Source organism: Elaeis guineensis, chromosome 2 (genome assembly GCF_000442705.2).
Source record: "Elaeis guineensis isolate ETL-2024a chromosome 2, EG11, whole genome shotgun sequence".
Lineage (NCBI taxonomy): Eukaryota > Viridiplantae > Streptophyta > Magnoliopsida > Arecales > Arecaceae > Elaeis > Elaeis guineensis.
Genome location: NC_025994.2, coordinates 83,117,526 through 83,189,614, shown reverse-complemented (window position 1 = coordinate 83,189,614; position 72,089 = coordinate 83,117,526). Strand labels below are relative to the sequence as shown.

General features: G+C 35.3%; 1 protein-coding gene across 1 annotated transcript; it reads right to left on the bottom strand.

The window, feature by feature from the left end:
• Positions 1-34,263: 34,263 nt before the first annotated feature.
• LOC109506007 (uncharacterized) lies at positions 34,264-54,756 on the bottom strand. The gene is made up of 3 exons (XM_029260598.2): positions 54,140-54,756; positions 50,773-50,922; positions 34,264-34,435 (listed from the first exon to the last, which is right to left on the bottom strand). Exons 1-3 carry the CDS (start codon positions 54,711-54,713, stop codon positions 34,335-34,337), a joined length of 825 nt encoding a protein of 274 aa, XP_029116431.2. The 5' UTR covers positions 54,714-54,756; the 3' UTR covers positions 34,264-34,334.
• Between the last annotated feature and the right edge of the window lie 17,333 nt (positions 54,757-72,089).

The following is a 72,089-nucleotide window of genomic DNA, read 5'->3' as shown; positions in this document are numbered from 1 at the left end:
AGATTGAATGTGAGCCTGGGATAAAACAATCATCTGTAAGGTTTTAGTAGGTGAGCTAGAAAAACTCAATTAAGTTAGATTATAAGCCTGTGAAAATAATTGGATTGTAATCTTGAAGGATTATAGTTAGAATTCCCAGGTGGATTGACCTGAGGAGTGGATATAGATGCTGAGTTGAGTACTGAATCACCATAATCTTATGTATTTGTGATTGTATTGCTATGATTATCTTTTATTTTCTATTGCTTATTTATTTTCTATTAAGCACCCCACAAATACTCCAAAATCAATTTTAGGCACAAGTTTCTACATTTAATTTTTTAATAAACCTAATTCACTCCTCCTCTTAGGTTGCCTCTTTTGGGAAACAAGTGGTTTCAGAATAGGTACTTGGCCCAATTGATATAATTATCAAGAGTTAAAGATCAATGAAAAAATCCTAATTGGTACATCATTGGTTGAGAGCCAATCAATCAATAGACCTCTACTCTTTAATGGCATAAATTACATGTATTGGAAAGCATGAATGAAAACTTTATTTAAGCACAAGACTATGATATGTGGAATGTCACAATGACTAGTCCATACACACCCACAGTTATATTTGATGGTATGCCTTTCTCTCAAACCTGAAAAGGATTGAGATGATTTAGATAAAAGATTAATTAGCTCTATTAAATACCAAAGCTATGAATATTTTATATTATGCTTTATATGTAAATGAGTTTAATAGAATATCTATATACATGTCTACTAAAGAAATATGGGATAGCTTAGAAGTTAGCTATGAGGATACAAATCAAGTAAAAGAATCAAAGATAAACATGCTTATTCATAAATATAAATTGTTTAAAATGAAATCTAGTGAAAGTATCACTAATGTATTCACTAGATTCATAGATATTATAAATGATTTGAAAAATCTTGGCAAATTCTATACTAATAGTGAACTTGTTCAAAAGATTTTTAGGTTATTGCTAAAGAATTGAAAGGTCAATATGACTGTAATCAAAGGAGCGAAAGATCTGAACAAGTTAGCTTTAGAAGAGCTTGTTGGCTCACTCATAACCCATAAGTTGAGCATGAACCATAATATTGAGGAAGAATTGAAGAAGAGAAAGATATTGTTCTAAAATCTCTAGCAATTGAAGATATAGAAAGTGACTCTTCCGAGGAATCTAAAAGTGATGATGAAATGGCCATGATCATAAGAGATTTAGAAGATTCATGAGGAAGAAGAGGTTTGACCCCAAGAAGAAAGGTTACACTGGAGGGAAAGGAAACCAAGAAAAAAGAAAAAAAAAAAGAAAAAGAGCCACCGACAATATCCTATGAATGTAAAAGATCTGGATACTTTAGAGCTATCTACCCCTAACTCAAAAAGAGCTCAATGAAATTTAGAATAAAGGCCATGATGGCCACATGGAGTAATGATGAGCACTTAAGCACCGAGGAAGAAGAAAAAATAAAAGAAGAGAAAGCTATTTTTTGCTTTATGGCAAATAAGGATGAGGTAAATGAAAATAAAATATATGATTTTACTTTTGAAGAATTGGATGATGTATTTTATGAATTTCTTAATGATTTCAAAAAGCTATCTCATAAATATAAAGAACTTAAATGGTTAAATCAGTCTTTAATTGAAGAAAATAAAAACTTTCAAAAAGAGAATTATGACCTTTTGAATAAGCAAAATGATTTACTTGAAAAGAAAGAATCTCTTAAAAAGGAAGTTAAAAAATAAAGCCTACTATTGATATATTTACTCTTAGCTCACAAAATCTTCAAATACTTCTAAAAAAATAAAAAATAGTTTTTGACAAAGCTGGTTTCGCATTCAATATATCAACTAAACAAAAATTTTTAAAAAATATTTTTGTAACACTTCTTTTGAAAAGTATACAATGACATGTTTCAAATGTAATAAAATAGGACATAAAATGATTGACTGCGACATGTATAAGTTTAGAAATTATTAAAGTAAAACAAATATAGGTTTCAAAAGAAACCATCCAAACTAATTTCAAAGGACTCAAGCTAGCTTGAATACCTAAAAAAATTTGATGATCATTTTATAGGTGTGCTTGGCATCTTTTGTGTTGCTGTAAGGCTACGAAGGGGTGCTGATGTGGCTGGAGCTGGATGCTGGTCGAAATTTGCGATGTCGGAGGATACCTACAAAGAAAGTCCAATGAGATTATTTCGATGGGAGATGCTCTAATGCTTAAGTTAGTCAGAGCTTTAGGAATAGAGGAGAGAAAAGATCGTAACAACGGAGTGAGACCTCCTGAGTGTTTGGGTGTTCATACTTCGCTTACTTAAGGGTCCCCTTCATACCTCTTTTATTTGGAGATTGGGTCTATAGGCCATTAGCCAAAATCTATATTCGTTAGGTCTAGCTCTGCAAGCTATTAGGCCACGTTCTAGCTTTCATCATGGAAGGAAGCTCTCCCACTTTCCCATATCAAGGTTATTAGTAGTGAATGTCAGGCGCAGGCTCCACCCACATAGTTCTCCAATTTGGTGGTCCCTGAGTTCATAGCTGGTGTGAGCTCACCACATCACCTTGGGTGCACCTTAATAGAGGATTGGTTCTAATTGGTAGGTTTCTCCCACAACATATGCCCCCCACTCTTGAGTTTGAAGTAGTCTTTGGGCTTCGAGCGAAAGGAGTAACAACCCTAGTAGTTGAACTGATGACCCGATTCCTTTTTGGATGCATCTGCATTACTACTTTCAAGAAGAATATTCGGGGATTAATGATGCATCTTTTTGTGACTCATACCATCTTTATTAGGGAGGGAGTTCGAGGAGTCACAGAACAGTGCTCTCAAGAGAAAAAATTTGAAGACTACCCTTGGATGCACCAAGGACCTGCCATGTGGCAAGTCATGGTAAGTTTTGAAGTATGCTTCGTGAATTGTCCCATATAATTCAATCGACTATGGGTGTGGCGAAGAGCCACACGATTTGCTGCATCAGGGCTAGCCAAGTGGCAAGGTTTGATGATTCGATGACCGCATCTACACCATCAGTGGCCTGTATAAATGGTCCATTCATTCGGTGTGATTTTCTACCATCCAACTACTAGATGCTCTCTTGTTGCTATGGTCGTTAGAGAAAGGTTCTCTTTTTTTTGTCTGGTAGTCATGAAGCCATTGCCGTCATCCATTAAGTTGGTTGTGAAGAAGAAAGCAAGCTCCTCATGTGGGGAGTCCTCATCCAAGAGGGCGAGGAGCACCTAACCAAAATATTTCATCCCTAATTTTGTGGCAATCCTCGATGGAGACTGGGTCGATCATGGCTATGAGACTGCACATTACTGCATTAGAGTTGTATCAAGCTTCTTTTTCATTGGGCTAGGCCCTACACCTGTCTAGAGAGTCAGCATGGCTCAAGGCAGATGCTCCCCTACCCAAGGGCAGTGAGGTCCCGTTGAAGCTATAATGGAGATTCCCGTCGAGGTTAGGTACAGGTGCATTGAGATGTACAATACCTTAATGGATTTTAAGGATGAGCTTATCAAGGCATCTTTGGCTGGGTTCATCTAAGACTTTGAGGATTACAAGGCACACATGAAGAAAATGGGCCCGAAGTTGGATCTGAGGCACCACTGCCCTGACAATAGTGATGAGGAGGTTGGAGTGTTTTCTTCAGATGAAGACTAGACTAGGTCTTCATCTTTTTGTATTCGCTTTTGGTGTATTCATCTTGGTAAAATTCTATAATAATATTTTTAATTAATTAAATATATATTTCATTATGCTTACCTCTCATTTGAAGCTTTTGCTTCTTTATGATGTTGGTATGATCGGCTTTTTGTCTCGATCAAGGGCTCGAATGGCCTAGATGGGTCAGTAGAATTAGTACCATGCTCGAGCTGAAATCTTCTTTGATATTGTCCAAAGCTTTTGCTTCATCTATATGTGATGAATGGACTTTTGAAAGTTATGAGTTTACACGTGTGTCAAGTGCTAAATGCTGTTTGGCACTGCATCATTTTTGTGAATTAGAGAAGATGATTTGCCCTGTTATCATGCAGTAGAAAGCCATATAGTCCAGAGACCTTGTGGGGCTCGCATTTAATACTAATATCTGCTTTTTAGAAGGTGTAGCTTTCAAGGCCTTTATGGTGGCAACGTTTGTCGCACAACTAATGGAATGTTTGAATTCGCCTGGGCCTATCCCTTATATAAGTAGGAGCTCTGCTTCCTGGCCGAGGCTGGTATTGCCTTAGTTATTATTGAGAAAAATATCTTGAATTTGATCCACAGCAGTGAAAATCTAGATGTGGAGAAGCCTAGCTCAAAGAGCATATCGCGAGGAGCCTGGAGATGCGAAATAGTGGGGTCTGCAGCGCACTGACCAGCGAGGCCCATAGCATGCGGGCCTGAAGGCAGGTCAAGGGGCCTACAGTGCACGGCCCAGGCCTAACACAGGTGCAATCCAACGTAGGTGTGATCCAGTGCGTGGACGCACGTTGGCTGGCCGCAGGCACATGGTTTGATGTGAGCAGTAAGCAGACCAGCCAAGAGTGTCCCCGAACAGCTGTGTGAGTGGCCATGAGGTATGATGTAGCAGCTTAGGTCACAGAAAGCATCTAGGAATGTCAAGAATCTTAACACTGGCAAGCCTGTGAGAGGATCTCCTTAGAAAATTTTGTGAGAGCTTTTGTGAGGGTGAGTGCTTCTTGTTGAGAGAGATTTGTGTATGAGAGTTGAGAGTGGGTGTTCTTCTCTTGTACTTATATTTTCTTTCATAGTGAAGCTTGCATACCCTATGGAGGTGAGCCTTTGGTTGATCCATTTATTTAATTATGTTCTCATTTTATTTCTTCTTTTTTTCTATTGCAACGAGCAGTATCGGATCTTATCCAGCAAGTGGTATCGAAGCCAAGTTGTACCAGAGTCCAGATTACGATGGTGGTGATCAAGATTGAAGATGGAGAAGACAGGTGCAATCAAGATGGAGATCAATCGTAAAGGATTGATCGATGCTCTCTTGTGTAAGGAGGAGCTGTTTATGATGGCAGATCCCAGTAGGAGCCCAGTGCAAGATGGAGCTCTAGGTGGAGATGGATCAGACATGAGATGGAAGCTCGGGAGGATGATATGTGATGTCGTCGGAGAGTACTTCGAGCAGATTTCAGGTCAGAGTATATGATAAAGATGAGATCGAGCAGTCTAGCTCAACTCCCATATTTGCCCAAATATGAGTAGCAGGCATATGCCCTAGGGCTTGGGGGCAAGAAGATCCATAAGCTCTCAAAATCAGATGGAGGCTGAATATCAAGTCGAGGTAGATATTGTTAAGAAAAATACTTTGAATTCAATCCATAGCAGTGAAAATCTAGATGCATAGAAGCCCAGCTCGAAGAGCACATCACGAAGAGTCTAAAGATGCAGAACAGTGGGGCCTGCAGCAAGTAGACCAGTGAGGCCCACAGCATGCAGGCCCGAAGGTAGGCCAGGGGGCTTGCAGTGCGCGGCCCAGGCCCAGCATGGGTGCGTGCGGGCATAGCCTAGCACGGGCACATGCAAGCCGGCTGCATGGGGTGCAACACCCATTTTCCCGCTGGTTTTGCATGGTCCATCATGGACTAATGCATTTCACCGCTCGTTTCTCACGGTCTACCATGGTACATGGAGATCCTGAGTGAGATCAGATGATTGATAACATGCAGAAGCTTGATCTTGCACGATCGTGTGGCTAGGGAAGCAAGCGGGCATGATCCAATGGACAGTAATGCTATTTGAGTCCTGTTGAAGCTATGATTTTGATCTGGATGTAGATTTGGGCCTATAAAGAGGCCTAATGGCTGTGGAGACATAAGAGCACATAGCAAAAGGTCTAAGGGAGATCGAGGGTGCATCTCGGGAGTAGCTTGGTGTGAGTAGCTATGGTGGGGCATCAATAGTGGCTGAGAAGTGGCTTGGCATGAGTAGCAGGTAGACCAGCCAAGAGTATCTCTGAACGATCATGTGAATGGTCGTGAGGCATGGTGTAGCAGCTTGAATCACAGAAAGCATCCAGAGACTTCGAGGATCCTAGTACTGTTAAGCATATGAGAGGGGCTCCTTGAAAAATTTTGTGAGAGCTTTTGTGAGGGTGAGTGCTTCTTGTTGAGAGAGATTTGTGCATGAGAGTTGAGAGTGGTTGTTCTTCTTTTGTACTTATTTTTTCTGTCATAATAAAGCTTGCATGCCCCATAGAGATGAGCCTTTGGCTGATCCTTATATTTGATTGTATTCTCATTTTATTTCTTTTTTCTTCCCGCTGTAATGAGTGGTATCGGATCCTATCCAATAGTTATCTTTCTTAATGTCATGGTGAAGCTACCTCACCGAATGTCAAAGGGTTGTTGGTGCTTTTGGGAGATATCCTCCTCCCTTTGATCAGTTGCTAGGTGCTTTGAGGGAGCACTTCAATGGGTATCCCACTTTGACATAGGAGGTATTGGAAAGCTCCATTGGTCTGGTTGAGGGATTATAGAGGCAGCCATTTGGGCTCTTATCACATTGTCCTCTATAGTTAAGTCTTGGACATTTCTAGAGGGCATGTTTCTTCTCTGACCTAGAGCGGCCTTCCGGCCTTCTCTAGAGATGCATCATGAAGGCGAGTGGGTTTCCGAAAGGGAAGCACCCATGCCATCATTAATGTGCTTTTGAGGAGGGCTAATGAGCGTCTTAAGATAGGGGTCCTACATTCTTCATCGGAGATTGCATCGACTTAAATCTTGGCTCATGCTTCGAGGGGTATCAGTCAGGCCTGAGCTTTGTTTTACTCTTCTTTTGTTGTAACGAGCTTTGTCGATGTAATGAGTTTCTCTAGAATGCACATGAACCTTCTGAATGAAGTATTTTTTTCACTAAGGCTCTTTTTGGTAAGTCATCTAGCACTTCTCCTTCTTTCTTTGGGATGAATCAACTCTTCTCTGGTAGTCATGATCAGCTTTTGCTAGTAGCATGAGATCTCTAGGGGATTAATCTCTGGTAGCTTCAATGGACCACATTGGATTTCACGAGGACTTGCCTCGGTTGGCTATAGTGGGTCTTGTAGCTACAGTGGGCCACATTGGATTTTTTGAGGACTTGTCTCGGTTGGCTATAGTGGGTCTTGTGGCTACAGTGGGGCACATTGAATTTTTCATGAACTTATCTCGATTGGCTATAGTGGGCCATATGGCTATAATGGGCCATATGTGGTTATAGGGGGTCATGTTGGATTTTTTAAGAACTTATCTCGATTGGCTACAGTGGATCATATGGCTATAGTGGGTCATGTTGATGACTATAATGAGCCGTGTAGCTATAGTGGGCCATCCATGATTATAGTGGACCATATTGATGGATATAGTGGGCTGTCTCGACTATAGTGGGTTATGTGACTACAAAGGGTGATCCATGATTATAGTGGACTATGTTGACGGTTATAGTAGGCCACCCATGGCTATAGTGGGCCACGTTAGATTTTTTGAGGACTTGCCTCGGTTGGCTATAGTGAGCCATATAGCTATAGTGGACTATGTTGGATTTTTTAAGGACTTATCTCAGTTAGTTATAGTGGGTTATGTGACTATAGTGGACCACTCATGGCTATAGTAGGGCACGTTGATGGCTGTAGTGGGCCATCTTGACTATAATGGGCCATCTCAGCTATAGTGGGTCATATGGCTAAAGGGGCCATCTGTGGCTATAGTGGATCATGTTGATAGTTATAGTGGGCTATCTTAGCTATAATGGCCCATGTGGCTACAGTGGGCCACATTGACAGCTACTATGGGCCGTCTCGACTATAATAAGCCGTGTGGCTACAGTAGGCCATGTTGATAGCTATAATAAGTCGTCTCGACTATAGTAGGCCATGTGGCTACAATGAACCATCCATGGCTACAACGGGCCACATTGGATTTTCTAGAGTAGGGCCTCCATATATAGGAAGCCTCGGGGAGCCTTTTGCTCTCTTCTCGATGCCGAGCCTTGGGAGGCTCGAGGCTTCATCTGCATGTTAAGACCAGCAGAGGATCCGATTATCCAATTGGGTTGTCATGCACTATATGAGCCTTCTGAGGCTGCTTTCGAGGATACCATCGCTGGGGCCGTGCATTGTTTGACATCGGCTCGACTATAGCCTCTCCTCTTTTTGGTCGGCTAGCAATTTTATCCTTCAGATAATATTATAAAATAGAGTGATAGATAGGTTTTCATTATAAGTGGAAATCATATTTACATCATGGCTGACTGTCATCGGTAGTGCAACAACAGTGACATTAACTTCCCTTAAAAATCAGAAAGTGGCCCCTAGGGCATCGTTCCCTTTCTCTCACCAATTTTATCTCCTACCCCCATGCCTCCAATTGGCATGGAGATGGCATTGATGACATCAGCCATTGGTAGGTTGTTGTTGTTCTCCTCATCGAGACTCGATTTTGCCTCTCCCACACATATTTGCCAAGATAGCCTCTGCGAATCAAGACCTCAATCTCATCCTTGAGCTGGTGGCACTTCTCGATGTCATGGGCATAATCATGATGGAAGTGATAATACCTCCTCCTGCTCCTATCTGAAGGAGATTTCATCAGCTTAGGTTATCACAGATACCCTTGGCCCTCGATCTTCATCAAAATCTGGGACCAGAAGGCAGACAGAGGAGTATAGCTATCAAATTATTAGGGAGGACACTTCAGATGATAGCTCTTTCATGGTCAGAAAGATTTCCTCTCACTCTAGGCCACTCTGGGATCTTCTCGATTCCTTTTCTTATCGAAGATCTTCTTTCCTTCCACTTACCTACGAAGTTCCAGAGCTTCCTCTGCCTGGGTATCCTTTCGAGCTCAAGTTAGTGGGTCAGTATAATCTCTCAAGAACTTCTTATCGAGGGAGAAGGCAACATGCTCATTCCATAAGCCTCGCTCGAGCACTGACATTGCCACTGACTGATCAAGGTCTCACACATCGAGTGTGGTAGTGTTAAATCATGTGACATAGTCATGCAGTAGCTCACCCTCTTTTTGTTGGAGAGAGAAGAGGTTGTCTGAGTTCCTCGATTGGGGTCAGCAACTGCTAAAATGAGTAATGAATAGCTTTCCAAGCTATTCAAGTGAATGAATGGATCCTGGTCGGAGTGCAGTGTACCATACCTGTATTGACTTTTTGAGGGTGGTCGAGAAGGCCAGACATAGGAGGGTGTCTGAAGAGTCTTAGAGCATCATGAGGGTTGTATAATCCTGCAAATAATCAAGAGGATCTATAGAGCCATCATACGGCTCCAACTGAGGTACTTTGAACCGACTCAAGATCGATTCCTCTAGGATGGCTTGGGTGACTGGCGATCGAGAGTCGAAGTCAAGGCCGTCGCTGCTTCGATGCAGCCCATCCTAGACTTCACCGAGATGATGCTCAATATCCTAGACTCTTTTCTTGAGCTCCTCCCACCAGAATCTTTCAGGCTTTGGGAAGTAGGCCAGGATCGAATCATCAATGGAGGAAGAGCTCTTCAGATGTGCCTCTTCTCTCAAGCTTCGATGGAAAGATGAATGAATTGGGATGGTAGTGGAGCGGCAGGAGTGCCATGGGAGGGTGGATCTCGGACTCTGGGAATGAGACTGTCGGTTGAGATGGGAGGGAATCGCTCAAGGGCTCAAGTCCACATACTGTTGCTGCTACTCCATCATTTATTAGAGTCACTGTATAGCACCGATCAATGTCTAGATCTGATGAGCCAAGGCTGAAATAACAGTGGATCTATTGTGGCTGAAGGTTGTACTATAATGGATCCATGAGCAGTGCCTCTTCGGCCATGACGGACAGATTATCGATGGAAGGTAGTAGAGTTTTGTACTCTCATCTATATCATATTTTTTTTCCTCTCAAAGAGATTGGTGAGCCCTTCCTCTAGCACCAATCTATTGCCACAAGGCTCTAGTGGGGTACTAGTATAGTTAAAGCTAGATGTTAGTCAAGATCTATAATGTCGAAGGATAACTACAAAGGAAATCCATACTTGCTAAGGATGTTCCGATGGGGGACCCTTTGATACTTAAGTTAGTCAGAGTTTTGGGAATAAAGGAGAGAAAAAATCACAAGAGTAGTGCGAGAGCTTCTGAGTGTTTGGGTGTCCTTACTTTGCTTACCTAAGGATCACCTTCGTATCCTTTTTATTTAGAGATTGGGTCCATAGGCTACTAGCCAGAATCTGTGTCTATTAAGCCTAGTTCTGCATGCTGTTAGGCCACATTCTAATCTTTATCATAGGAGGAATCTCTTCCAAGAGGTTGTTAGTTGTGGATGTCAGGCACAGACTCCACCCGCGTAGCTGGCTAATTTGGTGGTCTCTAGGTTCGTAGCTGGTGTGAGCTCACCACATCATCTTGGGCATGCCTCAATGGGAGATTAATTCTAATCAGTGGATTTCTTCCATAATATCTTGAGATAAATAAAAATAGTATTTAGATAGCAGATGCTCAAGATGCATAATGGAAGATAAATTTCAATTTATCTATCTTAAAGCTAAAGATAGAGAAGTTGTTATATTTGGAGACAATGATAAAAGATAAAATTATTGATCTCAATAATATAACAATCACTCCTACCATTTTTATTGAAAATACTTTGCTTGTTGATGGTTTGATGTATAATCTACTTAGTATAAGTCGATTAAGTGATAAAAATTTTGATGTTTCATTTAAATCATCACATTGCATTGTAACTAGTTTCACTGACAATTGTATCCAATTCATAGGAAAAAGATATAAAAATATTTACTTGGTGGATCTTAATGATCGCTATAAAGATAACATAGAATATCTAGTTGCAAATGAATACCAAAGTCAATGAAGCTAGTTAGATTTGGCATAGTACATTAGGACATGTAATCATGGATTCTATTACTAAGTTAATCAAAAATAATTTGGTTAGAGATTTACTAAAACTTGATTTTGAAAAGAATAAAGTTTGTAATGCATACCAATTAGATAAGCAAACTAAATTATCTTTTAAATCTAAAAATGTTGTTCAACTACTAAGCCATTAGAGCTTCTGCATATTAATTTATCTGGGCTAATCAAGACTAGCAGTTTTGATGGCAAATATTTTAGTTTTATTGTTATTAATGATTTTTTTTGATATACTTGGATTTTATTTCTTACACATAAAAATAAAGTTTTTGAAATATTTGCAAAACTATTTCAGAAAATCATCAGTAAAAAAGATTGTAATGTTTTGAAAAGTAGAAGAGACCATGGTACTAAATTTGAAAACTAATCTTTTGAAAAACTTTATTCTAAAAATAGAATTGATCATAATTTTTGAGCCCTTAGGACATCTCAATAAATTAGGATAGTAGAAAGAAAGAATAGGACTTTGCAAGAGATAGGACGGACTATGCTATATAAAAACAACCTACCAAAGTATTTTTAGCTGAAAGTACAAACACTGTATGCCATATGCTTAATCATGCATTGATTAGGCCTATTTTGAAGAAAAGTCTCCATGAGCTTTACAAAGGAAAGAAAATAAATATTTCTTATTTCAAAGTTTTTGATTGTCGATGTTTTATTTTGATAAATAACAAGGATAAAATTCATAAATTTGATGCTAAATCTAATAAAAACATTGTTCTTGGTTACTCATCATCTAGTAAAGTATATAAAGTATTTAATAGAAGAACATTAGTTGTGGAAGAACCAATTTATATTGTTTTTGATAGACTAACATATTTAATTCAAGAGAAGTAGAAGTAGATGATAATGCAGGTCTCTTGAAAAGGAGATGAAAGAAATACAATTAGAAAGACCCCCCTCAAAACCAAGAAGATAAGGAGCAAGAATAAGAATATGAGAATGAAGAAATACATGAGCTTTCATCATCCACTCAACAAGATACACATAATTTATCAAAGAAATGGAGGTATGCTCATGATCACCTTAGAAAACTCATTATAGGTGATCCATCTCAAGGTATTAGAACTAGAACATCAATAAGTAAAGTATTAAATCACTTTGCATTTGTTCCACATATTGAATCTAAAACTATTCTTAAAGTTGACAAGGATGTTAATTGGATTATGGCTATGCAAGAAGAACTAAATCAATTTAAAAGAAATAATATTTAAAATTTAGTTGAAAGATTTAAAAATTATCTTATTATTGGTATAAAATAGATTTTTCAAAATAAATTAGATGAGCAAGATAATATAATTAGAAATAAGGATAGATTAATTATACAAGATTATAATCAAGAGGAAGAAATTAATTTTGATAAAACTTTTGCACCAGTAGCTAGGCTTGAAGTTATTATATTGCTTTTGGCTTTTGTATATTTTATGAATTTTAAATTTTTTTAAATGGATGTAAAAAATATTTTCTTGAATGGATACATTACGAAAGAAGTTTATATAGAACAACCTCTAAATTTTGAAAATCATAAATTTTTAATCATATTTTTAAATTAAACAAAGCTTTATATAGTTTAAAATAAGCTCCAAGAGCATGGTAAGATAAATTGAGTAAATTTTTATTAGAAAATAATTAAAAAATATATATAAATACAACTCTTTTTATTAAAAAAACTAAATGATTTTTAATTATTCAAATATATATTGATGACATAATATTTGGAGCTACTAATGAGCTTTTATGTGAAGAATTTGCTATGCTAATATAGAAAGAGTTCGAGATAAGTATGATAGGAGAATTAATCTTTTTCCTCAGACTGCAATTCATGTAATCAAATGAGAGGATCTTCATAAATCAAAGCAAATATACAAACAAGATTCTAGAAAAATTTAGAATAGAGAATGTCAAAGGTATTGGTATCCCTATGAGCTCAAGTTGCAAGCTTGACCATATTTAAAAGACAAAACAATGGATCCAAAACATTGTAAAGATATGATTGGATCACTTCTTTATTTTACAGCAAGCAAATCTGGTATTATGTTTAGTGTTTATTATGTGCTTGCTATCAATCTAATCCCGAAGAATCACATCTAACTGCTATTCAAAGAATTTTCAAATATTTGATTGATACTCAAAATTTTAGTTTAAGATATTCAAAATAATTTTTTTTGGATTTATTTGATTACTGTAATGTCAATTTTGCTAGATGTAAATTGCATAGAAAAAGCACAACTGCTACTTGTTAATATTTCTAGGAGTTAATTTGATCTCATAGTTTAGCAAGAAATAAAATTTGGTGGCATTATCTAAGACAGAAGTCGAATACATTGCAGATAGAAGTTGTTGCACTCAACTTCTATGGATCAAACAATAACAAAAAGATTAAGGTGTTACTTATAGCAAAATATCTATTTGATGTAATAATACAAATGTCATTAATCTTACTAAAAATCTAATTCAACATCTAAGATCAAAGCATATAGAAATGAGGCATTATTTCATTAGAAACAATTGATCAATGCATTAATATAATATAAGCAGTCTTAGAACCTATGCTATTTAATCTCTATTATTTAGTGTTTGATGCTTCTTACTTTCTTTTTCAAAAATTATAATTATACACCAATTAGCAAAAGTCCTCAATATTTGCAATTACCAAGCCCTAGATCAAGCCCAAGTTAAAGCCCAAATTTTCAACCACAGAAATGAGCACACAGCTCAGAGGAAATAGCTGCTCGATCTACATGTAGCGCACAGGCACAAAACCTCATGCAGCCCATGCGTGCGGTCCACACACATAGAGATAACGTGCGGTCTTTGCACACGGGGTCATGGCTCACAAATGGGTGCAGGTGTCGACGGTCCTTGCACATGGGCATGGGCATGAGATGGGTGCGGGCGTGGTTTAAAGTGCCTGGGACATGATGAGAAGAGGCATAGAGTTTAAATAAAATAAAAGGAGGGAAATTTTATAGAGAAAAAATTTGTAGAGAAATTTTGTAGAGAAGTTAAGAGAGAGGGAGGCTACCAGATTTTAGAGTTTTGGGAGAGAGTTTTTAGCAGCATAAGGAGATTCTGCTGCTTCTTGTTCTTCAAGATCTTCTACAACAATCAAAAAAGATGGAGCTTTTGACAGCAAGCAAGATCCAACCTATGAGTAGCTAAACTTTTCGTTCTTAAGAGAGTAGATAAACTCCTTAAGATCAGATTTGTATTTAATTTCTTGGATCTTATTATGTATTTCTTTTCTTATGCAATCAACTACTTGAACATTGTAAGGCATCTTTCTTTTAAATCTTATTGAATATTTTACAAACATGAATAGTTTTTATGATTTTATTCATGTATTTAAGTACTAATATTTTTTATTTTATGATAATTATTCTCAAATAGTTTTTGACTATGTAGAGATGAGTTGTGATTTGAAAATACGATTAGTAAACTTTGTTAAGAACTAAACCATGATTTATCTTTTGATCATCACTAAGGCTTGTAATTTTTAGTGATCTTGATTGCTTTAATTAAATATAGATCTATGATTAAGGATGGATTCGAAAATCCTGAGGCACTTTTTTTTACTTAATTTTTTTAAAATTTTAATTCTATCAACTTATTTCTATTTGATCTTTCTTAAATCCTAAAAGTCTTATTTCTCTAATTTGAATACAACTCAGCCCATTGATCTCTGAGGATTTGGCACTTGATCTCATACTATTCTACATAATAGTTAAGTCAGATTAAATTTTTATCTTTAGTGCTTGCGACAATATCAAAATTTTGGTGCCATTATCGGAGATTATTGGTACAATTATTTCAACATAAAAAAAGATCTCATAATAATATAGTGACATTAGAAATAAAAAAAGAAAAAAATATATATTTTGCTTAGACATCTTGTTTGTTGCATTGTATTCTCATAACACTCTAGGGCACAAATCCTAACATAAAATAAGATAGAGATTTCATCACCCTTAGCCCACAAATAAGAGTCCTTCATATTGCATTTACTTAAATCTTAATAAAATCAATTAGACATCAACCCCTAAGAAATTCGAGCTCATTAGGATAAGAAAACCTAAAAGTTAGATCGAGTTTGAATTTAGCTGACCAATTGGTGCCTAAGGAAAGTGGTCCAAGAACTTAGTCCTGAAGAACGATAGTTATTTAATTAAGATCGTTGCGAGAGTACGGAGAGCCTCCCACCAATCTTATATTTATCTGGCCAATTTGGTTCGTTAACTTTAAACTTTGAGGGCTTAAAGGTAAACTTGAAACAGTTAAAAGCTGTCTAGATTTAGGTTAAACCTTAGCTAGAATTTATCTTTTGTATGAAATTATTTGCAATTAAAATCAAATCATAAAAAAAATAGGATTCTTTTGATCTAGAACTCTTAGTGGTATACTTGGCTGTCGATCTTTACAATTAGCACTTCAATCATTAGACCAAAAAATTGAAAAGACTCTCAAAACTATTCGATCTAAGAATATGGTTGAACACGATGAATCCAATCCTCCTCGATAATTAAAGGAGTATTTTACTCCATCCTCATACATATATTCTTCTTGTATTTTGGTGCTCCTATAGAGGCCTCCCAATATGATATTAAGTCCAGTGTCATTCAAATATTGCCTTCTTTCTATGGACTTAATAACGAGGATCCATACAAATATTTAGATCAATTTCTTGAGATATGCTCCATTATTAAAATCCAAAATTTTTTTGATGATACTCATAGGCTGAAATTATTTTTTTTTTGCTCAAAGATAAGGCCAAACATTGGCTAAATTCATTGGACTCAGTGACCATTTCAATCTGGGACCAACTCCTAAGAGAATTTCTCAAGAAATACTTTTCAATTGGAAAAATCAATCAAATAAAGAAAGCCATCACTAGTTTTTCCTAAATGGATGGAGAATTATTTCATAAAATATGAGAGAGACTTAAGGACCTCATTCGTAAATGCCTGCACCATGCAGTCCCTAAATGGTAATTAGTTTAGTGCTTCTATAATGGATTATCAGAGAAACACCAACAAATGATCCGACACCTCATGCAGAGGGACATTTATGCTAAAAAGTGAGGATGATGCATGGCAATTATTCAAAACCCTTAGTAAAAATTTTTTGCATCACATGTCTGTCTTTTGTAGAGATAAACCCATGTTGGCCCAAAAGAGAAGTGGAATCTTTGAAGTTAGAAATTTCATAGATATCCACAGTAAGGTAGATGATTTAATATCTCAAAAACTAGATCATTCACTGAATGTCGGATGCTCTTCTGCTCCATCCTTTCCTATCCAACATGTTTGTGCTTTATATTTGAGTCACACCCATTTTGTGAGTGAGTGCCCAGCCACATTCCAATTTTTTGAGTTTATACAAGAGCAAGTTCAATAAACCCAACCCCAAGCTACGTATAGATTAGAAAATAAGAGAAACCATCCAAACTTTTCATGGAAACTACAACTAGTGGTTAACCTAGCCATACAAAGACCAATTCACCCAGATGCAATCTATAGGCATACGCCCTACCCACAATTTCAAAATGTTCCTCAATCTGCTCCAATTCCCTATAATTCAGCTTTTGAAGAGAAGGTTTTACGAGCATTGAAGGGGCTAGAAAACAACACCTAGGTTCTTCACTCCCATAAATAATCCATAGCTAAGCTAGAGAGCCAAATCGGCCAGCTAACTACTACATTCAGTAGGAGAGAAGGAGAAAAGTTGCTGAGTCAACTTGAGAGTAACTCGAAGGGATAGTATATGGCCGAGAGTTCTAATACCCCTAAAACTTTTTTGAAATATGCCAAATCTGTTATGACTTTTAGGAATGGAAGGGTCATAGAGCAACCTAGCAAAACCAATGAGACTAAAAATAAAACTGTGACTAGACCAGAATTGCTCAAAGATAAGGAAGATCCGAAATTAAGGGATGAACCAACTCCATCAGCACTTCTTCATCCACCTAAGGCCCCATTTTCAAGTGCTCTAGAATCTCCTATTCCTTTTAATAAGAAGGGAGGAAAGATAGATAAAATGTTGAAATTGTTCAAATAAGTTCAGATTAATCTCCTCCTTTTGGATGCAATCAAATAGGTCCCAATTTATACCAAATTTTTGAAAAATTTATGTACACAAATATGCAAATCTTGATCACAAATCTCAAAAAAAGTTTATCTCATCGAACAAGCTAGCTTAGTTTTTCAGCACACTATCCCTCTTAAACTTAAGGACCCTATTATTTTCTATGTTACAGGGGACCTTCACATTGAAAAAGTACTTTTAGATTTGGGGGCAAGTGTCAATCTTCTTCCTAGCTTAGTGTACGAACTTTTTGGATCTAGCAAGTTGAAACCCACCTCTGTTACTTTGCAACTAGCTGACAGATCTATTAAGATACCACATGGGATGATTGAAGATGTTTAGTCAAGGTAGATGAATTTTACATTTCAGTTGATTTTCTTATCCTTGACATAGAACTTGGTAGCAATCCTAAAAAAATGTCCATCATTTTAGGCCGACTCTTCCTAGCTACAGCTAATGCATGTGTATCAATTATAGGACAAGAGTCATAGAGGTCTCTTTTGGGAATAAGAAGTTGAGATTAAATGTGTTCAATGCTTTCTAAGGACCGTAAACTAATGGTTGTTTTGAAGTGGATATACTTGAGGATATCATGGAGGATGCTACTCCCATAATTCTTTCTCAAGACCCCTTACACACTTGTCTAGCTCATTTCAGGGTGGATGACTTTGATGTAGATGGGTATGTCGATGAAATGAATGTCTATTAGATATGCCTTACTCCAAAACTACCCCATCATGGACTATAAAATATGAGCCATTGCCTGTTATAGCTAGCACTCTGATAGTTTCCTCATTAGAATCACCATCTACTCCAGAACTGAAGCCACTTCCTATCACACTCAAGTATGTATTCTTAAGACTCAATGACATCCTCCTAGTGATCATTGCATCAGATTTGATCCCTAATTAGGAAGCTCAACTTATAGGTATTCTAAAAGAACATAAAGAGTATTAGAGATGGCGAAAAGAGTATTAGCGATGGCAATTACTGTCTCTAATAATCATTAGTTACGGTACTATTAGCGATGGTATTTATCATTATAAAAAATAAAAAAAAATATTATTAAAATTATTAGCGACAACAGTAAGAGTATGCAAAATATAATTATTTTTTTTTCTAAATATGATATAATTTTAGAATTTAAAATCTATCTTCATCATTTATTATCTAAATAATTATTGTTAGAGTATCATCATAAAAAATCACCTTGATCCGATAGCCCTAGCTATGTCGATCAATAAAATTTGATTTCAACGGTTACGAACGATCGCACGATGATCTGATAGATAGAGACAATCGATGGATTCAAAAATTTATAATGATAATTTTGATGATATTTGTAGCATACTATCAAAATTTTACTTCAATCATATATCATTATCATTATCAATTTAGCATGAAATAATTTAGATCGTTAAATAAAAAATGAGTAATCAAAAGGTCAAACGTCATCCGATTATTAGATAATTTTTTAGATAAATGATCTTTGCTACTACTTTGATCATTTATATAATGGTGATCATAAAATTCAAAATGTCCGTATATGAATGATCTAAAACTATGTCTCTTGATATGCATTCTTAAAATTCTTAAGTAATTATACTTGTACTTTTGTAAGATCTGCTTAATATAGATGGTTCATATATATGCAGTTTAGATTTTACGATCATCACTGTATAAATGATTAAAATAGTAGCAAAGATCATTTATCTAAAAAATTATCTTAATGAGACGTCGTTTGACCTTTTGATCACTTATTTTTTATTTAATGATTGAAATCATCCTGTACTAAATTGATCATGATAATGATATTTGATTGAAGTAAAATTTTGATAATATGCTATAAATATCATCAAAATTATTGTTATAAATTTTTGGATCCATCAGTGATCTCTATCTATCAGATCATCATGCGATCATTTGAGACCATTGAAATCAAATTTTATTGATCGATATAGCTAGGACAGTTGGATCAAGGTAGTTTTTTATGATGATACTCTAATGATAATTATTTAGATAATGAATGATGAAGATGAATTTTAAATTTTAAAATTATACTACATTTGGATATTTGTGAAGATGTGGAGAGGTTATTAGCGACGGCAATATTATCGTCGCTAATACAGCTATTAGCGACCAACAACCTTTTTAGCAATGGTTGATCCCATCATTAATAAAAAGTATTATTAGCAATGACGTTAGCGACAGTATTAGCGATGACTAAGTTATTTATGATGGTACTAGTGATGGAAGTCATGCCGTCGCTAATAATTTTGAAAAAATTATTTTAAAAATCTGATAAAAGTATTAACAATGGATTTTTATTTTTAGCAATTGAAACTTCCATCGCTAATACCATCACCGATGGCATTAGCGATGATAATTTGCCATTGTTAATAATCTTTTATAAAATCAAAATATTTCTCCCTCTTTGCTCATTCTCTCCCATTGCTGCCCCCCAACCCCCCTCTTCGGCATCCTCACCCCGCTAACCCCCCTCTCCAACGTTCCAAGATTGTTGTGACCCCGCCGCATCGCCCCTGCCCCATCGCCCCAATGGCCTGCAGCCCCATCGCCCCCAGCCCATGGCCCCACCGCCCCACCCCTGCCCCACCGCCCCCCACGACCTGCGGCCCTACAGCCCCACTGCTCCTTGCGGCCCCGCCGCCCCACGGCCCGACTCCGTCGGCAACCGAGCCCTCACCCTGACCGTGGGGGTCAGCCCCCTGCCCTGACCCTGCCGCCCCCAACCCACGGCCCTCACGCCAGCCTCGCCAGCCCCAGCCCGTGGCCTTGAGCCAACTGCCTCGGCCTTGCCTCACTGACTCTGCCCCACGATCCATCCCCACATCAATGCTGTGAGTATTAGCGATGGCATTAGCGATGGCTAATATAGTCTACTGTTAGTGATGGCTAGAGTGATGGCACTAAAAGTTAATTAAATATTGATTTAATAAATTAGTTAGATAATTAATTAATTAATGAGATGTATGGGACTTGGGTCTGGGCATGCAGAGTGCTCGGATCGACGGAAGGTACCGAACAGCATTACAAACACGGGGTCTGGGTGTATCCTGCGTGTCTGAGCCTCGAATCATAGCTGACGTCCAAGGCATCTAGCCCTCACTTGTCCAGTGCACTCAGGTCGATGGAAGGTACCAGGCAGTATTAATTATATATTAATTTTAATAAAATTTCTATTACATGAAGTGATAGACCCGTCAGTTGATTGATGTACTTATTCTAATGTATCTATACATTTTTTTATTTTTGTACGGATGAAAGAATTATATACATTAGTTAATTGATTGTCCACTATAAATAGTTTGGGAAATACAAGTAATTCTATAAGTTATTACAATAATCAAATGGTATGCTGAGGGTTCGAAAAAAATTTTGGATAGTATTTTTCTTTTATTCTCCCTACATGGGAGAACTAAGAAGAAATATTGTCGAAATTTTTTTCGATCTCGTTGCGTATCGTTTGATTACTGTAATAGATCTATAGAATTAATGCATTTCTTGAATGGGATAGGACCTATCTTACCTATTAGTTGATGATAGGATGCATTTACTATGTAAGCTATTTTAAATGATAAAATAGTATTTAGCAATTACCTTGTATTTATGTATATGCAGAATTCTTAAATAGCAGAATTTTTATTTTTGAAAATACGACACTCTTACATCAAGGACGGACTCATTGCCCTTGTAATGGATGTGAAAATAGAGAAATATTTGATAGAGATACAATTACTATCTATTTGTATAAGAGTGGATTTATATCCAACTATAAGTGGTACCTACATGGAGAGATGTGGAAAAAAGTTGCAAGGGTTAGAACCGAGCAGAACATAGACACAGATAGAATGGTGGACATGATTATGGATGCGGTTGGTCCTAAATTTAACTGAGATGTGGAAGACGATCCAGAAGCTGGTAGCGGTGATTTCTACCGTATACCGAAATATGCTGATGAACCACTATAGTCGGGATGTGAAATACGTACTATACTATTAGCTGTGTCAGAGTTGTTAAATTTGAAGGTCGAGTTTAATATGATGGTCAATTATTATGACAGAATGGTAGCAATAATTAAAAAAATACTATCGAAGGATGAGGAGCATGTTGGGAGCTTCTATGCTTCGAAAAAAATGATGAAAGGGTTGGGCATGGGATATGAGAAGATAGATGCATGATGTAATGTTGCATACTTTTCTATAAGGAGAACCAACAAAAGAGCTCATGTGATGTATGCGGTGCAAATCGATTTAAGCCGAGACAAGAGGGTAGGAATTAGAAGAACATATTGTACAAGGTTCTTCGATACCTTTTCCTTACTCCTAGACTTTAGATGCTCTACTTGTCCAAGAGTACTGTCGGACTGATGAGATGGCACAAAGAAGGACTACGCAAGCATCTCGACATGATGTGTCATCCGTCAGACAACGAGGCTATACATTGAAAGTAATAGTGTCATTCTATTTAAGTGCTAATGGTTCGATATCGACAATGGTATGAAGGTTGATCTACGGTATGGGCTTATTGAAATCAAACATGGATCAAAATCTTATATCAACGAGCCATTTGTACTAGCTGCACAAGCTATTCAAGTGTATTATACTCTTTTTTCATCTAGAAAAAGAGGAAGAAAAAATTAATGGGCTGTATGCAAAATTAAGTCTCAACCCATTCATTATGCACTCGAAGAAGAAAAAGAGCCCCAATTACCAGAATGCTTTCAAGAGAATGAGATAGTAGGAGTTCATCAATCATTCGATAATGTGGAATTGGATGCTCCAGAAATTCTCCTACATAAAGATGGCCAACATGAAGAGATAGATCCAACTAAAATTATTTTAAAGGACAATCTTCCCTAAGAAGGAGAAGAAGAGGAAGAGGTGGAAGAAAAGGAAGAAGATGAGGAATCAAAAAAAGATTCTGAAGGATACCAAACATCTGAAGAGGCCAATAAGTAGTGCTAAGTATATAATTCTTGAATCATTTTAATTACTTGTCTTACATCATTTTAAATCTTGCATTGCCATCTATAATTGTATAATTAATTTGGTGAATCTATTTATTTTTATTTTCAGAGAGCATACATCATATCTTCTAGAGGTCGGAGCTGTGCCAGCCGAGGACAGAGCTCTCAAGGAGAGAGTGATCACGCGGCCAGCTCGCATGGTTCTGCACCTCTCTCACCGGACGGTAAGCTCTAACGCTTAATTTATATATTTTTGTTTATGTTATTTTATCATTTATTAACTAATATAACATTCTTTGTATTAGATATTTTGCGCTCAGGTTCGGAGGATAGGAGGTCACCAGTGACCCTACAGTCGCATGCAATAGCAATCGTCGGCTCTCAGACACAGCATCATGGTAGAGGACTTGTCCGGCTCGTGGCACTTTCGATTCGATCGGAGGATAGAGAGATCATTTATATCCAAAGCCGCTCGTATGTAATTTTAGAGTTAACATTTATTCTTCGAAATCAATTTTGCAGTACATTCAAAGAGCCTTCTACATCTCATGTCATTATCGGGATCATACGTTGATTGATGTCGGGATTGGTGAATAAGTTCTTGAGTTGGCCATTAAAAGCTTGTGGTGCAGCCTGGGAGATATTTTCGGTAAGTCAAAACTAGTTTAATTTTTAATTTTTGATACGTTGATATTTTAATTATATATTTATACACGCTTGCTTCTATTTTGCAGGAGTACTATCGGTTCTAGATTTTTCAAGATGAGGAGGCTGGCTGTCGGACCTTTAAGAAGGTGGCCATATGGAGGTTCCGAGATGGTCTCTACAGCCTCAGACAGTCCGCCATCTAGCACATCAATTCTCAATCACCATTGAATTGGAGATCCTTCATGGATCACTGGATGTGAGCTGACATATGGCAGGCCTTTTGTGACTAGTGGAGTAGCGAGGAATACTCCGATAAGTGGCAGAGGGCCCGACATAATTGGGCCATCCAGCAGGATCCGATCAGGCACACGGGCGGCTCGATCGATATACATATTGTGACCGACAGACTGGTAAGAAATCTATACCAAAATTCTTTACTAGAACTGTAAAAGCTCTTATATACATGCTTTAATTAATTTAATTTTATTATTTACTTATTATAGATATGGCAGCTAGGTTGTCCATCAGATCAGCTGTAGTTATGGGAGACCACACACCAGTCTAGAAGGATTGGTGGCTATTTAGATTCTACGTCACGATGGATCATGGTAAGAATTTTAAATCTTATTTGCTAATTAAGTTGTTACAAGATCTAATTTTTATATTAAAACTAATATATTTTTGATCTATGTAGATGCGTTACGTGGAGTACGTTGTTGAGAGGTACGACGATGACCTGTCTTCTCAGCCCCCCTTGACCTTGAGGGATGGCTTAGCACCACTGAGGGGGTGAGTAGGAGCTGAGTCATAGGATTCAGTCACAGCTTTGATCCTCCATCAGCTTGATATCCTTCGATGTTCTCACAGACCTCGACATCCCAGACCTGAAGTGATGCACACATGGAGGAGGTCGTGCAGAGGCTTTTGAGCCAGCGAGCTCAAAGCCTCCTGAATGCCATCCGCAATACAATCGTGGAGCTTCTTTGGGATCCATAATTGTGTGATTGGCTAGGCTTGTTGTCTCAGCCATCACATCAGATAATTATATTACTAAATCTTTTTACTTATTTTAAGTTTTCATATTTAGAAGCTTCATATATTTAGGTTTGATTTCAGAAAAGAGATCTAGAGGTTCAAAATTCAATCTAACTATCCAATCGATGGGCCAAAGGTGTCTATAGCTCCATATCATCTAATAGAATATGTAAGAATAATCTATTCGAGAATCGAAGGAGTGTATCGAAAGATATGCTTTCATATCAAAATTTACTAATATTATTTTATTTTTTTTAATGGGATGCTGGGACATCCAGCTGTCATCCACCAACTGCTGGAGAGGAGTGGGAGGAGGAGGTGGATGTCGATGAGGATCGGATCTATTTTTTTTTTGATGTATTATTTTTTTGATACTAATTGTAAAAAAATTATATAATTTATATTTTTAATATAATATAATTAATTTTTAATATTTACTATCATATTATCTTTGGATTTTAATTATAACAAGTATTAGAAATTATAATTCATTATGATTAATTAAAATAGATTTTAAAAAATATATTATTTATTTTTTTAAAAAAATAAAATTAATTATTAGCGATGGTATTAGCAACAAAAAATACCATCGCTAATACTTATTAGCGACGGTATTAACGATGACATCACCATCTCTAATATTTTATAAAAAAATTTATTTAATTTAAAAATTAAAAAAATTAGAGATGGCATTAGTAATGATACTTTTTATCACTAATAATTATTAGCGATGGCATTAGCCACAAAAATATTGTCGCTAATATTTTTCAATTTTTTTTAATAATTTAATTTAAAAATTAAAAAATAATTAGTGACAGAGTTATTGCATTGCTAACACCATCGCTAATAGTCATATTAGCAATGATGGTATTTATCATCGCTAATAAAGATATTTAGAGATAAAATTTTTACAGATTGACTATTAGATGGAATTAGCGACGGTGACATTATTAGCGACAGTAGATGAACTATTAGTGATGGCAAACAGCATCTGATATTATTGTTATAGAAATAACAGTGATGGATCGGTCCCACCCATGTAGTACCTAAGAAATCATGTATTATTGTTGTGAAAAATGAAGAAGGTGAACTGCTCCCTACTCGCATAGCATGTAGTTGGCGAATGTGCATAGATTATAGGAGACTTAATACTATTACTAGGAAAGGTCATTTTTCATTACCATTTATTGACCAAATCCTAGAACAGTTAGCAGGCCAAAGCTTCTTTTGCTTCTTGGATGGTTATTTAGGATATAACCAAGTATCTATATTCCCATGGCTTTTTCACCTACCCCCATGGCTCTTTTGCTTTTCGATGCATACCTTTTAGACTGTGTAATGCACCTGCTATATTTCAGCGATGCATAGTGTCTATTTTTTTTTATGGTAAATAGATTTTTGAAGGTTTTCATGGATAATTTTTTTGTATTTGGTACTTTTTTTAAGGACTATCTCCAAAACCTTTCCAAAGTCCGAGAACATTTTATGGAGACAAATTTAGTTTTGAGTTGGGAAAAAAGAGTCATTTTATGGTTTGAGAAGGAATTATGCTTTGATACATCGTATCTGAGAGGGGGATTGATGTAGATAAGGCCAAAGTCGAGATAATTTCAAAACTCCCACCAACCTCAGTTCGACAAACATAATCCTTTTTTGGTCATGCCGGATTCTATAGATGCTTTATCAAGGACTTCAGTAAAATTTCTAGACTCTTGTGCAACTTGCTTGCCAAGGATACTCTATTTATCTTTGATGATGATTGTCTCAAAGTCTTCCACAAAGTTTATGCTGCCCTAGCAACAGCATCGATTATTATACCTCTGGGCTGGTCCCTTCTTTCTGAAATCATGTGTGATGCATCTGATTTTGCAATAGGTATAGTCTTAGGACAAAGAAAAAATAAGAAATCGCACGTAATATATTATGATAGTAAAACTCTTTTTAATATCCAGATCAATTATACTACCACTGAAAAAGAGTTACTAGTAGTAGTATTCACCCTAGATAAATTCTGATCATATCTTTTAAGGTCCAAGGTTCTAGTATATTTTGATGATGCTGCTTTAAGGCATCTACTTTCCAAGAAAGATACGAAGGCTTGGTTAATTAGATGGATCCTTCTACTATAAGAATTTGATTTAAAAATTTGAGACAAGAAGGGTTTTGAAAATATGGTAGTAGACCATATCTCTAGAATCTTAGTTGAACACATGAAAGACACTGACATGATTAAGGAAGGATTTTCGGACGAATAACTCTTTGCATTCTCCTCCAATCATTCTTCTTGGTTTACTCATATTGTTAATTACTTGGTTATACAACAAATTCCTTCTTATTGGTCAAAACAAGAGAAGGATCGATTTGTTTTTTTCAAGTCAAGTACTATTTTTGAGAGGAATCCGAGTTATTTAAGTATTGTCCTAACCAGGTAATTCGATGGTGTATCCCTGAGAGTAAATTTTAGAGCATTCTCACTTTTTTCCACTCTCTTGCTTGTGAGGGATAATTTAATGGAAGAAAAACTATAGCAAAAGTATTACAGAGTGAGTTTTACTGGTCAATATTATTTAAAGATGTATATGATTTTTGTTGTAATTGTCTAAGGTGTCAACAAACAAAAAACATATCAAGGAAGGATATGATGCCACTTACCCCTATCCTAATTGTTAAGAGTTTTATGTTTGATGGATTGACTTCATGGGGCCCTTTCTAGCCTCATATGGGTTTGAGTACATTCTGATGGCTGTAGATTGTGTATCAAAATGGATGGAGGCTGTGGCCATAAGGACCAATGATCACAAGGTTATGATCGAATTCATTCAGAGTAATATTTTCAGTCATTTCGACTTCCCAAGGGTTATCATTGGCAATGGGGGTACTCACTTCATGAACCGATACTTTGAAGCATTAACGAGAAAATATTATATCATGTACAAAGCAGCTACTCCTTATCATCCCCAAACCAGTGGTCGGGTAAAAGTGTCCAATAGGAAAATTAAGAGTATTCTAGAGAAAATAGTTAGGCCTAATAAGAAAAATTGGTCCCTTTGATTAGATGATGCATTATGGGCTTGCCATATTGCATTCAAGACCCCTATTGGTATTTCTCCTTACCGATTAGTTTTTAGACAGATGTGTCATTTACCGGTTGAATTAGAATATTGCGTATTTTGGACTATAAGGACATTCAATTTTGACATACTTGAATGCGGATTCTAATAGGAGGCTTCAATTAAACGGATTAAAAGAGTTACGCAATGATGCTTATGAAAGTTCTTGTATTTACAAAGCTCGAACTAAGGCATTCTACGATAAGTATATTTCAAAAAAATCATTCAAGCCCAATCAAAAAATATAGCTCTTCAACTTGAAGTTATGTCTCTTTCTCGATAAACTTCACTCCCATTGGGATGGACTATTTATTGTCACTCAGGTATTTCCTCATAGAGCGATTGAAATCTAGGATCCCCAAAATAGCAATACTTTTAAAGTCAATGGTTAATATTTAAAGCCATACATAGATGAAACTTGCAATGAAGGACAAAGTGACACCATTAATTTGGTGGATCTGGTACACAAGACACATTAAGATCCAAAAAGTCTGGTTGGAGATTTTAAACTTAGCACTGTTTGGAAGGCAACTTAATTTCTTCATCTTAATTTTCTTAGGTTTAAAAATAATAAATTAACTAAGTTACATTCACTTGTAGGGACTTGGATAGGAATTTTGAAGGCACCTGTCAACTCAAAAACATATTTATCCCAAGTGACATCTCTCCTTATTCTTCCTTTTTGTCTGTCACTTTATTTTCCTTACTCTATTGAGGATAATATCACTTAAGTTGGGGGGGATAAATTAATAAATCCACAAATATGTTCGTGATTATGTACCTAATTATGCTTTGGATTTGAGGTTAATCATGCATTTTAAGAAACAATTGATACACAATTTAGAGAATTTTTAAAATATTAAGGGATCAAATATTAAGAAACCTAAAAAATGGTTAAGTCTAGAAGAAAAATCAATTTCTGAGCATTCCTAACCCTCCCTATTAGCATAAAAAAAGAATCTATTTTTTATAGGTATGAGTGAAAAATGTTAATGTATGCAAAAGTTCCTTCATAGAATATAGAAAAATAAAATTTATTTTGAGCACTTTTTATCGAGTAACGAGCTTCTTTGCCTAAATAAGTATTGATGTTCGTATTAAAAAGTAAAAAATATAAAAAAATCTAGTTGTATAGCTAATTTTAATCCATAGTCTGTTTGATTCGAGTTAGTAAGTTTGAGGGATGTTCTACACCTAATGTCCTAGAGCCAACTAGTTTGGGAGTCATTGGCCTAAAACTTATTATAAGGATCCGATAGAAAGCTTAAAGGATCAAGACATTACACTAATTATACTTTCAAAATAAATAAAAAAAATAATGAAGGAACAAAGTGCATGAAGATAATACACCAATCCATCTTCAAGTGGGGAGTCGGTCAAGAAAAGTGTCTGAAAAATTTTATATTCTCTACTTAACCACTCTATTAGATAGTATTAATCTCTGATGAAATACTTCACAAATTTTATGACTAAATTTCATTTGCATTTAAAATTATCTGATAGAATACTCATCTCTAAGCAAAAAAGTATATGACATTGAATTTTCTCTTACTTGAGGATGAGTAAAGTTCAAGTTGGGGGGTGCAATCAATACATTAATATGACATAAAAAGTATTAGAATCTATACTATTTAATTTCTATTATTTAATATTTGATGCTTCTTATTTTTTTTTAAAATTATAATTATACATCAATTAGCAAAAGTCCACAACATTTTTAATTACCATGCCCAAGATCAAGCCCAAGTTAAAACTCAAATTTTCAGCCACATAAATGAGCAGATGCCTTGAGGAAAATAGCCACTTGGTCCACACATGGTGCACAGGCACAAAACCTCGTGCGGTCCATGCACATAGTCCACAAACACAGAGATAGTGCGTGGGCTCGCAACTCACAGATGGGCATGGGTGTAGGTGCAGTCCTTGCCACACAGGCGTAGGCAATAGATGGGTGCAGGCATAGTTTAAAGCACCTGGGATGTGACAAGAAGAGGCTTAAGGTTTTAAAAAAAATAAAAAGAGTGAAATTTTGTAGAATGAAAAATTATAGAGAAATTTTGTAGAGAAGTAAAGAGAGAGAGAGAGGCTATCAAGTTTTGGAGTTTTAGGAGAGAGTTTTTGGCGACATAAAAAGATTCTGCTGCTTCTTGTTCTTCAAGATCTTCCTCAATAATCAAAGAAGATGGAGTTTTTGATGGTGAGCAAGATCCAACCCATGAGCAACTAAACTTTTCATCTTTAGGGGAGTAGATAAACTTCTTAAGATTAAATTTGTATTTAATTTCTTAGATCTTATTGTATATTTCTTTTCTTATGCAATCAACTACTTGAATGTTGTCAGATATTTTTCTTTTAAATCTTATTAAATATTTTATAAATATGAATAGTTTTTTATGATTTTATTCATGTGTTTAAGTAGCAGTATTTCTTATTTTGTACTAATTGTTCTCGAATAGTTTATGGCTATGCAAAGACAAATCATGATTTGAAGATATTATTCATGCTCAGCGAGATAAACTATATTGAAAACTAAATCATGACTTATCTTTGGATCATCACTGAGATTTGTAGTTTTTAGTGATCTTTATTGCTTTAATTAAACACTAATCTGTGATGAAGGATGGATTCGAAAACCCTGAGGTACTTTCTTCTATTTGATTTTTCTAAAACTTTATTTCTATCAACTTGTTTCTTTTGTATTTCTTAAATCCTAAAATTTTTATTTCTCTAATATGAACATAACTTAGTCTATTGATTCCTGAGGATTGGACACCTGATCTCACACTATTCTATATAATAGTTGAGTCAGATTAAATTTTTATCTTTGATGCTTGCGACAACATCAACAATGTCCAAAATAATGATGTTCAACTTGAATTTGTATCCACTAATTATCAAATTGCTGATATTTTCACTAAACCCTTAAGTGAAGAAAGATTTTAGATGATTAGGAATGAATTAGAACTCTATAATCCATATGGTTGATTTGCTTCAAGTTGATTTCATGAATGGATAATATGTTTTAAAATTAGTTTTGTGAATGATTGATTCATGAATTTATGCTTGTTGAAACATGTATTTAAATGTGCATTTGATTGATTTGGATGTGTATTGAATATGGCTTGATTGATTGCATCATTGTTTAGAAAGTCAATCCCTGAAATCTATTCTATGTCAGATTGAACTAGCTAACCTATAAACTTAGTCGACTCACCATTAACTAACTAGTCTGAAAACTTAGTTGACCCTCGACTAAGCCGACTTACCTGTAATCTAAGTCGACTCAGATGTCAGGATCCAATTTTTAAATTGAAAGCCCTAGAGGACCCCATTCACCTTTTACTCATCTTCTAGCCATCCCTTTGCAAGCCTTTTTGCCACACAAAATAGTTCTTCCTTTGTCCCTTTCGAGGTTTTGTGGTGGTATTTAATGGTCCAATGACTGCAAAGAAGCAACTTGCCTACTGGATGAAAAGGCCATGTCAACTTCATCCACTGAGAAGAGAGACTCATGGAATTCAATGGGAAGAGAGGAGAACCAAGTTTCGCATGGATCCAAGAATTGAGCCATCTATCCAGAGGGATTTGCGTCATGTTCCTCAGTCTGAAGTTCTACCACAGCCAACTCCTCAACCATAGGCACCACTCCACCTCAACATCAGCCGATGGCTCAACCTTCATGTCCTCCATCGTCAAGTCAGGTTATACCCTACCCTCCAAGATCTGTATGCACCAGAAGGAACATTGATTTTGCATTTTTATAGAGAGTGGGATTTGATATTGGAAGGAAGATCAAGGATCAAGGTTAGAAATACTTATGTACTCTAGACTTGCCTACTAATCCCAATGTTGTGCATGAATTCTATGGTAATGCAAAGTTGAAGCACAACTACATTAAGACAAAAGTGAAAAGAATCAAAATTACCCTCAATATAGAGAGGCTCGGGCTACTTCTTAAAACTTGCGGGATCGGACATGTTAGATGACAAATGCAATGGTTGAAGAACTACTTTGAATAGAGAAGATGTGGTGGAATTTGAAGAGATCTTGGCAAAAAAACTATCAATAGAGGTGAGACTCCACCATGTGACTGCTAGAATCTTCCTTCCTAGAATTGGCCGATTTGACTTGATTACGAAGGGAGACGTCACAGTGATGCACCACATCCTAAAAGAAATCCCCTTCAATTTGGTAGCCATAATAATCAAGGCAATGTAGGATGTAGCCTCGAGAACCAAGCTAGCCCTTCCCTATGCCTCACATTGGTTTTTAAAGAGTTTGGACTTAATTTGGTGGGAGAACCATCAAGGAAGCTACAGCATTTTGACACGTACAATGAAACATCCTTTAGACAGATGGGCTACACTAAGATTGACAATCACTGGTTCAAGAAGGGAGAAGAGAGAGAGGAAGAAGAAGATAGAGAAAGAGCTGATACTATGATTGAGCCAATGGATCAACAAGAGCACCACACTTCTTCGACTCCTTAGACCACTGAGTCGACTCCTCAATTTTTCTGACTATCAGAAGATTAGATGGAAGAGTTGACTAAAAGGGTTCATGACAAGATTTTGGGATCTATCAGATATGTTATTAGAGAGGTCTTGGATGAGCGTTCCTGTGCTTCTGAGCCATCGGACTTCCAACACTTGCCATCCACCTCAGACTCTAGACCCTCTATTAATTGAACCCTTAGGATATATCATATCGTGCATGTTTACATACTATATTTGTTTGCCTGATTCTTTAATGTGGTTCATTTTGCAAAAGGATAAACTCTTTAATATTACGTAAACCTTTTGTTCATCAATGACATATTCTGCTTTTGAAATGAATGAGCACTCTCTTGACTCCATGATTGAATGACTGAATGAATAACTGAATAAATAATTGATTGATTTCTAATTAATTAATTATTCTTTTTAAATAATGAATACTTTTTCATTATGACAAAAAGGAGGAGAAAAAGAGGAAAGTAATAGATTGCAAAATCAATAGAAGAAAAAGAATAAAATTTGAAGAAATATGTAATTTTTGAAATTTTGCTTATCTATATGAGAAAGAGAGAGCTTTTGTTTGAGAAATTTGTTTAAAGTGCTTAAACTATGATGCCATCAAATTTACATCAAGAATCTTGTCTTTTCTATGAAAGAAAGGGAGAGTTTCATTGAAACTCTAATGAATACTCTTTAAAATTTCAAAATCTATTAGTGCTTGAAAGGTAGTGCTCAAAAGGTTTTGTCGTCATCAAAAAAAAGAGAGATTATGAGCCTTAGAATTGATTTTGATGATATCAAAAGTGTTAAAGTATAAATCATATTTACTGATGATGCTTTTAAGAGTGATTATAGGATTTTCTAATATGTTCAGATGATTTATTCAAAAAGAATTCCTCTTAAGTAAATTCATGTACCTAAGTTAAAAACTCATGTTTGGAAGCAAAGAAATTGAGGTTGGCATGAAAAATTTTGGAGAAATGGAAGTTCTAGACTAAAAAGATATCGCAACAAGCTTAACCATTCATAAATTAAATTTGAGAAGATAAATCTAGTCTAAAACATATTTGAGTAAGAAAGGCTACTTAAAATCAATCTTGGCACGCTTGACATGCATCTGAGTTGATTAAGTATAGAGCTTAGCTGATCCAGTCTTAGTTTGAAGAAAAAATAGAAAGAGTTGAAATTTAGAAAAAATCTCCTAGCCAACCATGTTTTCATTTTAGCCGACTCAGGTATTTGGACAATCGACCCAACCTCAAAGATTTGGGATAAAGATAGAAAGTTAAAGATTCAAAAGGTGTTCCTGAGTCGACCCAGCAAATATCTTAGCTGACCAAGACTGAAGCTTGGCTGACTCAATCTCAGAGGTAGAAGAATATAAAAAGCAGTATAAATTAGTAAGTTCTTTAAACTGATTTAAAAAATTAGTTAGCCGACCAAGTTATAAAGTTAGCCGACTAAGAAGAGATTTGATCTGACCCAATCTCAGAAAGATAAAACAAATAAAAAGTTGAAAAATCTATATCTGCTACTGAGCTATTTCAAAAATTTTACTTAGCCAACTCAAAGTTTAAGCTTAGCCAACCAAGAGTCTAGGTGAGGAGACTCACATAATTTTAACAGAATAATAGCTAGCTTTTCATATTTTTCAAAGCATACTTAATTTATTTCTAACGGCTATTTTCAAGCTTCCAACAGCTAGAGCATTAGTTACAAGTATTTTTGTGACCACAAATGATGATATTTCAAATAGAAATGAGACATTAAGTTTTTAAGGAGCATATTTGCAATATTTCCAAAAGATATAGAGTTGAACAAAAGAGAGCAAGTGGAAGGAATGTAAAAAGAGCTTTTAATTTAGTCATTAATTTCAGCATGTATTCATCTTGCATGAGAGGAAAAGTGTATTGATTTGAGCCAACCACTTTTGAGTACAAGCATTGAAGCCTTCATCTATTCTCTCAAGCATTTAAGGAAGAAGTCAAAGCATCCAATAGCTCAACCACTTCGACTTCTTCAAGAGTTTAATTTATTGTTCTAAACTTTAAATTTATGTATATTTTACTTTGTTAATTGTGACAAGTTTTTTAGAAAAAAAAATTTAGGATTGGTCCAAATCTAAAGCTGAATATTCGCAAGATTTTGGTTGGTATCTTTGTAAAAACCAACTAAATTGATTGTAAGCCTAAGATAAAATAATTATTTGTAAAGTTTTGATTGATAAGCAAAGAAAAATCAACTAGATTGGATTGTAAGCCCATGAAAACAATCAAACGGTAATCTTGATGGATTATAGTTAAAATTTTCAAGTAGGCTGATTTAGAGAGTGGATGTAGGTACTGAGTTAAGCACTGAACCACTATAAATATTATATATTTATGATTGTATTACTATAATTATCTTATTCTTGGTTAAGCACCTCATAAACACTCCAAAATCAATTTTGAGGCACAAGTTTCAGCATTTAATTTATTAAGAAAATCAATTCACCCCCTCTTGAGTTGCCTCTTCCGGAAAACAACTTCTACATTTCCTTGCTCCTATTTTCGTCTTTTTTTTAAAAATAATAAATCTTTGCTACTAAAAGCTCTAAGTATTTTACAATTGCTAATTGCAACCGAGGTGAAAGGTCCTTTATAGGCAGAAAATTTTAGCGGCCTAAATTATTTCTTGTGCATAAATGCGCCAGCTGCTCATTAGCCTAGGATTGCTCAAAAATAATTGAAGGATATCCATGATTCATCTAGCTTAGTTCAAATCCTTTACAAGAAGATGGGATATTTTTACTTTAATGTTTTTGAGGAATTTGGTGAGTGCTACTTTTCAGGTTTGGACACGGAACTCTTTCTTATTGCAATAGTACCAAAGAGAAGAATGAAAGGACCCAAGAAGTGTCGGTTCCTTTTTTATTTCCTATTTAATAATGCAAAACATGATATTTTCTGCAAAATCCTGAATAACCAAATATGAAATTGGTTTTTCATGATACATTTGCAGTGGCAGATAATGACAAGTTATTCATGTGTGTTGTTTACATTTTCAACCACCTATAGTTTTGCAATTCAAATATGCTTTTAAAAAATAAAATTACCATCACTTGCTTTGTGGTCATCTTGCACGTCCTGCCTACTTATTTTCTTGTCGGTTGGATGCTCAGTATCCTTCACATGTATACCTAGAAACACAAAGGGAAACGAAATATTAGAACTTTAGATCCTAGCATAGAAGATTTCAACACATAAATGTGAAGTTTTATTTCCGAGGGGCAAAGATAGATGTTAATTTTAGATTTCAAAACATTTAACTATAAAAGCAAGGATCAAATTTTTACACGATATAAGCTTTTGTTAATGATTTTGTCACATCCTTCAAGATACATGTATCACAATCATGGTTACTCAAGATTTTATAAATTAAACCAAGAACTATAGTTTGGTATTGGCCCTTTGTAGATTAAGACCATTGGCCCTTCATTGATTAACAAAACAATCATGGCAATGCCATTCTCGTAGCAGTATATTCATTCATATTTAGGCTGTAAATTTTTGCACTTTATTTATAATTATGCAAATTATAGAAATTAATTGTTTAAAACCTTCATTCCACTGGTCACATCCCTCTCCTTGGCAGTCAGAGGTTCTAAGTTCAAGTCATGATGGTGCATCCCCAAGTATTCGAGACTAGAAAATTATCGGAGCTCTAAATGATACGAGACACGTACTCTAGAGCAACTAGGGCTGCAACTCAAGTGTGTGGGTCATGTGGAGGGCCAAACTTTAAACTAGTCCAACCTCTAAATCCCTGAATCCTAACCCAACCTATTCTTTGGATGGAATTTCTCTACTCCTCAAATCAAACACAATACAGCTCTATTATAATCAAAATTTTGATTGTGTTTGGTTAGTCTAGTGGGGCTATGTTAGTCAGGTTGAGTTGGGTTATGCTATCTTAATTGGATTAAATCCAGTCGAATAGAAAATTTAATATAGGGAAGAGGTCAGGGACATTTTTACTGAATTAATATTTATTCAATCATTCATTAAATTTTAATAATTCACTTATACATAATATAGTAAGATTGAAGTACATAATTTTATAGACCTATAAGTAAACTACATACGTGAAAAATAAAATTGAATTACTTATAAAAAACCATGGTGAATATGTTGGCGAACGAAGTGATAATCAATTTCAATATATTTAGTACACTTATAAAAAATATCATCATGAGCAATCTAAATGGTACTTTGATTATCATGGTAAAGAATAATAGCACCATGATGAGTAACTCCCATATCCTCTAGTAACCATTCAAGTGAGAATTTTATTAGTAGTATCAGCAATAGTCTATAATTCAGCCTTAGTGCTAGAACTAGTCATAATAGTGTTCTTCTTACGATGCCATGAGATAGTAGAGTCATCTAGAAGAAAACAATAGCTTTTAAGTAGATCATCTATCAGTAGAATTATAAGCCCAATCAATATTAATGTAAGCACTCAGCTGCATGGAGGAATTGGGAATAAAACGAAAGCCATGAAATAAAGTACCTTTGACATCGAGTGAAACATGCAAAAAGCAGTATAATAAGTGGACTGAGGAACTACCATAAACTGACGGATGATAAGAACGACATAATCTATGTTAGGAATAGTAACCAAAAGATATAGAAGACCAACAACTAGCTATTTGTAATGAGGAACATCAAAAGGAGGAGTTCTACCGATGGGTGTTAATTTAACATAAATATCAAGAGTAATCTATCTTTAGAAATTAGATCAAAAAGCATACTTGGCCTGTGGCAAATTATACCCACCAAGGCTAGTTGTAACCTCAAGGTCCAATAAGTAATTTAGTGATCCCAAGTCTTTCATCTCGAATTCTTAATAAGATGCAATTTGAGATCATGAATGCCAGTGAGTTCATCTTTAATTATAATCATGTCATCCACAGAATAATAATAAGGTGATATTATTTCACTTGTTTTCTAACTAAAAATTAGGATCTCAAGTAATTGACAGTGCGAAGAGATTGTGCGTGGTGTGCCACCGGCCTACGGTCAGAATTTGAGAATTCTCAAACTTGAGTTCGATGATGTGCGCAGTGTATCAAAAGATATAGGATTGACATTGATTGTCTTGGAACTTGAAGGACTTTTGGAATTATAGGATATTGCCTACTACAAATTTTTCATAAAAACTAATGTAAGAAGATAAAATAAAGTAGATAAAGTATTGAGTTTTCATTGTTACGAGATATCCCTTGTTTACGGTTGCACAAACTCTTTATGCCATGTCTCCATCGTTAATTGAACTTATCCACTCGCCCAGTTCCACTTGTTCAAATCTACTTTACTAGTTACACTTAATTACTATTCCAACATGCCATTTGTTCAATCTAAATTTAACTAGCCTATTTATGTAAATATGTGACACAAACAATGGCCCCACATCTTGTTTTTCGATGAATGGCAAGATAACAAGATGTAACCAATCTTAAACCTTCAATGTAACTGAACTGTACTTTAAAAGATGATTTCGTCAGCCTAGTTAAAATTTTGATAAGGCTCCTCTCTAAAATATTTGAGTGCATCGTATTGCCTTGGGACTGGCTTAAACATTAAATGCCTTCCATCATTCCTATGCTTGCTTTAATATTCCAACCATTATAGAGGTTTCTTTTATATCGCATTCTCTTTATTTCTTTTGCGCACAAGATTAGGGGATCTTGTGTGGGGTTTTGGTCTGGCTGACACCTTAAAAACCAGCTATCTATTCTGAGGTTTGGCTGTACTAGTGAAATAGCTAGGTTGCCGCGTCATTTTTTTTAAAAAATTAACTAGGTTTTGTTGAACCTAAAAGTCAACAAGAAGTTGCTGGGTTTGGAACTCATGTTGGCCTCATTGTACTAATAAATTAGCTTGGTTTTGATCAGAGAAAATCAATTAAATTTAATTGCATGATTGAAAAACAATCGTACTATAATCTTATGGAATAGATTCTAGTGGAATTCTGGGAAGGATTGCCTTGAGGAGTGGAAGTAGGAGTGAGTTGGTTCTAAATCATTACAAACCTTATGTCTCTCTTCTATAGATGCTTTTTCCTTTTATCTCTCCGCATATAATTTACTTAATTTACTGGTTGATAATTTGTGGAGTCATATCCACTACACTTTGCTAGAAAAATACTTTCATATTATTGGCATTTTCATAGCATTTGTGGTAAACTCAAATAGCCTAGCGGTTTAATTCAGATTTATTCATGTTTAGTTTATATTTGCATAAATATTGCTTCAAATTTCTAAAAGGCTCTGAAAACCTAATTCAATCCCTCTCTTAAGTTGTCATCTTGGGCAATAAGAAAACATCTATGAAGATAACAAAATATATAGCATCAACCACCCATAGTAGCAACAAGAGATGGATGCCAACTATTAGAATGCACTAAATCAAATGGTAAATAAGTGATGGAATTACTATTAAAAGACATAATGTGGTTTGTTTTACAAGTTGACAATACTGACAATTAACATGTTCATTTTTGACAATATCTAATTTGCCACTACAAACTAGAGAATGCAACTGATCAAAAGAAACATGACCAAAAAAGGAGTGCTGGAGACTCAAGGAAGGAAGGGGTGATGCAAGAGAAGCTGCAGTGTGAGGAGAAGGGCGAATCCGAAGTGAAGTGAGCTCAAATAGACATCCAACTTTATGCCCTACCCAAATGATCTACATTCTCCATGGATCCTTCATCGTACAACCATTAAGAGAGAAATGCAATTTAAGATATGTGTCACATCGCTGACCAATGGATAAAAGATTTATAGTAACTTTAGGAACAAGGTATGTTCAAGGAACAGATAAGTCAGAGGTTGAAACATGACCTATATGACTAATTGGCATAATGAATCCATTAGCACTATGAATGCTAGATAAGTGTGATGCAAGAATTTTGGAAAAGAAACATAGTTGGATCTAAAGTCATATGATTACAACAAGCAATATCAAAAAAACCAAAGTAGTTGTAAATGAAGTGGCTAACAATGTAGAAGAGGAATATTTACACAAAAGTTAAAAGGCCTTGTAAGTCACTTAAAAAGAAAAGAGTGCCTAGTTGGAGAAGAATCCTCTTTGGCAATAGTAATAGCAAAAGTGATGTGTGAAGGTTGAGAAATTTCGGACCGATAAGATCGGGCTTGAGTACCTCTAGAATCTTGAGCATTTTTACAAGCTAGTTTATGACACTCTGAAGTGTAGAATAGCCAAAAGAGACCAAGAACCAATAGCGGCAGCGGCAGTAATGGTGGGACTAGAAGCAGCAATCATTGACAAGGATGTCGGAGAAATAGCCATAGGAATGTCTACATATGTTGGGACTTGAAAGGGCCAAGATGAGTTTCCTCAGAAACCAACTAAGCTGCAGCCTAATCTAGTGTAGGTAATGGAACCATGTAGAATAATGAAGTGCAAACATGCTCAAACTCCTTGCATTTGAAAAGCTATGCGTAGCTTCATACTTAGGACCCATTTAAGACCATCTCAAAGGTTTTGGAAATCTTAGAATGAGTCTTACTGGTAGACATAATTGTAGTAAAATCAAAAAGTCAAAAAGAGCAATAAAGAAACCAGTTGTAGAGGCAGAATATGCAGAAATAAATGCTAGAAATGGAATCAGCATGTCCGCATGGGAGGTTTCTTGCAATGTTGACATGGTAGCTGACATTTGAGATTGACATAGCATCTAATGTAGCAATGCTGACATGACACTGGTGTGACAGTTACAATTGACATGGCAGCTGAGATCAACATTTGAGGTTGACATAGCACTATTGGCATGGCACTGCTGATGTGTCATGTTCTATGTTAAATGGGTTGAATTACTTGAAGAAGGTTGGATTTGGGTTTAGACCCGGATCCAAATGATACCCTAACAATTCTAAGTTTTGCATATTGGGAGTGGCAGTGGAGGGCTTCTCATAGATGGACGACTTCTTGTGGTGGCAGGCTTCGAAAGGATCTGGGCAGAGGACTACTTAGGGTGGCCCATTAGGACTCATCCTCCTCATCAAGTGATGGCCCTGGTAGTTAGAGAATAGCCAAGGGTAGCTAATGGCCCCTCCTAGAGATGTTGAGAGTCATTGTGTGACACCCGGCCCATATGGGCCTTGGACCAAGCCTACATAAAAGATCAAAGCCCATACAAAAAAAAAAAGAAAATGGGAAGAAGACTCCCAATGGGAGTCTTCTTCTCCGATGAATCTGAGACGGAAAAGAGTTCTAGGACCACTGGAGCTCTAGGACCCCTTATAAACAAGCCTCCCCCTCTCTCAAGAGCCTCCACGGCGATCGTTGAGCTCGATTCCTCTTCTTTTCTCCATGGAAGCCGCGGCATCCTCTTCTCATGTTCGTCGGAAATCGGAGGTCGGAGAGGCCACCGAAGCTCAGTTAAAGCTCCGACCTTTCTTTCTCTCCCTCTTTTATTTCTCCCCATGGCTTCAGACCATCAACAGCCATCGGGCTCATCAGAAAATTCATGAAAAGTTGAACCTCTGTTTTGCTCTATTCGGCCGGGTCCTTTCCTCCTCTTTTTCGGTCACCAGCACTGTCGTTTGCGGTGTCTCACCCCTAGGATAGGATCCTTATCTCTCTATCCCTCTTCCCCGAGAAGTTTTGGCCGCCGGCAACCGGCCAATGATCGAAAAACTAGAGAGAAAGGGGTGGTACCCTATTTTTTCGATTGTTTCTTGATTTTTCATCAGTCGAACCTCACCGCCAGCCTTCCTTGCTCTGTCACCGTCGATTAGACACTGCAGCCCCTCATAGGAGCTAAGCCACCAAGCCCCCCTCGGTCCGTCCTCTGTTCGGTCAGGAAGAGAAAGAAGAAAAGAAAAAGAAAGAAAGAAGAAGAAGAAAAGAAAAAGAAAAGAGAAAAAAAAGAGAAAAATAGAAAAAAAGAATGAGAGAATTTTTTCTCTCTCCTCTCCCTCCTTTCTCTCTCTTTCCTCTCTCCTCTCTCCTCTCTCTACCTTCTTTCTCCATCTTCTCTCTCTAGATTTTTTTTTTATTTTCTCTCTCTAGACCTTTCTCTCTCTTTATGGATTTTATCTCTCTAAGATCTTTTTCTCTCTCTGATTGTATCATGGATCCTAAGATAAATTTGAGATAAAAATTATATGACCTGAGATTGCTCTGAAATTCATGCAGTAGATTGGATCCCGGTCCGGTCCTTATTCGAAATTCATAGCATCTGATTATAGTTAATTTATATTGAGTCACCCTGATATGATCTCTAATGATCTCGATCATGATTATCTTATTTGATATACGAAGATTCTCTCTCCACTTTCTCTCTCTACTTTCTCTCTCTAAAATTTTTTCTCTCTTCATGGACTTTCTCTCTCTAAAAATCTTGTGGACTAATGGAGGGTCTGGATACTTAGACGAATCTTAATTTTGGTAAATCTTAGGAGAGGTCTTGGATTTATATTATTAGGATCGTTTATCCATAATTTCTCTATATATGATTTTTATATTTAATCCTGATCATGTAGAGATGTAATGTTGTACAAGAAGATATGGAGTAAAATATCTTAATTTTGGATTCATAGATTGAGGAGCTCATCGAATTTTACTTTTAGATCGATCATCGATAGAGGTAAGAATCTTTGTACATGATCACCATTATATATACTATTTTATAATTGATCTTGCATCATTGATTTTGTATCGTTAGATTTGATATTGATGAATTGCTATGCTTGAGACACCGTTATATCGCTTATATGATTTTTGAGCATGAGTGTATTATGTCAATATATATGTATCAATGATTGATGGCATGATTGTATGGATATGACATATCTAATTCGATCACAGTGTAAATCAGAATTGATTTGGTGAAATCAACATATAATGGTTAAATAAAAAAGAGATATGGTTTGGACTAGCCTTGTCATGTGGAATAGCCAGCCAGGAGCTTATGCCTAGAACAGCCCATCAGGAGCTTATACCTGGGACAGCCTCATGAACTTATATGTGGATCAGCCGGCTAGGAGCTTATGTCTAGGACAGTCCGTCAGGAGCTTATACCTGGGACAGCCCCATGGGTTTATATGTGGATCAGCCAGTTAGGAGCTTATGTCTGGGATAGCCCACCAGAAGCTTATGCCTGGGACAGTCTTAAGAGGCTTATGAGTGAAAATTTGATCGGATAAAAATTGAGGTATGGTGTTGGTTAGTCCAAAGCCAGAAAGAAAAAGATTAAAGATTATGTGATAATGAAAAGAGAAAAGAAAGACAAGACATGAAATAATTGTTGAACAAAAGTATTTCACCCATTAACATATGATGATGCATCTCTTTTGACAAGGAAGATAAATTATAGATGTTTGCATTATTTCAGATATTGAATATGAAATTTTATGTTTAATTGCTTATCTTTATTTTTTAGATTATATTATTATATTAGTGTGATATGAAAATTCTTACTGAGCTGTAAAGCTCACACCCCTTCATCTTTTTTTCTTCTCAGAGTTACAGGATGCTCATGATTGGCTGTGGTATGGATTTGCGGATGAGCAAATGCATAGATAGAGTATCATAATATTCGATCAGAGGATAGAAAAAATTTTAATTATAATTATACAAGTTTTACTAATTATTATTGTAATTAGATATTATGCATGTTGAGGTTGTAATGAATTACTTTTGGCCTTGCATATTCTTTAGGGCTTGCTCTAAGGAGTATGCGGCCATCACGTATCTGATCCGGATGTTTGGTTTGGAGCGTGACAGAGTAATATCAGAGCTCAGATTATGATCATTTGGGGATTATGATATAAGTGATTAGGATATGACAAAATGATATTAGAGCTTAAGTTTAAGATCACTAGGGATTATGAAGTGATATCAAAACTTTATGTGTGATCAATAGAATGTAGCAAAATGATATCAGAGCTTGGTTATGATCATTTGGGACTATAATACAAGTGATTAGGATATGACAAAATAGTACTAGAGCTCATATTTAAGATCACTAAAGACCGTGATATAAGCAATATCAAACTTTGGGATCATGATCAATAGAGTGATAGATAACATCAAAGTTTAAGATTATGATCATTAAGGATGTGATAGAATGATATTAGAGTTTAGGTTACGATCACTAGAGAATATGATTTAAGTAGTATTTGAGTTTAAGGTTATAATTATTCAGGATTGTGACTCTAGTGATATTTGAACTTGAGGTTATGATCATGAAGAACATGATAGACATAAAAGAAAAGATTTAATATTTAAAATTTTGAATCAATAGATACTATAATGAAATTTATGCATAAGTGGCATATGATGTCTATAATAGAATTGATGAGTTATATCTTGGATTTTAATTAGTAAGGTTGACCTAAGTATGAGAAGTGTTGATCCTGGAATGAAGAGGGAGATATTAATGTATTGTGTTGAGTATACTCGATTATCTATTGAATGTGAAATTTATATAGGTGAAGGTCATGATAACTTGTCTGATTTCGATAATAATTATCTGAGCATTATAAATTTTGGACTTATCAAAAGAAAGTTAATTAGGATATGGTCTAAAAAGAAATTACATCATATGAGAGAGAAATATTTTTGAGCATTGAACCTATAAGAGGTCATATATGAAACTCAATTTTAGATAAAAAATATATTTAAAATTTTATTATGAGAATATGAAATACACATCTTGATGAAATCTTTAGTTGTTCAAAATATTATATTTGGATATGATTTTTTGATCTTTCAAGTTACATTGAATTTTAAATCAAAAGTTTGTTTTTCTAAGTGGATCTAGGATATTTTGATATTGTTGTTAAATTAAATATGAAGAATTAGTTTTGTTAGAATATGATAGATACATTATGAAAAAATCTTTAATAATTTGTATTACCATCTTTGGATTAGATTTTTTAATTTTTTTTCTTATGATTGTTGAAGATAGTGAAGTGTATTAATTATTCAAGTCAAAGTTCGAATTTCTGAATTGAACTAAGATATCTTACTAGTGTTAAATTTTGAATGACTTATACAAGGGATAAGATTTTGTATGAATTTATCGATTAATATTAAGGGTTATGATGAAGAGAGCTCTACAAAAAATAATCAAGTTGATTCTACTTACAAGGATGTTGGCTTGAGTTCTTCTAGTTTATTCGAATTAAAGTTAATTCTTTTAAAAAGAAAGATTGATTTGGGAATTATCTAAATGGTTGTAAGGTAAATCTAAGGTTAACTCCAATTGATTCTAGACATGTTGGATTTCTGAAGAGTGATGAAATTTATGCCATGATTTCAAACATAGGAAGTGGATCAAGATTTAATTTTAATATACTATACCCAAGGGATAGTAAAGATAAAAAAATTTAAAGTTTTGCTCTAAGATCTATATAAGAATTTGAAGGTTGGATCTATCTTTGATTGATCTAACATACAAGGATATCCTTAGATAAATCTATATAATTTGATAAATTAAGATCAGAGTACACAGCAAAAGCGTGATGGATTAAATTGATTGAAAATATTAATTTTTTGATTCAAAAGATATTATGATGGAATACATTAGTTGTAAATAAGAAAAAAATTTTATTGATAATGAAAGGATGCTATAGATTTTGATCTAATCTGATCATAGTCGGATAATTTTTATCAGTAAGTTGCTTCATTGTAGATAATGCCAAGAAATCCTAGATATCTCAAATTTATTATTAATAGCTTGATAGTTCTGTTATTAGTTCAAACCTAGAATGTCTTGACACAGACCTCATATTTTTTCAAATTTAATATTGTTACTCGAACTGATACAGAAGATTGAGATTTTCTTAAGATAAAAGTCTACATATAAAATTTGTTAGAAGGTCAAGAGAAGAAAAAAATCGATGATTGTGAAGAGTGTCCAATGTTTGATCTTTTTTTATTTTTACATCATAGGTAGTCTGAGACAATTATGAACTTTGAGTGGAATATATTAGATAAATAACTATGGTATTTTAATACAAGATCAAAATATTACTATTCTTCAAAAAAAAAAATAGTATGAAAAGAATGAGTTTGAGACCTCACATAATTTTATTATATCAAAATCTTGTGAAACAAGTATTATGTAAGGCAGACTATTAAAAGCTTGAGAATGACATGAAGAATGTATACTTTGAAATATGTATTTCAAATGACATAACTTAATTTCGAGGATGAAATTATTTGAAGGGGGAGAATGTGACACCCAGCCCATTTGGGCTTTGGACCAAGCCCATATAAAAGACCAAAGCCCATACAAAAAAAAAAGAAAATGGGAAGAAGACTCCCAATGGAAGTCTTCTTCTCTGATGAATCCCGGACGAAAAAGAGTCTTAGGACCACTGGAGCTCTAGGACCCCCTATAAATAAGCCTCTCCCCTCCCTCAAGAGCCTCCACGGCGATCGTTAAGCTCGATTCCTCCTCTTTTCTCCGTGGAAGCCGCGGCATCCTCTTCTCATGTTCGTCGAAAATTGGAGGTTGGAGAGGCCATTGAAGCTCAGGTAAGGCTCCGACCTTTCTTTCTCTCCCTCTTTTATTTCTCCTCATAGCTTTAGACCCTCAACAGCTATTGGGCTCGTCAGAAAATCCATGAAAAGCTGAACCTTTGTTTTGCTTTGTTCAGTTGGACCCTTTCCTCCTCTTTTTCGACCACCAGTGCCGCCGTTTGTGGTGTCTCACCCCTAGGATAGGATTCTCATCTCTCTATCCCTCTTCTCCGAGAGGTTTTGACCATCGGTGACCGACAAATGATCGAAAAACTAGAGAAAAAGGGATGGTACCCTATTTTTTCGATTGTTTCTTGATTTCTCGTCGGTCGAACCTCACCGTCGGCTTTTCTTGCTCTATTTCCATCAACCAAACGCTGTCGCCCCTCGTAGGAGCTGAGCCACCAAGCCTCCCTCGGTCTGTCCTCTATTCGGTCGGAAAGAGAAAGAAGAAAAGAAAAAGAAAAAAAAGAAAAAGAGAAAAAGAAAAGGAAAAAGAGAAAAAGAAAAGGAAAAAGAAAAAGAGGAAAATAGAAAAAAAAGAATGAGAAAATTTTCTCTCTCTCCTCTCCCTCCTTTCTCTCTCTTTTCTCTCTCTTCTCTCTACCTTCTCTCTCCATCCTCTCTCTAGATTCTCTCTTTATTTTCTCTCTCTAGACCTTTCTCTCTCTTTATAGATTTATCTCTCTAGGATCTTTCTCTCTCTCTGATTGCATCATGGATCCTAGGATAAACTTGAGATGAAAATTATATGACCTAAAATTGTTCGAAAATTCGTGTAGTAGATTGGATCCTGATCCAGTCTTTATTCGAAATTCATAGCATTTGATTATAGTTAATTCATATTGAGTCACTCTGATATGACTTCTAATGATCTCGATCATAATTATCTTATTTGAAATATATGAACATTCTCTCTTCACATTCTCTCTCTACTTTATCTCTCTAAAATTTTCTCTCTCTTCATGAATTTTTTCTCTCTAAAAGTCTTGTGGACTAATGGAGGATCCAGATACTTAGACAAATTTTAATTTTGGTTAATCTTAGGAGAGGTCTTGGATTTATGTTATTAAGATCGTTTATCTGTAATTTTTTCATATATGATTTTTATATTTAATCCTGATCATGTAGAGATATAATTATTGTACAAGAAGATATTGAGCAAAATTTCATAATTTCAGATTCGTAGATTGAGGAGCTCATCAAATTCTACTTTTAGATCGATCATTGATAGAGGTAAAAAATCTCTGTACATGATCACCATTATATATGCTATTTTATCGTTAGTTTTGCATCATTGATTTTGTATCCTTGAATTTGAGATTGATGAATTGCTATACTTGAGACACCGTTATATTGCTTATATGATTTTTTAGCATGAGTGTATTATATCAATACATATATATCAATGATTGATGGCATGATTGTATGGATATGACATATCTAATTTGATCACAGTGTAAATCGAAATTGATTTGATGAAATCAACATATAATGATTAAATGAAAAAGCGATATGGTTTGGACTAATCTTGTCATGTTGAACAGTCCACCAAGAGCTTATGCCTGAGACAGCTCGTCAGGAGCTTATGCCTGGGACAATCTCATAGGCTTATATGTGGATCAGCCGTCCAGGAGCTTATGCCTGGGACAGTCCACCAGGAGCTTATGCCTGGGACAGCCCGATGGGCTTATATGTGGATCAGCCGGCCAGGAGTTTATGCCTGAGACAGTCTTGAGAGGCTTATGAGTAAAAATTTGATCGGATAAAAATTGAGGCATAGTGTTGGTTAGTCCAAAGTCAGAAAGAAAAAGATTAAAGATTATGTGATAATGAAAAGAGAAAAGAAAGACAAGATATGAAACAATTGTTGAACAAAAGTATTTCATCCATTAATATATGATGATGCATCTCTTTTGACAAGGAAGATAAATTATAGATATTTGCATTATTTCGGATATTGAATATAAAATTTTATGTTTAATTGCTTATCCTTATTTTTAGATTATATTATTATATTGATGTGATATGAAAATTCTTACTGGGCTGTAAAGGTCACACCCCTTCATCTTTCTTTTTCTTCTCAGAGTTACAGGATGCTCATGATTGACTGTGGTATGGATTTATGGGTGAGTAAATGCATAGATAGAGTGTCATGATATTTCATCAGAGGATAGAAAAAATTTCAATTATAATTATACAAGTTTTACTAATTATCATTAGAACTAGATATTATGGATGTTGAGGTTATAATGAATTGTTTTTGGCGTTGCATATTCTGTAGGACTTGTTCTAAGGAGTGTGCGGCCATCACGTATCCGACCCGGATGTTTGGTTCGAGGCATGACACATTGCCAAGTCCAAAGTCCAAATACAACTTGGACTCTATTTTGTCTGTCATATTTGAAATAGAACTTTATCTTTAGTATTAATTTATTTAATTATTTTCTTCTAAAGATTATTAGTATTTGTATCCTATTTGATTTTTGGTTTGTGAGTCATGATAAGAGTCAAACTCCTATTCACATGGTGGTCTGTTTAAAAGGACCTTTGAATTGTGTGAAACAAATCATAAAGATGGGTGTAGAGAAAAGAGAGAGGAGAAATTATTTGTATATGTAGAGACTCCTTCATGAGGTACTTTTATGAGATTTTGATATTTATTCTTCTTTGAATAAATTATTTTTTCTCTTAATTTTTTGTTCTTCTATAATTATTTTTTTTCTCACGATTCTTCACAAATATTTTTTATTTGGTGTTTGTTTTGGATCTTAGGTTGGCATGATCAATCTACTCTGTGTAGCGTGCTATTTTATATGGTATCAGAGTGATGGTTTTGATATTTATAGCTCTACATGATTTAGATCCATAGGCGTAGAGAGTGGTTAAGTGATTTATGGCTTCGATCAGATTTATTCGTAGCACAGGTTTTTTTAGAGCGACAACTTAATTGTTGGTGATTCCTATATTTGTAGCATGGCATGGTTGAAGATTTAGTAATTTTCTATGCGGTAGTGCAAGTGTTTGGACTCTTATTCGGTGATTCAAAGAGTGAATCATCATGGGCGATGCTATTATTATATCTATCAATGGATTTGAATATAAGATGTTTTTGATCTTACCAACATCAGCAAGACTACTTTTACTACTACCACTTCTCTTCATAAGTTGAATAATACTTGTTATCCATATTGGAAGGCTCTTCTTAAATCTTATTTGAAAGCTCAAGATTTATGGGATATTTTGGATGAGTCAAAGATAATGCCCACAGATGAGATTGCAAGAACAAGATAGAATTTGAAATTCAGAAAGATAATGTGGATTCTTCAAATTTTAGTTGATAAAGAAAATTTTCTTTATATTCAAGATGCAAAAGAGCCAAAGAAAGTATGGGATATTCTTGCACCTATTTACTTAAATACTGACAATGTAAAAAATCACAAATAGAAATTACCTGAAGAGTGGATTCTGGTTTTCAGCCTTCCTAAAAATTTTGAAGAAGAACTAAATTAATTTAAAGATGAAGATTTAAAATAGGAGGAGTCTGATCAATTAGAGACTAGATCAAACTTTGAAGACTTGAAGCATGACAAGATTAATCAGCTTGAGGATCAATCAAGTCTAAAAGAGAATTTTGAGCAAGAAAAGTTTGATCAGATGGATATCATATCAAGTTTAGAAGAGATTATGATTGAAGAATCCATGAATTCTAAAATTACTCAGAAAGAGTCAGATGATGCTACAGTTGATCTAATTATGGAGATCCATATTGAAGAATTAAATTATATAGAATTGTCCTATGTTGAACCTATCCAAAATTTAGATGTTTCTTGTGGAGATTTAATCAACCATGAAGATGAAGAATAAGCTAAATTTGAAGTAATTTCGAAGATTAAGGAACAAGAAGATATACTTGATGGAGATGATTTTTATTATACCTTGGTACTAGTTGATTTTGAAGCTACTCCAAAATTTGAGCTATTAGAAGACTCTATGTATAAGAAGTTGATTCCATATTCAAAAGAAGTCAACTGTATGCAGACACATAAAGCAACACAAGTGAGGGCATGTGAATGTGATCAAATTTTTATTTTTGATTTTACTTATATGCAGAAAAAGATCGATGCTTATAGTAATTGCAATTGATAACTTGATGTTCATTGGAATAAGTTGGATGCTCAAAGGTATCTCGACATCATGATCGTGAAATCAATGTCAAGATGAAGTATTGCAGAATATCATCGTTTTCAACATGTACATCGAAGAGGATGAGCCAGTGAAGGAATTATAGTTCAAGCTAATAAAGGAGTTCCGTTATTTAATTATTGATTCAGTAAATTATTAAATATTATTGTTACTGCGGCAATGATGGCGATGGCTATGATGATATTTTATGATATCGATAACTTCAGCATTGTCAATATAGACTTCATAATGAGGGGGAGTGTTAAGAGTCATTGCCAAGTCCAAAGTTCAAATACAACTTGGACTCCATTTTGTGTGTGTCATATTTGAAAGAGGACTTTATCTTTAATACTACTCTATTTAATTATTTCTTTCTAAAGATTGTTAGTATTTGTATCTTAGTAGATCTTTGGTTTATGAGTCATGATAGAAGTGAAACTTCTATCCATATGGTGGTCTATTTGAAGAAACTTTTGATGTCTCCTTTGAAATAGTGGAATCGTGTGAAAAAAATTGTGGAGAAGGGTGTGGAGAAAAGAGAGAAGAGAGATTATTGGTGCATGGAAAGACTCCTTTGTAAGACACTTTTGTGAGATTTTGATATTTATTCTTCTTTATAAATTATTTTTTTTTTCTAATTTTTTATTTTTTTATAATCATTTTTTTCATGATTTTTCATAAATATTTTTTATTTGATATTTATTTTGGATTTTGGGTTGGCACGATCGATCTCCATATAGGGTACCATTCTATAAGAGATTGCAGCCAAGGGCAAAGGCTGATGATAATGAGATGCTTGTTGATGACCCCTCCTGGAGATTGAGGCCATGAGAGGGAGGCCAAGGGTGCTCATCCTCGTCAGTGATGATAGCTCTACTAGAAAAAGAATAAAATAAAGGAAATAATGCATAGTGGAATGGTTCGATGGTAAAATCTGGCAGTTGTAGCAAGATCTTGCTGAAAATGGTGGCCCAGTGAAGGGTGAAGTTGGTGAAAATGGTGGCGCAGCGCCTTGATTTCGGAAAGACAACAAGGAGGGCAGTACAATCAAGAGAGGGGAAACACGACCGGTGTTCATGTTGGAGAAGAGAAGGACAATAGCATGTAGGATTTGAGGGTGCACATAGCATGCTAATTAAGGACACCTTGGATGAATCTCGATTACTGATCTGACCAAATTTCATAAATTATTGATTCTTGGAATCAAAAAAAATTGTTCTTTAATAACCATGCTCTTTCTTATTCGTATAGATAACAAAATAAAAGGGAAAAAACTGAATCAACAACTTTAATTAGGTTTGGAGTAAGCATGGGGTAGAAATAGATCATGCTAGGATCATACATCCAACAACTTTATCAACTAGTGGAATTACAATTCAATTAAATATTGCTTTCTCTTGAATAAATCATATGCACTTCACAAACATAGTGATGTTTGATATATAAAGCTTCTTACTTATCAAGAGAGTTTTTATTTGTAAAAAATATCAAGAGACAGTATCCTTGGGAATAGTTATAAGTTTTCAACAATTTATATACAGCCACACAAGTCCATGCATGAAATGCAAAGCTTATCAACTCATTGAAAGAATAACTATGAGTGTTTTTCAAAAGAAAGGAATAGCAAGATAGTGAAGTTTTGTTATAGACACATATAAGCATGTGCAGACACACACACACACACAGAGACACACACACACAGAGAGAGAGAGAGAGAGAGAGGACACACACACACAGAGACACACACAGAGAGAGAGAGAGAGAGAGAGAGAGAGAGAGAGAGACTCACTATGGTAGATAAAGCGATCAAGTAGGCTGAGGTGAGTCCCACTTTCGAAAGCTGAAGGCTTTCTAGCCAAAATATGGAGAGCCGAGTCCCCCTCTTCATTCTTGTAGTGCAGAAGATTAGGGTATGTTTGAATGACTGTAAGGGCTAGATCTGTACTCCATGCCATGATTTGGTCAAGACCAATTCATTAATGTCAGTGTTTCTAATTAATAACAGAAAATCCTTGGAGAGCTGTACTTATTATTATCACTGTCACATGAGAACACAACAATTGACGCTTGACCAGTTAAAATTTTGGTTAGTGGTATTTTGAATACTGTAACAACAGTTGCAAATTAAGGTCATTCTTCATTGCCATAATGAAAACAGACAACAGTAAAAATAAAATAGCACATGGCACCAATGCATTTTTTGAATTAACATAGCATTTTGAATTTAAAATAACATTCTATCAATCATATCAGCATTAAAGAGTCCAGCATTTCTATTTTATGATCGTCATTATATTTTCATCTCTAAAGTCCAGTTACTTATATACATCTTATTAACTAGAGAGTGGAGTATTCTTTATTATTCTAACGGCATTAATTTCATGTCTTAATGTTATTTTTGCCCCAAGCTCTTAACTTATTGTTGAACTCATTACCTTGTGCTTCTTCACTATGAGTCACCTAGTTGCCAAGTCCTAAGCAGGAAGAGAGTGAAAAGAGTGAGAAGCCAACCCTTAAGGTATATGTTAAGATAAAGACACATTATCCTTCTATAATCCTAGCTAACCTTAATCATTTTGTGTACAAATAAACAACTTTATAAGAATTTATATATCTAATTTCTACCACATAGAGCAAACTTTGGAGTTTGCAAGAGGAAATGCATCATGTCATTAGCATCTCCATGTTTCTTAGAATATTTCTCACCTTTTCCCAGCCATATCAAATCTATATCTTGAATCATTTCTCCATAAAATATATCTAGAAAACCTTTTCTAGTATGAACTCCTCTCAAACACATATGTTTAGGTTTTTTGCATTATGTCATCATCTATGCCTTCCAAGGCATATGCATTGCATATGTTGTACACTCAGTAAGGCTCTGTTGGGATTGCTACTAATGGTAAAACTTTTGATAGTAGATCTTGTAGAAGTAAATCGAGCTGGTGCTAATAGAGCTTTTAACAAAAAGCTATTTATGGTTTAGCAATTTTATTTCAAAAGTACTATAAAAATTTAATATTTGCTTGGTAATGGAACTAAAAAAAGGTTTTAGCATGAGAAATTGGCACTAAAAATATATAATATAATAATGATAGTAATCCCGGCCAGTATTGTCATAATATTAGTATAATATAATATAGTACTATATTATAGTGTTATGTTATATTATATTACATTATATTATAGTGTATCTATTATTAGTTAATATATAATTATGATACAGTATTTTGATAAAAAATATTACTATTATTATTATTATTACATATATATTATTACATAGGACAATATTATTATAGTATATGAATGTGAATTATTATATATGTTGTATGATATTAATAGTATTATATTTTTAATATTATTTTCACATTAATAGTGCAATGAATTGTTAATTTATAATCTGTATATAGTTTATTGTAATCTAAATGTTATAAAAATAATGTAATAACTGCAAATTTCATGGATAATTTTGATCATACGAACATGTTTCCAACAAATTTCATAAAGTGCTTTTGGAAAGGAACTTCAAATTGGAGCTTTTGTCAAGTGGAGATTTTTAGCTTCTAGGAGGACTGGAAGGTTATTTCAAGTTTTTTTGCCCAACACCCATATATCATCCTAAACCACTTTTTGGACTCCAGAAAGTATTTTTGGTCCCTCCAAAAGCAATTCCAAATTGGGCCTAAATATAAAAAAACACAAATATGAAAATATTAAGGACTAATATGCAAAAAGTCCCTTATTTGAAATTACTCCTTATGCTTAAATATAGAAAGAAGAGAGGGGAAAAAAGAAACTAAGAAATATACTAATAATGAAAATGCTTGTCAGCATCTATCATGCCAACCTAAAAAGTACATTGGGCCTATACTTAGTCATTTGGTATTTGGTAACTTCCCAATCAACAAATCCCTCAACTTTCACAACAAATTCTGTGAATTGCACCAATCCCCTCTTGCTGGCAAGAGAATTGTTAATGTGCACAATAGGCAATTGTCCCGTTCAAAACTTTTAGTTTTGCTTATATCCTATTGCAAGGCAAGTCTAGATAAGCTTGCCCCTCCTAAAATCTTGGGGTTTGTTACTAATAATAAAGAGTTGGAGAAAACTGTCACTAGCACTCTACCTAAGTTTTTGGAATTAGTTGAATAGGGACGTAGGGTTTCTAATTCTAGCTTTATTATTTTGAAATGTCCTCCCACAAACTTCAATATTCATTGTATTGAAGTTTGTGCATTGAGAGAGATTACGTGGACTGTTCTAGTCTGCCTTTCAGAAGTTGAATCTCCATTTTCGTCTTCTCCTCGCTGTCCACGTTCCTCATTACCTTTTTCCTCCAAATTCAGAAGGACTAGTGAATTTAGGGCTTGATTCTTACGTTAAAGAACCAATACTGAGATCTGCATTTCAATAGGCAAGAGGGATTTCTCAAGCAAAAGAAGCACAAACAGTTTTAAAAGGCAAATGTTCCTCTGTTGATTCCCAAAGACTGCAACTTGTGATCTTTTGAATTCCTCTTCTGATCCACAAAAACTTGTTACCATACTCTCCAATCCACCATAGACCATCCCCCTCTACGAATACATATAAAATTCATAGTAAAATTTCACATCTTTTTGGCAACTTCAAATAATTATTTAGATTTTAAACATCAATATATAGAGGATTGTGTTATTCTGATTCCCCGCTCTCTATCAAATCTTGGCTCCACCATTTCATGGTACATAATGATTCAGCTGGTAAGGGAAGCATGATGCATTCTCTTTATGAGTCCCTATTAATCATTAGATAACTCACAATAGACGAGTCCGTTAAGCTCACATCATATTAACCAAGTAATTTATCGCAAAAGCTTAAGCTAATGAGGAAATGTCAACAATGTATCTGAAGCTTGATGAACTCGTAACCGCCAACAAACCTGGGCTCTAATACCACATCAACTAACTAATTGTATGGAAAGTTTTAAATTTATAAGAAAAGGATATATCAACAATAAACTGGTCTCTGAACTCATGGGGTGGGTTCGAATTGGCCATGGTGTGCTTATTTTACCGGCACCTTGTCCAACGATCGAAACCATCACCACTGTGTTTTCCATGGCCGTTTCTTTGTCCATAAATCAAAAAGAGAAATAAAGTGGGTTAAAAATCACTCACCAAAATGTTCTCTGAAAATGGCACTATGGAGGATGGTGTTGCCACCATCCTTCCGATCCACGCCACGCCGGCATGTTCCAATGACCGGCTCAAGTGCGAGGAAGGCCTTCTTATGGCCTTGGAGCACCGCCACATGCAGTGGCGTCTCGCCCTGCTTGTTGCGGGGCTGCAGCACCTCCTGCGTGTGGTAGTGCTGGGCAATGAACGAGCACACATTATCCATCCCCACGAATGCCGCTTGGTGGAGCGGCGTGTTACCCCAATCATTCTTCATTTGTAGAATGTTCTCCATTATTCCTTTGACCTGCTTCTCCATGAGTTTCATGAGCTTGATCACACCATCTTGATTGCCCATGAGGATGGCAAGGTGCAGAATGGTGTCCCCGGCAGGGTTGATTTTCGTCGGGGCAGATTCATTCTTGTAGATATATGCTACTTCTTCCCACTTGCCGTGCATTACATCATCGAATAACTTTTTCTCCATCTCACGTTGCTCATCTTGTCTTCGAGCGCTACCAATGTCAGCCCCTTCCCACCTTATTTCCCTGCCACTCCCAGTGGCAACCCCTGCCATCTCTTCCCTCACTGAAACTATGATGGCAAGGGGCTCGTTAAAGCCTGAGTACAGTCTTACCAAAAAAAAGAAAAAAAAGCCTGAGTACTGGCAGGGCCGGTAGCGGATTTTATAGCAGAGACGGGCAAAATCACCGCCCGGTGGTGATTGCACCTGTGACAAGTCGTCCTGTGTACACAGTTCGAGAACAGAAAAGAAAAATAAAAAAAGAAAAAGAAAAAGAAAAGAAAAAAAGGAAAGAGGAAACAGGGTTAACAGTGCAAAAGCTAGATTCCGCACATGCTTGGTTTTCACCGAGCGGTAGACTGCAAGATTGCTTTCTGTCAACTGTACACCGGTTCCCACCCCATGCGACTGTTGGAGCTGCAAGTTAACCGAGTTGTTTGTGAACAGATCCAACTTGATTTGCTAATGGTCTGTTTAAGCCCAATTTAGTTAAGAAACAACTTCAACTTGAACAACTTTTCAAGCTAGGCTCAAAAAAAGAGCCGAGCCTAGACACCCTAAATTATTACTTCATTTCTAAAAAACTTGGTTCGGTTCCATAAAAAGCTCCTTCAAGCTAGTTTCAAATGATAAACAAATCAAGCTGGAAGATTCTCTGTTTATGGAATTTGATTGACATAGAATAGTGCAAGGAAAGCGCATGCCATGTATAATTTGATGTTACAGAAGCATTAATGTGGTAGATCATGATTCATGACATCAGCTTCGTACCGAGCTCCGAAGGGTTGCTTTGCGTGCAACCTCCCAGGAGGTATAAAGTTCTTGTTTCTCTGCAAGATAATCTTTCTTTAAAAAAGTTTAAAAATCAAAGTGGAAGCAAGATAACTTGCAATAGACGGAGCCACTACTTCCAGCCAAGCCTAAGGTTGACGGTCTGATTCTGCTATTAGATTAAATTAAAGCAAACCATTGGTGGCAGCATAAAAGGGTTTAGGGACCTTGTGAAACAAATAAAGTTTCTAAAGGTTGACGGTCTGATCTGCTATTAGATTAAAAGCAAAGTATTGGTGGCAGCAAAAGAGGGTTTAGGGACCTTGTGAAACGATATTCTAAAGTTTATGCTTCCTGCTTAGCCTTTGTCTTACTTTTTGAGCTGGTGCTTCCTGGGAAGTTGAAGGATTGCCTCTCTTCCCCAATCTCATAAAAAATAATTCTTTGTACACCACCCCTGGTGTAATAAATCCGACATGGAATGCACCGGATGTTGCCATTCGACCGCATGACATCTACGTAGAAGGCGGGATGGGGCTTCATTTCACGCCAAGAAAATGGAGGCGCCCATCCTCTTGATCGTGACATTCATTAAATATCTATCACAGTTCGTTTTTTCAAATTTTTTCAAACAAAAATGTCATTTCCCTCCATCGAAAGCAATTTTTTGGGCTTTTCATGCTCTCTTGCTTTGCCATTTCAAACACTGCTCCTCTCTCTCTCCACCCTCAGAGTCGCTCTCTTTCCTCTCCGAGCTCCGAGGCATCCCAGGTCGATCCTGCTCCGACTATTTTATGTGATAGAAGGTTTTGGGCAGTATCTTTTTTTCAAAATTACTCAACGACAACAGCATGTCGAATCAGTCAGAAAGTAAAAACACCATTGCCACCCTCTTTTTTTTTTAAAGTAGTTTATTTATCACAACGTCTCCGTGAGTAGTTAGATGAAGTTAATGCCTTGGCTAGGTTCCACGTCGACTTCTGCCTTCAGTTTTAACCCCTCGGTCACTATAGCTCTCCCTTTTTTTCAGTAGTTTATTTATCAGAGCGTCTCTGTGGATGGTTCGACGAAGTGATTGCCTTGGCTAGGTTCCATATCGAGTTCTGCCTTCGATTTTGACCTCCGATCTTAGTGTTGAAATAGTTTCCAATGGCATCTTTTTCGATAAATATGCCATCGTACCCCCAAATATGACATCTTGCAAACCGAGTACGACATCTTAGAGGTAAGGATGGTCATACAGTTGATTGTGGCATCTTCCAAGTCGATTATGACTTTTCATGATCCTTTTATGACATCCTAGAGCCCATACAAATATCTTTTTTTTGGTAGGAGGACGACATCCCGTACTCCCTTCTCTTTATGACATCCTGAGTGCGGATTATGACTTACTGTAGTTGCAGGATATTCCGTCAATATTTCATGACTGTCGGTACTGTTTCATAATTTCCGACACTATTTCAATACTTCCTCTATTATTTCTTGACTTCTAACACTCTTTTATGAATTCCGTCACTATTTCATGACATCATGCACTTTTATGACTTTCTGCATTCATTCACAACTTCCGATATTGTTTCATGATTTTCTACTCTGTTTCATCACTTCTTGTTCTATTTTATGACATCCAGCATTATTTTATGACTCTCTACATTATTTTATGACATCCGGTATTGTTTCATAACTTTTTGTTTTACTTTATAATTTCCTTCACTATTTCATAACATCCGATATTTTTTCATGAGACTCTACACTATTTTATGACTTCTGACATCAATTTATCAATTCTTCTAATATTTTCTAATATCGTGCATTATTTTATGACTTTCTCCATTGTTTTATGACTTTCTCCAATGTTTATGACTTTCTACACTGTTTTATCACTTTTCGTTCTGTATTACGACTTTCCGCACTATTTATGACTTCTAGCAACATTTGATGTCTTTCTATATTAGTTTTATGACTTTCTCCACTATTTTTTTGACATCCACCACTATTTTATAGCTTTCACCAATGTTTCATGACTTTCGGTACTGTTTCATGACTTTCGATACTATTTTATCAATTCTTCCATTATTTTATCAATTTTGATATTATTTCATGACATTCGACGCCACTGTTTTGTGACTTCCTTCAATAATTTATGACTCCTGGCATTGTTTTCTATTTGATTCACTATTTCATGAACTCCATCAATATTTTATGACTTCTGATGCTGTTTCATGACTTCTGACATTCTTTTATGACTTTCTGTTTTGTTTTATGACTTTCTTCACTCTTTCATGACATCTGGCAATCTCTCTCTGTATTGTTTTATAACTTTTGGCATTATTTCAGAACTTCCTATTTTATTTTATGATTTTCTCCATTGTTTTGTGACATCCTGCACTATTTTATAACTTCATCTAATACTTATGAATTTTTGTACTCTTTTATCACTTCCTATACTGTTTTACGACTTTCTACACTGTTTTATGATATCCAGCAATATTTGATATCTTCTTATAGTATTTTATGACTTCCTCCACTATTTTTTGACATGTATTTCATTTGCATTATCTGACAACTCCCCTTTTGTATATCTTCTTCAGAGCTTGATGCAAATGATAAAATCACTGATATTGCTGGAGGTGGTTGTCTCGATAATCTACCTTTTTTTAATGTACGACATATAAATTTGGATGATGTTGACCCTATATTGGAATGGAGTTCAATTCAACAGTCGAAGTGTACAATTTCTATAATGGTTATGCGAGAAGACTCGATTTTGAAATTACAACTATGTGTAGTAGGTTAAACGAGAAAAAAAGAATTATATTTCAAGCATCTAACATGCTAGAGGAAAGAAAAATCTAGAAAAAGTTTCAATTCCATGAATCCTTGGGACACTGGTAAAATTGATTGCAAGACCTCAATAAAGGTCAGACTTAATTCTATGACTCGTAAGGGGAGATTGGATGCTGTTGTTGTAAAGCACAATCATGTGCTCTTCATATCTACTGTTGCTTATCTAAGGTCTCACAGGAAGATCAGTACACTAGAAAAGACTGAGATTTGCAATATGCATGTCGTGAATATACCTACAACTCAGATATACTCCATCATTACAAGAAGAAAAGGTGGTAGAAGATAATTAAAATTCACAGAGAATGATGCACATAATTTAATTTGTTGAAAATATCAAAGTCAGCTGAAGGAGGAAGATGCATAGTCAATGATAGTACATTTCATAGAAATACAAGCTAAAAATATAAATTTTTTCTATACGATGGAGTTAAATGCTAGTGGATAACTTAAGACTGTGTTCTAGGTCTATCCAAGGTTAAGAATGGTCTGTAATTACTTCGAAGATATACTGATATTTGGCTCCATGTATCTCAAAAATACATACCAAATGCCATTTTGTCCATTTATTAGATTTAACCACCATAGACAGTCCATCCTACTTGGATGTAAGTTGCTGTCAGATGAGATGACCGAGACTTTCAAATGGATGTTTATGTTATGGTTGGATGCAAATGGAGGTCGAGGACCCAATGCCAGTATCATATATCAAGATAAGGCGATCGAGGCCATGGTTAGGGATGTTTTCCCAAATGCACATTATCTGTTTTATCTTTGGCACATTTTGAAGAAGATCCTCGAGAAAATAGGTCACATATGCACAGCTCATCCCAAATTTATAGTTGAGTTCGATGAGGCCATATATGACACTGTGATGACACAGGCTTTCAAAGAAAAATGGGCACGACTCATGGATAACTATGAAGAATGCAAGGCTATAGTCTGGTTGCATGATCTTTACGAATGCCGGAATAAGTGGGTTCCAGTATACCTCAAGGATACATTCTTTGCAGGTATGTCATATTTTTAATTATAATTTTAATATCTAAGTGTTGAATGAGTCTTTTGGCACTCTCGACGATGTTGAGTGACACAAGACTAATTATGCTATTTTCAATATCTAGATGATGGAAGGGGCGTCAGTCATTGATCATGTATTGTACATGATCGAATAGATCGAGCACCTAAGTAAACTCGACTTTTTCTTACATGAATAGTTTGAAAAAGATATGATTATAAATTTTCTGCCAAAATTCTATCTATCATTTCTTAGTCATTATAGAATAACGAAGACTATAGTCAATTACCATGGTTTGTTGGGGTTGCTATAGACTTTTGAGAATGATCACCAGCTCCATAAGAAAATGGTAAATGTAGTAGGAGGATCCTCAGTGGGACATCATCCCTTTAAGAAAGAAAAAAAGAAAAATAAAACTAAAAAGGTGCAACATGCTAGGGGTCAGACCAAGAAGTCTAAGTCTAAGTCCAGCCAGAGCCAGGTAGAGTACTTCTACTATAAGAAGTAAGGTTATTGAAAGAAAAATTATCCTCAATATATTGCTTTTCTTAATCCGAACAGACCAAATAAGAAGAAGCAAGCAGTTGCTAGGTAAGATAATTATATAATAACACCTTACAACTTCTCTATTTGTTATACTATGACCTAGTATTAGATACCGATAGTCATATTAATATTTGCAATTCATTGTAGAGATTTCAGATCAGTAGAAGATTTGAGGACGGTGAAAGATTTTTGAATATTGTAGATAGAAGATCAGCTCCAATTCTAGCTTTAGAAATTATCATGCTTGTATTCAATTCTCATATCATTGTTCATAGTGATTGATGCTTTTATCCTTCATTTCTATTGAATGTAATTTTTGTAAACCTTTTGACCAAAAAAAATTATGAGATTTCAATAAAAAATAGTTCTTGTAATGTTATTTTGAATAGTATTTCTATCATGAATGGATAATTAAATAATAATATTTATATTGTATCATGGCTTAGTATAATGTACACATCAAATAAATATCCTAGGATAGATGATGTCATGGATGTCTACCTTTAGCATTGTAGGCTAGGTCATATTAACAAGAATAAGATGAACATGTTGATCCAAGAGGAAATCTTCGAAATCAATGATTGCTAATTATTGCCTACTTGTGAGTCTTGTCTTCTTGGAAAGACGACTAAGTCACCTTTTACTAAAAAAGATGAATGAGCCAGTGATGTTCTAGATCTAATACATACTGATATATGTAGATCCATGAACACAAGTGCTAGAAGTGGATATCACTATTTCATTACATTTACAGATGATCTATCTAGATATAGGTACGTCTACTTGATGAAATATAAGTCAGAATCGTTTGAAATATTCAAACGGTTTCATAATGAGGTAGAGAAATAAACTGAAAAGAGTATTAAAACTCTTCGATTTGATCAAGTGGGTGAATACCTCTCCAGTGAGTTTTTGACATATCTAGGAGAGAATGGATTTTCCTCACAATGGATCCCTCTTGGGATACCATAGCATAATGGTGTGTTTGAAAGGAGAAATCGAATCCTGTTAAACATGGTTCGGTTCATGATGGGCTTTGCTAGTCTGTCGATCTCCTTTTGAGGATATGCACTCGAGTCAGCTTGCTTTGTACTTAATAGGATTCTAAGTACATCTATGACTAAAATACCATATGAGATATGGACAAGGTGTATGTCGGTTCTCTTACATCTTAGGATCTGGAGGTATCCGATTTATGTCAAGCATTTAATAACAGATAGACTAGGACCTAGATTTGACAAATATTTATTCATAGGATATCCGAAAGAAATTAAGGGGTATTACTTCTACCTTATTGATGAACAAAAGGTGCTCATCAGTCTTAAGGCAATCTTTAAAGAAAAAAATTCTTTGGTGAAGGAACTAATGTCTCTAAGGTTGAACTTGATGAAGTTCGATAGGTAGATGAACCGACATAATTTAGTAAACCTACAAAATAGGGTTTGATTAGATCAAACCCTGAGCCCTTTGTAGATGTATCATTAAGAAGATCTGATAGAGTATTGTGTCAACTGGACAGATACTATGATTTTTTGATCCGAGATGATGATCCTATTGAATTTGATGAGAACAATGAGGATCCGATCATTTATATGGATAGAATGCAGAGATCCGACTTCAATAAATGGCTTGAAGCCATGAAGTCCGAAATGGAGTCCATGAAAGTCAATGATGTATGGACATTAGTTGACCTACCTGAAGAGGTAAAACCTATAAGATGTAAGTAGATCTTCATGAGAAAGAGGGATGCAGATGAGAATGTGGAGACCTATAAAATCCATCTGATTGTTAAGGGGTATCGTCAATGTTATGGTATTGATTATGATAAAATATTTTTTCTATGGCAATGCTCAAATCCATTTAGATTATGTTTACGATTGTGACATATCTGGACTATTAGATCTAGCAAATGGATGTGAAAATAGCTTTCTTAAATGGAGAGCTGGAAGAAGAGGTGTATATGATACAACTTAAAGGTTTTACATCCACAGATGAGTCTAAGATGTGCAGGCTTCAGAGATCTATTTATGGATTGAAGTAGGCATCCAGGAGTTGGAACATATATTTTGATAAGATGATCAGAATATATGGCTTCGTTAGGAATGGAGAAGAATCTGACATCTACAAGTGGGTAAACAATTTTATAGTTGTATTTCTTATTTTGTATATGGATGACATTCCTTTAATCGGGAATGACATCCCTATATTACAGGGAATAAAAGTTTGACTGTCATTTCAGTTCTCCATGAAGAATTTGGGAGAAGCATCCTACATCTTAGGGATGAAAATCTATAGAGATAGATCGAAAAGGTTGCTTGGATTATTCTAGTCTATGTACATCGATACCGTGCTGAAGTGGTTCAGCATGAAAAATTTCAAAAAAGGCTATCTTCCGATAGACCATAGAATTTCTCTTTCAAAGAAGGATTGTTCGATAACCCCTTAAGAAAGGGAGCATATGAGTAGGATTTCATATGCTTCGACAGTAGGATCCATTATGTATGCCATGATATGTACGAGATCAGATATTACCTACTCACTAGGGGTAGTTAGCAGGTATCAGTCTGATCTGAGAGAAAATAATTGAAAAGTTATGAAAACCATCCTTAAGTATTTGAAAAATACTAAGGATCAGTGGCTCGTTTATAGAGAATCTGACTTGAAACTTATGGAGTATACAGACTCCAGCTTTCAGTTAGATCATGATGATAGCAAGAGCATGTCGGAATTCATATTTATCCTGAACGATGGAGCTATCTGCTGAAAAAGTTTCAAGCAATATACTGTGGCTGACTCAGTTTGTGAGGTGGAGTATGTTGCGGCATTCGATACTACGAAGGAAGCTGTACAATTATGGAAGTTCATCAGTGAGCTCGGAGTGGCATCCTCCATTGATGGTTCGATTCTGTTATATTGCGATAACACTGAAGTTATTACTCAAGTGAAGGAACTGAAGTCTCATCAGTGCACCAAACACATACTATCCCACTACCATCTGATCTGGAAGGTCGTGGATCGAGGTGATATCGAGCTTCAAAAGATCAATGAAAAGAAGAATCTGATTGATCCATTCACTAAATCCTCAGTGTCAAGGAGTTTGATGATCATAAATTGAAGATGGGTATATGATAGTACTATACTGATTGGCTTTAGTCCAAGTGAGAGCTATTGAAAATTGTGTCCTAAAGTCAATCGTCAGCCTGTTGACGATTGAGCTTTAATTTATAATAGTATATGAATTATTCAATAATAAATATTATTTAACTTTTTTATCGTAAAGTTATACATCTTCTATATGAACTCCTGTATTGTGATGAAGTCCTTAGAACTATTTAGAATCGATAAAGGAGGATTTATCATTTAGTCCTTAAATCTATTCGTGACCAAATGATACGCTATTACTAGGATGATAGTGATATCTATTGTAGGTCGTTGTATGCTATATGGGTTGATTATTCTCTTAATCAAGGAGTATGAAGACACTGATATGACATGCAATGAGAAGTAGGAGTATATCTCACTAAACGTGACCAAATGCAGAGCACTCTGCTGTTAAGAGTAGCTCGTGAAGGGTATGGATATAAGCATCCCTCTGACCTAAGATCACTACGGTGACTTGCAAGCAACTCACTGTGCTTTGGTGCTGAGTTATCTAAATTTTTAATTCAGTGATGAAAAATTTTTGGGTGCAATCAAATACTTGTTAAGTCGGTGTGTGAGTCAAGATGGGATTGACTCCTTCGGATGATAGGAGTAAATGCATTATTGTATTTTAATTTAATAAAATATTAATCAGAATAATCCATGTAATAGATTTGAAAGATTGAGATACAATGTGGTTGACTATTTCGGGGTTGATAGTTAAACCCTAGGTCACTTTGAGCATTAGGATCAAAGGGATGAACTATATGGTAACCATATGCCAGTAAGTTCTTGAATGATGCTTTGCAATCATTCGATCTATCCGGATATCGGATCCTTTTGTTAGATGGTTACATCGATTAGTTCAAGAAGTTGTTCCTATTGCTACCGGCTTAGGTTCGAGCTTATGGGGTCACGCTCAAAAGAAGTTACTGTCTGATCAAGTGACTGATCAACGATTGACAATCGTTCTAATATTTAATCATCAATTCGATTGATGATTAATCTGATACAAAAGTTGTAATGAATTAATTTACTATTGGTTAGTGAATTAAAAGAAGATTGATGATAAGCAATTAGATTGCAAATTAAGCTCAATTTGATTGAGCAATGTAATTTAGCTCAAGTCTGATTGAATTAGATTCGATCAGATTGACCTAATTGCTAAGGGTGATTGATTTTTAATTTGATCAGAAATTGAGCTTGATTAAATTCTGATTTAATTAGATTTGGAACCTAATTAGATTGGATTCAAGTTATTCAATAAGGTCTAGCCTAATTTGTTTAGGTTGAAGACTTATTGGATCAACCCTTTGAGTCCAAAATAGCTTGGACTCTCCTAGGCACCGACCACTCTTGTGCGCACGCCCACTTTCCAACGCCAATTTCAGATTGGCATGAAAAACTCCATGCCAAAACTATTTTGTCACCTCATCTCAACACCCACTCTTGATAAGGATCAAAAGGTGGATTGGTTAAATTCGAATTTGATTCGAATTGGAGATTAGATGAGAATTTGTTCTCATCCATCCAACCTCCATGCCATCTATATAAACCCCTTTCTTTTGTATGACAAAAAGAGAGAAAAGAATCATCATGAGATTAGGGTTTTGGGCATGAGGTCTTGGGGTTGGGCAGCCACCTTGTTGGCGTGTGAGCATAGAGGAGAACCTTCTCCTCTTGGATAAGCGTCCTAGAATTGTTCTAAGATTTTTGGGTGAGGGAAAACTGAGAGAGAAAGTAGTTATGGATCCTTGTTTCCATTACGAGATCCTCCTCATTCTTCCTACATTCTCGGAGGAGTCCAAAAAATCCATAGAAGGAGTAGATCAGCCATCACCAAGTCTTCGTGTGAACTAACATTCTTGAGCAGATCGATCAGTGCAAAACTTTGAGTGGACCAACCATAATGATCGGACACCCTGTGTGGCTGCAAGCATCCTTTGAGTCCTTGTGATTCAAATGTGGAGATCTTCCATCCATGCTCAGGTATCAAGTTCGGAACTTGATCTGTATGTAGATGTGATCTACTAGTGCATATTTAGATGAGATCTTGTATGCTGATTTTATTTTCAGATCCTTATATGCATATATATCATGGTATAGATCCTAAGATAGGCATTAAGATTAGATCTTAGGCATTAAGATTAGATCTTAAGCATATTTTATAGATTAAATTATTTAATCTATTATATTCTGGTGCTTAAAATTTTAAAAATTCATGCTATGCACTTGTCGATTTTTCAATAGTGGTATCAAAGCCTAGGTTTGATATAACATGATTATATATGCATATTAGATCTGATTTTCTATTATTTAGATTAGATTAAAATAATATTTATGCATATGATCTGATTTTGATTAGATCTGATATGATTTAGATTAGATCTAAATTTTATAGCCGTCTGATCATAGGAGAAAGTAAAGCTTCATGACTTTCTCCTCTCATTCCATGAGGTCTCTTATAGCGTGTAGAGGTGCTATTTGTTCATGAAGATGAAGTACGAAAAAAAAATTATTTTTCTATAAAATCTTAGATTTCTGAAATCCTAAAATTTATTATATGTGATACAATTTTTAAGAAAAGTAAAATCATCTAATCTATGTCATTAAAATTATTTTAATCATGAAAAATAAAATCTGAAATCATAAAATATTTGGATATGATCTAAAAACTCATTTATGATTGATTTTATTTCGAGTTATGCAGAATTTTTTATGTGCTGAAATTCTGAAAAATATGCTGGCATGCGAACTGGGCCGACTCAGTTTTGGACTAAGCCAATCCAATCTCCTGATTTAGTCAACTTAGTGCTGACTAACCCGACTCAGTGGTCGCAGATCGAACAGTAATAATTACTGTTCATTATCAGTCAGCCGATCAAGTAGCAGACTTGATCAACCCACTAATGTTAGCCGGCTCAGTCCCAATATTGAGCCGACCCAGTGCTCGCAGGCCAAACAATAATAGTTACTGTTCATTATCAGTCAGCTGATCAAGTAGCAGACTTGGTGGACCTGCAGATGTTAGCTAGCTTAATTCAGGAATGAGCCAACCCAGTTTCAGAATAAAAAATTTTTATAAAAAATTAATTAAAAATTAAAATTATTTCAAACCTAAACAGTAAATCCATGTAAATTATACACTTAATTGAGAATTAAGTTGAATCAATTGAATCTAAAATTGTGAAATAAAGATCTAATGACATTCACATAAAACATAGGTCTATAGGTTAGCTTGATCAAGTCTTCTTAATTGGGTTAGACTTAAGGTTAGAATCAAATAGACTTAATAGAGAAATTGATTAAATCTAATCAAAAGTTGAACTAGATTAAATCAGAATTTCTCTATAACCAATACAATAGTTGTATTTGGTTAAATCCATGCTTTTGATTAGACCAAGATGGACCTTGATCATGGCTCAGTGGTTGAGCTCAAGTCTTTAGACAATCCAAATTGAAATTGATGAACCAATTAATGTCTAAGATAAATTTGGCAGTCTTGATCAGTGGTCATTAATTGAGAACTACTCGCATAGATTGAGTCTGTGATGAGTTAATGGCATATCCCTCCCATCGATCTTACTTATCTGACCAATATGATCAATCAGTTTTGGATTTAGTTGCTCATTGATTCGTGCTAATCCATGCCGCAAAGATTAATCAGTATGACTAACTTAGGTGCCAGAACTGGTTTGAATCTAGTCTTCTTTGATCAGACTTGGTGAAGTTAGTGAGAGGATTATGATTAACTAATCAACTATCTTTCTTCTCTAAAATTTTGCTAACCAAATCTTTTAAATTATTATGTCCTAAAAATGAGATAGTTATAGTGATAACTAGATCATAGCCTCCCATTAAGTTGGGTGATAATGGATCCATTAGTTTGATAATCATTGGAGGCCCAAAGGTCTGGTGCTTATCGGCTACTGAAATTATCATTCATAATATGATGGCTCAATCGAGTCTCTCTAATGGATAGTTAGGGTGGCTGACTAAAGTTGGGCCTAATAATTCATTAGTTAGATTCTTGAGAGTGGTCATATTAATAGTTGGACCTAACCAGTATCTTACAGTGGAGGCCAAAGCCTACTAATTAGGTTCATGGGATAAAATTAATTATTAGAAGTTGTTTGAAGAAGCAATTGGTTAAGAATCTATCCATAAATGTACATGGATGGGCCGATCAAAGTCAGGCTCATGTGCAAACTGTGTGGATTCTAGTACTCGCTAAAGAATTAATGCAATTTCTCAGATTAAAAGTAGGGGCTACCAATTCATAAAAATAGTGGAAGAATCTTTAGACTAAAGTCTATGCCTTTAGGCTTAACAATTCATATACTAATTAGGTTTTGATTTTTTTTTTGCATAGTTATGGCCACCACCTTGTCGTTTCGATCACTATTGGACAGTGATAAATTGATGGGATCCAATTTTGATAGCTGGTATCAAAAATTAAAAATCATCCTAGAGTATGAGCAGATCTTATACGTGCTGACAGATCCGACATCGGAGGAGCCAATCTTGAATGCATGCAGTGCGGTATGAGACACTTATCAGAAGTGGCTCAACGATGATACCACGATGCATTGTATTATGTGGGCTGCGATGAATGACGAGTTTAGTCGCAAGTTCGAGGATGCTCAGTCGGAAGACATACTTCAAGTGTTGAATAAGTCCTTCGACACTCCCAATGACGTTGAGTGACATAGGACAAGTTGTGCCATTTTCAACATCTGAATGAGGGAAGGGGCATCGATCATCGATCATATATTGTACATGATCGAAAAGATCGAGCATCTAAGTAAACTCGGCTTTTCCTTGCATGAATAGTTTGGAAAAGATACGATTCTGAATTCTCTATCAAAGTCCTATCAATCATTTCTCAGTCATTATAAAATGATGAAGCCTGTAGATAATTACCACATTTTGCTGGGGTTACTATAGACTTTTGAGAAAGATCACTAGCTCCATAAGGAAATAGTGAATGTAGTGGGAGGATCCTCGATGGGCCGTCATCCCTTTAAGAAAGGGAAGAAGAAAAACAAAAATAAAAAGCTACAACATGCTGGGAGTCAAACCAAAAAGTCCAAGTCCAAGTCCGACCAAAGTTAGGCAGAGTGCATCTATTGTAAGAGGCAGAATCATTGGAAGAGAAATTATCTTTAATACATTACTTCCCTTGATCTGAACAGGCTGAATAAAAAGAAACAAGCAGTTGCTGGACAAGGTAATTATATAATAATACCTTGCAACTTTTCTATTTGTGATACTATGATCTGAGTATTAGATATCGATATCCTATTAACATTTGTAATTCATTGCAGGAGCTTCAGATCAGTAGGAGATTTGAGGACAGTGAGAGATTTCTGAATGTTGGATAAAAGATCAGTTTCAGTTTCAACTTTAGGAATTATCAAGCTTGTATTCAATTTTCATATCGTTGTTCTTAGTGATTATCACTTTTGTCCTTCATTTCTATTGAATATAATTTCTATAAGCCTTTTGGCCAAAAAAAATTATGAGATTTCAATAAAAAATAGTTTTTATAATATCATTTTGTATGGTGTTACTGTGATGAATGGATAATTAAATAATAATATTTATATTGTATCACTATCTAGTATAATGTACAGATCGAATAAACATCCTAGGATAGATGATGTCATGGATGTCTACCTTTGGCATTGTAGGTTAGATCATATTAATAAGAACAGGATAAACAAGTTGATCCAAAAGAAAATTCTCGAAGTCAATAAGCCTACCTGTAAGTCTTGTCTTCTTGGAAAGATGACTAAGTCACCTTTTATTGAAAACGATGAATGAGCCAGTGATATTCTAGGTCTAATATGTACTGATGTATACAGACTCATGAACACAAGTGCCAGAAGTGGATATCACTATTTCATTATGTTCACAGATGACCTATCTAGATATGGGTACGTCTACTTGATGAAACACAAGTTAGAATCATTTGAAATGTTCAAACGGTTCTATAATGAGGTAAAAAAATAAATTAGAAAGAGTATTAAAACTCTTCGATCTGATCGAGGGGATGAATATCTCTCCAGCAAGTTTTTGATATATCTAAGAGAGAATGAGATTCTCTCATAATGGATCCCTCCTGGGATACCACAACATAATGGTTGTCTGAAAGAAGAAATCTAATCCTATTAGACATGGTTCGGTCTATGATGGACTTTGCTAGTCTGCCAGTCTTTTTTTGAAGATATGCACTCGAGTCGGCTTGCTATGTATTTAATCGGATTTCGAGTAAGTCTGTCAGCAAAATACCATATGAGATATGAACAGGGCATAAGCCGATTTTCTCACATCTTAGGATCTTGGGGTGTCTGACTTATGTCAAGTGTTTAATAACAGACAAACTCAGACCTGGGTCTGACAAATATTTATTTATAGGATATCCGAAAGAAACTAAGGGGTATTACTTCTACTTTGCTGATGAACAAAAGGTGTTCGTCAGCCATAAGATAATCTTTTTAGAAAAAAAATTCTTTGATGAAGGAATTAATGTCTCTAAGGTTGAACTTGATGAAGTTCGACAGGTAGATAAACCGACATAATCTGTTGAACCTATAGAATGAGATTTGATTGGATCAAACTAATTCTGAGCTCATTGTAAATGCATCATTAAGAAGATCCGATAGAGTATCACATCAGCCGGATAGATACTATGATTTCTTGATCCAAGATGGCAATCCTATTGAACTCGATGAGAATAATGAGGATTCGATTACCTATATGGATGCAATATAGAGATCCAACTCCGATAAGTGGCTTGAAGCTATGAAGTTCGAAATGGAGTCCATAAAGGTCAATGATGTATAGATATTAGTTGACCCACCTGAAAGAATAAAATCCATAGGGTGTAAATGGATCTTCAAGAGGAAGAGGGGCACAGATGAGAAAGTGGAGACCTATAAAGTCCATCTGATTATCAAGGAAAATCATCAACGTTATGGTATTGATTATTACAAGATATTTTTTCCTATGATAATGCTCAAATTTATTTGGATTATGTTTGCAATAGTGGCATATCTAGCTGTGAGATCTGACAAATAGATGTAAAAATAGGTTTTTTGAATATAGAGCTAGAAGAAGATGTGTATATGATACAACCAAAAGATTTCACACCCATATAATGAGTCTAAGGTGTGCAGACTTCAGAGATCTATTTATGGATTGAAGCAGACATCCAAAAGTAGAAACATATATTTTGATAAGGTGATCAGAATGTATGGCTTCATTAGGAATGGAGAACAATCCTGCATCTATAAATGGATAAACATTCTATAGTTATATTTCTTATTTTGTATGTGGATAATATTCTTTTAATCAAAAATGATATCCCTGCATTACAGAGAATAAAAGTTTAACTGTCATCTCAGTTCTCCATAAAGAATTTGGGAGAAGCATCCTACATTCTAAGGATGAAGATCTATAGAGATAGATCAAAGAAATTGCTTGAATTATCCCAGTGTACGTAGATTGATACTGTACTGAAGTAGTTCAGCATAGAGAATTCTAAAAAAGGCTATCTTTTGATAGACCATAGAATTTCTTTTTTGAAGAGAAATTGTCTAACAATCCCTCAAGAAAGGAAGCGTATAAGTAGAATTTCATATCCTTCGATAGTGGGATCCATCATATATGTCATGACATATACGAGACCAGATATTATCTGCTCACTAGGGGTAGTGAGTAGGTATCAGTCTAATTCGAGGGAGAACCACTAGAAGGTTGTGAAAATCATCCTTAAGTATTTAAGAAATACTAAGGATCAGTGGCTCATTTGTGGAGAATCTGACTAGAAACTTATGGGGTATACAAACTTCAGCTTTCAGTCAGATCACGATGATAGCAATAGTGATTGGGATTCATGTTTACCCTGAATGATGGAGCTATCTGTTGAAAAAATTCTAAGCAGCATACTATGGTGACTCAGTTTGTGAGGTGGAGTATGTCGCAGCATCCAATGCTGCGAAGAAAGCTGTATGGTTGCGAAAGTTCATCGATGAACTCAGAGTGGCACCCTCCATTGATAGTCCAATCGTATTATACTACGACAGTACTAGAGCCATTACTCAAGTGAAAGAACCGAAGTCCCATCAATGCACCAAACACATACTGCATCGCTATCATATGATCTGGAAGATCATGGATCAAGGTGACATCAAGCTTCAGAAGATCGATGAAAAAAAGAATCTGACTGACCCATTCACTAAAACCCTCAGTGTTAAGGAGTTCGATGATCATAAATTGAAGATGTATATACGATACTGTACTGATTGGCTTTAGTCCAAGTGGGAGTTGTTGAAAATTATGTCTCAAAGTCAATCGTCAGTTTATTGATAGTTGAGCTCTAATTTGTAATAGTATATGAATTATTTAATAATAAATATTATTTATTTTTTTATCACAAAGTTGTACATCTTCTATATGAATTTTTATGTTGCAATGAAGTCCTTAGGACTATTTAGAATCGATAAAGAAGAATTTATCATGAAGTTTTTAAATCTATTCGCGATCAAATGATATGCTATTACTGGGATGATAGCGATATTAAGTATAGGTCATTATGTGCCATATGGGTTGGTTATCCTCTTAACTAAAGAGTGTGAAGATATCGGTATGGCATGCAGGTGAGAAGTAGGAATACATCTCATTGAATATGATCAACTACGGAGCACTTTGCTGTCAAGAGTAGCTCACGAAAGGTATGGATATAAGCATCCCTCCGATCTGAGATCATCACAGTAACTTACAAGCAACTTACTGTGCTTTGATGCTGGACTACCTAAATTTTTAATTCAGTAATGAAAAGTTACTGGTTACAGTCAAGTACTTGTTGAGTCAGTGTGTAAGTCAAGATGGGATTGACCTCTCCAGATCATAGGAGTTAATATATCACTATATTTTAATTTAGTAAAATATTGATCAGGATAATCGATGTGATGAATTTGAAATGTTGAGATACAATATGGTTGACTATTTTGGGGTGGACAGTTAAACCCTTAGTCACCCTGAGCATTAAGGCCAAAGAGATGAATTATACGGTAACCATACGCCAGTAGGTTCTTGAATATTTT

What these genes read in the sequence shown, in the direction of transcription:
- LOC109506007 (XM_029260598.2), bottom strand. Translation starts at nt 54,713, where the DNA reads ATGGCAGGGGTTGCCACTGGGAGTGGCAGGGAAATAAGGTGGGAAGGG. An exon ending in CATTTTCAGAGAACATTTTG is followed by an intron (nt 50,923 to 54,139) that starts GTGAGTGATTTT and finishes CATGGAGTACAG; the next exon opens with ATCTAGCCCTTACAGTCATT. An exon ending in TGATCGCTTTATCTACCATA is followed by an intron (nt 34,436 to 50,772) that starts GTGAGTCTCTCT and finishes TTGTGTTTCTAG; the next exon opens with GTATACATGTGAAGGATACT.